Genomic DNA, 60948 nt, shown 5'->3' with positions numbered 1-60948 from the left:
CTTTTGCGACTAATCTTGCTTTATATCTCTCCACCTCGCCTTTGGAGTTCCTTTTTATTTTGTACACCCATTAGACTCCGATGGTGCTTTTCCCGTTTGGTAATTTTGCCAACTCCCATGTTTCGTTTTTCTTAATTGCCTTGATTTCTTCATCCATGGCCTCTCTCCATTTCTTATTACATGCGGCTTCTTCATAACCTTGAGGTTCACAATCACCAAAGAAACATAATTGGTTTAAATTACCAAAATCTTGTGTTACCTCATCGGTTGCATCATACAAGTCTGTTAGACTTCTAGTTCTCCGAGGTCCTTCGCCAGAACTTGCTTCTCCAGTCGCCGGACTTTGTGGTGGAGGTGTTGGAGGTGGACTAGTAGGATGTAAATCACCATCATTTTCATCAAATAATGGATAAAAATTGTACTCTTTTTTTGAATTATTCCATTCCCAGCTGCTTTGTTCATCAAACTCCACATCTCGACTGAGAATGATTTTTCCATTGCTTGGATTGTACAATTTATACCCTTTTGAATTTTGATCATAGCCGATAAACACGTACCTTTCACTTTTATCATCCAACTTAGTCCTCTTTTGATCCGGTACATGTGCATAGGCTATACTCCCGAAAACTCGCAAGTGTGAAACACTTGGCTTGAATCCATTCCATGCTTCTTGAGGTGTTTTTCCATGAACGATTTTAGTATGACACCGATTAGATAAGTAGACAGCACATGTCACCGCTTTAGCCCATAGTTCCTTCGGCATATTCTTACTTTTCAACATGCTCCTTGCCATATTGAGAATTGTCCGGTTCTTTCGTTCAACCACGCCATTTTGTTGTGGTGATCTTGGAACTGTCATAGGACGACGTATGCCATTTACTCCACATAAATCCATGAATTCATTTGAAGTGAATTCTCCTCCTCTATCGGTTCGAAGCGCTTTGATTTGGTAGCCACTCTGTTTTTCCACCAAGCTCTTAAACTTCTTGAAAGTTTCAAATACTTCGGATTTTTCTTTCAAGAAATACACCCAAGTCTTTCGAGAAAAATCATCAATGAATAATAAGAAATAATTATTATTCCCAAGTGATGATGGCTTGATAGGTCCGTAAATGTCTGAGTGAACCAACTCCAATGGATATTGAGCTCTTGTCAAGGACTCCTTTGGAAAGCTTTTTCGAGGTTGCTTTCCAAAGAGACATCCTTCACAAAGCTGGTTTGGAAGATCAATAATTGGCAAGCCGTTCACCATACATTTCATGCTCATCACTCTTAGGGCTTCAAAGTTTAAGTGTCCAAGCCTCATGTGCCATAGCCACGACGGATTTTGAACGCAAGCTTTCAAGCATCTTGGAACTTCATTTTGAATGTTTAACAAAAACATTCTATTTTTCATCATCGACACCTTTCTGAGCAAATTTCCATATTCATCTTTAATGGACAAGCATCTATCTTTCAGTTGAATATCATAATTTTTCTCCAAAAGTTGTCACAAGCTCAAGATGTTGTTCTTCATTGCCGGAACATAAAAGACACTGGAAATAAATTGATGGCTTCCATCCTTCAAACGAATCAAAATCTTACCTTTTCCTTTGATTTGTACTTTTGACGAGTTTCCAAAAGTGATATTGCCTCCAATAAACTCATCAAGCTCAAAGAACAAATCTTTATTTCCACAAATATGGTTACTTGCACCGGAATCAAGATACCACTGATTGATATCTTCGTCCACGTCTCTTTTTCACGCGAGAAGTAAGGTGGGATCTTCTTCTTCATTGTTGCTCTCCGCAAAGTTATTTTTCTCCTCCAAATTATTGCGACATTCCCATGCGAAGTACCCCAAGTTATGACAAGAGTAGCATTCAATTTTAGACATGTCATATCTTCTTTGGTTTGGCCTCGAGACTCCTCCTCTATCTCGTCCACGGCCACGATCCCTTCCTTGATATGATGTTTGGCCTATCTCTTCTTTATGTGTGTATTGGTAGCCGCCTCTTCCTCTTCCACGACCTCGTCCACGTCCTCGGCCTCTTTGGAACGTAGTACGCATTTCATATTTTTCTTTGAAAAAGAGATTTGCTTGAAAAGCATGCTCCACCAATTCTTATCTTGGCTTCACTCTTTTTTCATGGGCTTGCAGCGATCCGGCAAGCTCGTCAACGGTCATGGTGTTCAAATCCTTGGACTCTTCGATGGCCACGACCACATAATTGAACTTTGGAGTTAAGGATCGTAGAATCTTTCCAACGACCCGTTCATCCGTGATTTCATCTCCATACCTCTTCATTTGTTTAACATTGGCCAAAACTCTTGACATGTAATCAGAGATTAATTCGGATTCCTTCATTTTCGGCGACTCGAACTCTCCTCTTAATGTTTGGAGACAAACTCTCTTTACTTTATCAACCCCTTTAAAAGAAGTTTGAAGAATATCCCATGCTTGCTTGGAAGTGGTTGCGCTAGCAACTTTCTCGAATATCATCTCATCTAGGCCTTGATGAATGACTGTAAGGGCCTTTTGATCTTTCTTTACGGAGGCATCATCTTCACCCTCGACTCCGTTCTCAACAGGTTCCCAAGCATCATAAGCTCCAAGCAACGCCTTCATTCGGATGCACCAAGTTCCATGATTTTCTTTTGTGAGTTTTGGAACTTGAAATGGAATTCCGTTCGACATTATATTCTTCAAACTTACGTCTCTCCAAACACATGTTGGCTCTTGATACCACTTTGTTAGAAAATGAAGAGCACACTCACTCAACACTCATACACACACACACAAGAAGTGGAGGAGAATAGAAGAATTCTATTAAACTTGAAAACTTGACTTGTTTCAAATGGCTAGAGTTCATGTGGTATTTATAGGATTTTCCCAACATGAATCTAGTTTAGTACATGTATCACTATTTAATTTAATTCTTCCCCTCTAACTAGTACATGAACTTTAATTAAAACCAAATACATGAATAAGCTAATACATGAATTAACCTTCTAGAATATTTCTTAATACACTTAATCTAGTTTATTATTTCAACAGAACGATGATGGATAACGATGACTAGGTTGCGAGTTTTCGACAAAGCTTCTCGACGGCGAAAGGCAGTGAATGGACGATGGACGTGGTTCTCTGCCTTAGACCAAAATTTCTCTTCTCGGTCTTGTGCAGGAACTGTGCAAATTCAAACTCAACTTGCAACATCAACAAAAGGTAGCAAGATCGTCACCGAATATTTTCTTTATATCAAGAAACTCACTGACAAACTTGTTGGTTGTGGACAACCTGCGAGTTCTAATGATGTCATCACCTATGTTCTTGATGGATTAGGTTACGAATATGATAGTTTTGTTGCCTCAATCTCGGCTCGCATTGGCACCGTAAAAATGGAGGAAATTTACTCGCTTTTGCTCACTTATGAAGCGAGACTCTCTCGTCATCAATTTCTACGCCCCATACTACCTTTGTTCTTAATCCATATATATAAACTTATTATCTGTCCAAAAAATTTGTACCGATAATCATGTTTATTTCGAGTTTCATGGTGAATTCTTTTTTTGTGAAGGATTGAAAAATCATATATGACATGAATGAATCTGTTCGACAATACACGCTGCATTTTCTCCAGCATATGGAGAAGAGTTTTGATGTATGAGAAAAATATTTAAACCAGAATTAATACGGCGATTTATTTAAACTTGAATAGGAGCGAGCACACTGTATTCTTTAGTAAAAGGCCGAAGAATAGTTCGCAATGTGCTCACTTCGATTTATTTCATAGGCTCTAACCTTGAATAAGTGATGCAAGCCGAAACCCACAACGAAAAATAGATAGAAAATGATAGGTGATCGGGAATCACTCAACCGGCGGCAGCGGACTCACTTGACGCTACTAATCACGGAATCACTCAACGCGACCAAGTCACTCACTTGTATAAAGAGGAATCATTCACTCTCAATGCAATTAACTTGCAAAAAAGTTTTAAACGTAAACAATCATCTCCCATTTTATTCATGTAAAGGGTGCTTATATAGGCGTTTTGGAACATCCCTCCAAAACATAGGAAATTACAACTTTGAATGACTTATCATCTTCTAATTCTAGAAAATAAATAAAATTCATGAAATACATAGAATATGACCTGATTTAATTGATAACAAGATGAATAATTCGAAATTATACTAATAAAATAAATAAAACACTTAGAAATACCAAAAGACACAAAGCTGTCAATTTTCCCGAGTGCAGCTGACAGGCTCTAACTGAGCATAAGTTCTTCTTCCGACCTTGTTTTTGTAAACCGTTTTTTGTGTTGGAAACTAGACTTCGAGAGCTTTCTAACCATATTTATCAATAAATCTAACTCTTCGGAAATCTAAACAGGTGATTTTTCAAAGTTGACTGATCTGCAAACACCAATTCTACATCAATAACAATAGTGAAAGCTGGGCTAATTTTCATAGGGAGGCGGAGTTGAACGGAGAAGGAAAAATCGAAAATCAAAATAAGTATTTGAAGCCAACTATGCCAAAATTGTTCCATTCCGACACGGCAGAAGATCTGTTTCTAGGTTCAAACTTTTAATCAATATTAGCACATATAAAATATTTTTATTTTATTATAATAAGTTTAAACTAGAATTGGGTAGGGGCCGCGCGAACGCAGGCCCCTCTATCACAAATTATGACGCAGGCTCGACCTTTGGGTCGACCTTACGTGGGCGCCCCTCCAAAGTGCAATGGAGGTCACCAGCATAGGCCATAGGTCTTATTGATCGCATATTGACCCCGTCCAGGTAAGTAAATTTCTTACTCATATTTATTCACTTTATATAACTCTCTTCTCACCATTTATAGTTTAATCAACCGGTGTGGGACAACCGTAACATACTTTATTTAGTATTTTTCATGCTCGCTAATAATTGAATTACTCCCCTATGCTTAAGAAAAACCCTCCGAAGCACAATCAGCACAATCAACAAAGTTGTACAAATGTTAAAACCTCGTTGCACATACTTCTACAAAAACATATAATTATGTACACACAATTTTGTATAAATGTTACAGAAAAGAGAGCACAAAAATTAAAATAATGCATAATCAACTAGACCCGTACTTGAAACTCAAACAAATCGAATTTGATTCTAATGTCATCTCGTAAGCCAAAGTTGGACCAATTAGTAAGGAAAAGATTTAAACTTCACTTGCGTCACGATATGCTTGTTTGAATGAAGCGAACAATTAATTTTTAGAGTAGTTTTATACTTTGTCGGGTACAAGATGTATTCCTAGACAAAATTAATGATGTTAGTTATGAAGAATGTTTGTATAGAAATCTAAAACATTTTGATATGTAAATTAGGGATGGCCATGGGGTGGGTTTTGCATTACCCGCCACCGCCCAGTTAAGAAACCCGTTCAACCCGTACCCACCCCGCCCTCCAACGGATTTAAATTTTACGAATCCGCACCGGCCCCATAGAACACCCGTGGGTACCCGCCCCGCCAAAAAACCTATGAAAGCTGATGAAAACGGTAAAAATGAAAATAAAAAATAAAAAATAAAAAAAAACAAAAGAAAGGAAAAAAGAATTATTGAATTACCCTGATTAGGAAACAACAATTATAAATCCAAATAACAAATTTATTATAATGAAATAAATAATATATATATATATATATATATATATATATATATATATATATATATATATATATATATATATATATATATATATATATATATATATATATATATATATATATATACGGGGCGGGAACGGGGCGGGTATACACAAATCCGCATCCACCCCGAGCTCGTTTTCGGGGGAAAAAATAGAACCTGTGCCCGCCCCATTTATTTGCGGGGTGGGCATTACCCGAAAATTTCGGTGCGAGTCGGGCGGATATTCGCGGGTCGGATAAAAATTGTCATCCCTAATGTAAATGCTTTATATCTACTTACAAGCTCTTATTTTTTTCCTAAGCTCTTCATCATGATACTTATATCTTTATCTTTATCATAGTAATGTTATTGCTATTAGGAAAAACCTCACTTAATGTTAGTCCGACAAAAATTTCCAACGGAGAGGTAAATTTGTTCAACTATATACGCTTGCATTTTCTTTAACATGTGAAGAACTTAATGTTCCATAAAAATATTTAAACTAGAATTAATGGGGCAGTTCCTAAAGAGGAAAAGCCCTCCAAAAAGAGGCGTATGTTGCTTGAGTAGCGGCGAGCACACAGTATTCTTTAGTAAAAGGCGAAAGAATAGTTCGCTATGTCCTCACCGCGCAGCTACGTGAATTTTAAAAATTACTGTGCGCTTCTATTTATTTATTTGGCTCTAAATTCATAGTTCAGTCTTTTTCCTATGTGGGATATATACTTATCTATGCATGTTCTCCTCAATGAGCAATATGTGATATGTTCTTTGTGTGCTTGACTTTTCGGGTGGTGGTGCTTGGCATTAATAATATGGGTAACATTTTTATTTTTTTGACTTTAGTTTGTGGTATAAATTTAAATACTGAATGAAATTGATGCATCGTATTTTATGAATTACCTCTAAAAAACAAAATAAATTTGAAATTCTTTGAAAAAACAATAGCGAGAATAACTTAAAATGTTATTAATCTGGAAAGTTCTGAATTCCTAATTGCCACATCCCTATTTCACTAGTAGAAAATTTGTTTTCTTACTACGAATTTTTTTGCTACGATAAAAAACCGTAATAAAAGGTACTTTTTACTATGAAACAACTTTGAAGTCGTAGTAAATACTAGGATTTACCGTAACAAAAAAATATTTGGTACGGCCATTTACCGTAGAAAAGTTTTTGTCAAGCCCGTGTATATTTTACGAGGAAAATTCGTAGCAAATGAGTAGCAAAAGTCTATTTATTACAAATTTGATACATTTTGCTACGGTTAATGGTCGTAGTAAAAAACTATTTTTCTACTGGTGTTTGTTAATAATTAAGGTGAAAGAATACTAAATTTCCATTAAAACTTGAAACATAATTAGACTAGAAATATATTAAAAATTACCATTAATAATAAAAGTGAATCCTCTCCATTGATAGAAAAGAGCAAAGGTGGATTTTACAATGATTTTTTTTTATAGAACTCATAGGAACTCAATGTCTTTGCTCAAATAATTTTTAACTAATTAAAGATACATAATTCATATTAATGTTAGTCATTGGTCAACAGGTTTTCATAATGTTTTCATTTCCAATAGTTCGTCAAACAGTTCTCGTGGAGGTGGATTTTGGTCTGCCAAGGCGGGGTGGCCGCTAAATCCGCAGCGGCCTCCTCGTCGCTCAATGCAGCACTACGGCTACTATAATTGTTCATAGTCAATCCCAAACATTGGTACACACCGAATCTGCAGTATTTATCTCGGTCGCTTCTCGGACCACCTCCGAACTCTCCAAGTCACTTTTCCACTTATGCCGCTCATGCCTACTTCGTTGGGCAGCTAGAACCCAATACCGGCTACTCATCAATTCACCGCCCACAATCATTCCCAGCAGGAGCCATGGTACAGTTCTAACGGTCCCATGAACTGTTACAACAGTTCGTCGAACAGTGCTCAAACCAACATGGTCGATCCGGCACATTACTTGAACAGGGGGACACTTCAGCAACCGATTGAATCCCAGTGATTCATGGACAGCGGAGCGACCTCCCAATTGGCACCCCACTCAAGTAATTTCCATTTTGGTTTTAATCATAGCTATCTCTCACAGGATCTCGCACAGGGGTGAAGTTAAAGGTATTTGGATCTCGATAGGGGTAAAGATCCTCGAGTTCTGAAATGATGATGCTATGGCAAATCCGGAAGCAGCCTCCATTGAGGCTCTTCAGTATGTTAGACATCACCTTCTTCATGTCTTACATGTTGGAATTCATGGTAGTCATCTCCTCCCTTAGTGACTGGATTTCAGATTGTTGTCTAGTATTAAAGTTTTGAAAAAATACAAGTTTCATCCCTCAAGTTTGCATCGACTTCATTTTTGGTCATTCATGTTCATAAAAAACATATTTGGTCCTTCAAGTTTCAAAAATTCAACATTTTTAGTCCATTCTGTCAATTTTCTGTTAAAACTAACGGAATCGAGCGTGTACCCGTCACTGCCTTAATTGACAGACTAACGGTAAATTTGACGGAATTGAGAAAAAAATGTTAAATTATTGAAACATGAGGACATGAAGGACCAAATGTCTTTCTTGTGAATATGGAGGACATAATGTGAAATCGAAGCAAACTGTAATTTTCCCATTAATCATTCTATATTCTTCTTTGGAGCTAATTGCAAATACCTCCCCTGTGTAATCTCTAATTGGAAAATCGTGTCTCTCACTCGTGGGCTCTGTGAAATTTTATGTTATTTCTAGGGGGAAATGTCATAGATACCCTTGTATAAATAAAAAAAAAATATATTAGTGGTCAAATTATAAATCACTATAATTTATAGGAACAAATTGTAAATTTTAAAATTTCCAAAATTGCAATAAGGAACAAAAATTGAAGATTTTTTCAGATCTTCTTCTTTGTTCCATTCCGCCGCCAACCTCCCAGCCTGAAAAAAGTTCGGCATCGCCGCCGCCTTCTGGCCTGTCTGGCACCACCGCCGCCTTCTGGCCCGTCTCGCACCACCGCCGCTCTCTGACCCGTCTCGCACCACGGCTACCCACCTACTCCTTCAAATTTCTCGCCCTAGTCACCGCCGCCGTTTGGCACCACCCATTTCTTAGCGAGAGAGAGTTGTGTATAGGTAAGATTTTTCTTCCCCTGCACATAATCGCCGCTGCCGCCGCCTTCGTTCAAATTGCATATATGGGCTGCTATGGGAAGAGTGAAATTGGAGGAGAAATAGTACTACGCGAAGGTGGGGTTGCAAGAAAGGTGAGCTGGTGGTGCGGCAGGTGCGTGGGGAGAAAAAGTGTTGATTTGGGTGGTTGGTGGGGTAGGGTGGGGTGGGGTGGAGCGGGAAAGAAGACGACTTATTTTTGGCGTTTTTTTTCTTTTTTTTTTTTAATATAAATTAAAATGTAATATAGAAAAAATATAAAACATATAAAATCTTTTAATACAACTATATATGTTTAATTTCTATTTATATTTTATAATTACAAAAATTTTAATAAATAATGTTTATAAAATTTAAAATAACTACACATTAAAAAAAATTGTGTAATAAAATTTGATTTAATTAAATTAATTACAGAGTTGATAAAATTTTCAAAGATAAATATGTATAATATATATTTTACTAATTGCTGAAAAAATTCGTAGGACATTTTTGTCATTTCACTTTTAGTCAATGCCTAAAAATACAGAGGGTGCTGTGAGTTTTGAATTTGATTACACGATTGGTGAGTTTTTTTTTTTACAGGAGTGTATTTATCAATTAAAGATTTCACAAGGGAGGTATTTGCAATTAGCTCATCTTCTTTGAAGGTATCACACATATCTCCTTGAATCTCATATTTGTTTCTAGTCATGTGTTGTGGAGTTTATGTTTTCTTTTTAGTGCTAAGTTAGTGTCATATTTGATGGATTATAATCATATGAAACCAAAGAAATCGAATTTACGGTAAATGACAAAGAGGTCCATGACAAGGGCTCTTAATTAAAAAAAAAGGTATCCAACTTTTTTTTTTTCCAAATAGTTCCAAGTTCCAACTCATTCAAACTTATTTACAAATATGGAAAACTCTTTATACATATCAAAATTATCCTCAATTCCTTGAAAACCAATTCAACTCCAATTTCATGATTTACACCCCAATTTAGCCCAATTTCACCAATTAACCAACTTTGACCCTTATTCCAATTAAAACCCCAATTTTGACCTGCCACCGCCGGTTAGCCGTTGTTGACGGCCGATCTCTGTCGTTAACTTTTTTTTAAAACTTTTTTTTTCTGAATTTTTTTTTCCGGCAGGTCAACCGCCTTTGACCGCCGGTCTCCGGAGTTTTTTTCTTTTCAATTTTGTTTTTTCTTAAAAAAATATTTTAGTTAATATTACTATTTTGGATGTTAAATTACTGTCTCCAACACTAATTTAACTGTCGGAGATAGTAATTTAACTGTCCGAGACAGTAATATTACTTTCTGATGCAGTAATTTTACTGTAATAATTAATTTTATCATCTTGGCCTGCAATTTTGCTATCTTCGACCGTAATATTACTGTCTCCGACCGTAATATTAATGTCTCATGCAATAATATTATTGTTCAGGAAAGTAATATTCATAATATTACTCTCCCAAACAATAATATTATTGTCGGAACAGTAATATTAATAACATTATTGTTTGTGACAGTAATATTAGTAATATTACTGTTTGGTATTCAATATTACTATATCAGACAAAAAGTCAACGTCGGAGACCAGCGGTCAATGGCGGTTGATCGGTCGGAAAAAACAAATTCAGAAAAAGTTAGTTTTCAATGAAAAAAAAGGTCAACGCCGGAATTTGGCCGGAAAAAAACAATGCAGAAAAAAAAATTCTTCAAAAAATTATGAAAATGGGGGTTAGTGTGATATACCTGTTTAAATCCAAGATCAACGTGTAATATTGAGAAAGTTAGAATCTAATGGATGGAATTGATAAAAAATATATTATGAAGGGTATTTCAGACATAACATATGGGGATGAGTTTATTTGGAAGACTGATTCTTTTAGGGTAAATTACACCCACACCCCTGATATGCTAAAATAACATCTAGGTCCCTGTGATATCGATAATTACACTCACCCCCTTGAAACATAGTTAGAAACTCTAATAGGATAATGCATTGGATACGCTATTCCGATAGAGTTATAACGGACTATTAGCTTCAGGAAGTGGTGGAGACAACAAAAAAGTTAGGGGGTAACATGGCTCCCCCAACATTTCTTAACTGAAGCTAATAGGATTATAACTCTTCGTTGTTTCCACCACTTCCTGAAGCTAATAGTCCGTTAGAACAATATCGGAATAACTTATCCAATGCATTATCCCATTAGAGTTTCTAACTATGTTTCAGGGGTAAGTGTAATTATCAATACCACATGGACATCAAAGTTATTTAAGCATACTTCGAAGGTGTTGGTGTAATTTATCATTTTTTATTTATTTGGACCACTGTACATTTAATTCCCTTTTCATGGACTCTTATTTTATTGGTTTCCTTGTTTGTCATTAATTGGGTATTTATTTTATATGGACATAATAGTTTGATTAGGATAGGATTATTATTAAGTATATCCCATACATTTCTTTATATGTGATTGTTAACCTAAAAGGTTTCTTGTACATGAGATTTTCCAAATCATATAAAAGGAGCACCAGACCTCTTATATTTGTGTGCCTTTATTATGAGAGAAAATATTTTTTACTCTCGTTTTCATTGCTCAGTCGTGAGACATGTTAATAGAAAATATATGCGATCTTATTCGGGAGAAGGACTTAAACAGATCTTGAGAGGAGATTGATCCACAGACTGAAGGGATTCAACATTGAAAGAAGTTCAATCGAACAGAGGGAGGCTAGCATAATCGGATTCACTAGTTTTGAGTATGGCACAAGAACGGTGTCAAGATAAAGTGAGAGTGTTTAGTTTATTATTTAATGCCTAATATTGTGCTTGTAAAACTAAAATAGAGGATATTCGTTTTTGCAGATCCTCGTGGATGTAGGGTCCAACTGTATCTGAACCACATTAAATTTGTTTTTCTTTTTAATTATGTTTCTATAAATTGTTACAACACTTTACACAGTACACACGTAATAAATCTAACACTCTAAACTTGGCAGCTTATACTTGTGTACTCTAAACCAGTTACGAAAAATACGTTTTTTAAATCTGCAAAAAAGATGAACCAACTTAGTAGCAAACACACAATATTGTTTTCTTGTCATTATGATATAGAACAACTAAGGCAACACAAAATTTACTAATGCAACAAAAAATCCACGTCAATCATGATTTTGAAACTTCATCATCAACCGGAAGAAAGACTTGTATGGCTTTCTTATCATTCTGCAATGCAAAATAAAAACATTAGTATACAAAGACATAGAAATAATGAATAATTCAATCAATCATTGTAATTTTAGCTTAGACTTATTTTTTATACCAAATGTTTTTCTCAACCAATTTCCTCCACATCAAAACTTGCACTGTATACAGTGCCAATAGGCATGATATTTGTCGATTACTCTGCTTCCAGCGCTAAAAGAAGCCTCATAAGAAACTGTGGTGATCGGAATGGCTGAAATATCTTTCGCTATTACTGATAATATCTTGTACTTCAAGGCATGAACACTCCACCACTCCAAGTCAAATTCTCATCAATCTTCTTTATCAGACATATAACAATTTTCTTGAAGATACATATAAAGATCGGATTTTTGTGGTTGAGCAGATTCCACGGACTTCGAATAATCAACATACTCTTACCAACCATATAAAGATTCAAAACTTTTACTCTAGTAAATCTGAAAACATCCCCTTCCTACTTCCCAGCTCGACTCTCGCCTTGTAGTGGCCCATAAATCTTGGGAAAACAAAGTTCAAGTGCCATCATATTACATTTAGAATCCCACACAGCTGCTACATACATAAGTAAATCAGACTCCCTCCAATACTTATGAAACTTAATTTTTATTTTCTTGAACATGTCTTGGATGAAAGAATCAGTATGTGATGACTTTTGACCCAACATTACCTTCACTCTACTTACTTCATTAAGAAATAAGTTTGAGGTTGGACAATCACTTCCAGAAATGAGATGTGTAGTTGTCCAGAACAACTCCAATACCGAGCACACTTTCTCAACTTTTTTCCAGTCTTCATTAGTTGGGCATTTTTCAAAATGAGGCTCTCGTCTGAAAACGGGGAAACACGTCTTTTAAATTTAATAGCAGTTGCTAACATCGCATATGTTGAGTTCCATTTATTTCACAATCTCTAAGAATACCTTCAATTGTGCATCTAATCGTCGAATATACTCGTCACTATCTCGAACAACTTCAATAATGTCTTTAATCTGAGAAAGACCATCTTGTGCTATCAAATTTAGAATATGTGCACAACACCTGACATGGAACAAACTTCCTCCACAAAGTAGTTTTTTTTTTTTACTTTCGATTAACAAAAAAAAATTAAGTTGGCAATTGCAGTATCATTCGCTGAAGCGGTATCAACAGATACAATGTGAACCTTAGAATCGATTTCCCGTTCTTCCAAGCACCACCAAACTTCATTTGCAATATCAAGGCCCCGTCGAGGAGGTGGAATATGGACAAAATTGAGCATACGCTTTTGTAAAATCCAGCTTTGATCAATCCATTGACCAGTTATGACCATGTACTCAATCTTTTAATTCTTCGACTTCCATCAGTCTGTAGTAAGGCTGATTTGTTCATATTCTTCAATACAATTTTTAGCTGATTCTTTTCCAAGTCATACACATTCACAAATATTTTTCACTGTGGTTCTAGTAAATGATCTCCACTGAGGCATTCTCAATCTCCGCATCAAATTAAATCCTTCATCTTCTACAATGGAGAAAGGATGCTCATGCATCATAATCCAATGAGCTACCGCCTCTTTCATATTTTTCATATCAAATTTGCCATCATGTAATGCTGGAAAAGAGTATAGCTCTACAGTTGTTGGAAGAAAATTAATTTGCATTTGTGAAAATTTCTCCTTATCCCGTGCAGCTTTTTCTTTTTGAAAAAGACGACATGATTGCAAGTGCCTATGGAATTGAGTTGTTGAACTAGTCTTGTTCCTTGTAAATAGCTTTTTACAGTGGTTGCAGCGCACCTTTGTGACACCACTATCATCCTTAATCTCTGTAAAATTTGAAAAAACAGATGATTTTTTTTTTGTTGCTATACAAGTAGAGAAAAAAAGTACTAAATTTTGGGTCAAACATTCACCTATTCTTCAAAAACGAAATACGAAGAATTTTTTGAAGATTGCCTACCCTTGTATATCCTTTTAACTTTGGAGTGTTGAACAGGAACCACGGTCACGTGTGCACAAACCTCAGCCGTCGGTTGCACAAACCACCTCATTGGGCTGCCTTTGAACTTTTCTTTTAAAAAGTCATTAACACACTCTACCATTTTGCTAGAATAATAATCTGCCTTTTATTATATGTAATTTATATTGATTTTGTTATTCGAAGAATTGAAAGTAAAATCCAAAGAGAAACCGTTGAAGTTGAAGATAGAAGACCAAAAACCCTAAGGGAAACTCGTTTGGTTGTCTACTCAGTACTGACCATATTCCACTTTTTTTATTTGTATTTTGTGTTCATATTTCAATTTTCTTTTCTTCGATCTAATAACAAACTAAAAGACTTAAAAACTAACTAATAAAGTAAAATCTATTATTTTATTCGAATGCTAATGTATAGTCTGATAATATATTTGTCTTATTAATTTTTTTTCAATTAGAAAAATAATTTTAATATTTTTTATTTATTATTAATAGTATCCATTACTATATATTATTAATATATATAAAATTAAAAAGATATATAGAAAAATAGGTTGTCGAACAATTGAAATTAAGCTCGAGCTCGACTCGTCCAAAAGCTCGGGCTCGTGAGCTCCTGAAACTCGCGAACTGGCTCGTCTCATTTACACTCCTACCTCTGCAGGATGTTCGTAATCAACCCAAAAATTTAGATACAAGTTTTCTAGATGAACTGGCCCCTTACAAATACAATATAATACATAACAATGTTGTTCATTTTCATTCATTATTCATCAACATGATATCATTGACATGATGAGTGTGAATCAACGATTAATTGAAAATTTGGTAGAAATAAAAATACGAAAAGCACCCAATATATATATATACATATATATATATATATATATATATATATATATATATATATATATATATATATATATATATATATATATATATATATATATATATATATATATATATATATATATATATATATATAACTGAGTTGAAATTTATATATAGTTCAACTATGATTCAAACGTATAGAAACAAAGGTCTTTGCATCTTATTCGACCACACATTACATCACGGTACATAATAAAACACAACGATACGGAACACGGATATCAAGGTACTTCGACGCCAGAGGATGGGCACGCTTTGAATGTGAAATTCGAAATGTGAACAAAAACAATGGAATGCGGACTCACATTTATTGGCCCGGAGCCAAAAACCTCAACGGGTTTCATGATAGGTATACCACCAGATGAATCGAAGATCAATGGTTTACCGTTGAGTAAAACGGTCTTGCTTTGTATGTTCCCTTCCAAAGGGGTGAGATGGTACTCTTGTCTAAAATCAAATAGCCGTTCACCGTCATCATTTTCGAACAATGAAAGCTTTGCCTCGGCAGTTGTGTTGCCGTCTAGGTTTATGAGCAATACAACAACTCCATGCTGCAACATCGTGTCATATATGTTACGTTCAAAATCAAGTCTCATTAGTATAAAGTGTGGGACTTTGGAAATTTTATAAATGCATCGTGCATGTAAAATAAAGGATAGCTACATATTTTTTATATTTTGTAGGGTAAAGTTTATTGGACCTACCTGAACTATACTCAACATATAAAATGTCTCCTGACGTTTACAATTAATTACACCCCTGACGTTTACAATCTGTTAGTAAATGCTGACGTAGCGTGTTGATTTTTTCTTTTTTTAACATTTATTATAGTTGGACTAAAATTTCAACTATTTTACCGCTTGTTCTCCACACCACAACATTTTTTTCCCCAGAACTCCAACAAATCAGAGATCATCCAACTTCTTAAATTTAAGGAGGAATGAACTATGCACTAGTTGAAACTTTTTTTTTTTGTTTTTCTTTTTTTTATAATCATTTTCTTCCACCAATATCAAAAAGAAAGAATAATCTTTCTCCATTAGATCTATTTAAAAAATAAATAAACCCTACTCTCGGTAGCAAAATTATCTGGCACACCTGCGGAAGAAGACATGGTGTTCGTAGAAGAATTTACGAGAAGAAAACGAAGGAAGAAGATGGAGGGTGATGAAAAAATATATTGACGGTGTACAGCTGGTATATTAAAGGGTATAAATGTAATTGGACAATAAAACTAACGGAGTTAGATTTTTAACGTTGACCCAAAATCTGGAGGGGCTAGTTTGGTACAATTTGAAAATATAAGAGGGTGTTTTATATGTTGGGTATAGTTAAGATAGGTAAAATGAACTTTACCCTATTTTGTAACTAACAGTTACAAATTAATTAGGTCAATTATTTCAGTTGTGTCCATAGTTTAATTAACTTGAATCAACTGTGGCTATACAGATTAATCCAGCCATGGTGGCACAACTGAAATGCGAGGACTTATTGCCAACAACAACACATTTTAGAGCAATTCCAGTAAGGTTATTAAACATGCTATTCAAACAATTAACCATCATTTATACAGTAAAAAATATAATTTTTTAATGGGTCTTTGTTCATAAGTCTCTCATCAAGCATCTTTATTATTCTTGATTTATGAGCTATTTCTCTTTCACCAATAAGCACATTACTTTAATATTTATTATAAATAAAAGAAACATTCATATATATGACAAAATAACCCCCAACCATTTACACCAAATTCTTAATTTTAACCCAATTTAATCAATTTTGACCACAACAATCCAATTTTGACCTTTTCTTTTCAAAAACTTTTTTTTTTCATAAAACTTTTTTTGCCGCCGAATTCTGGCTTTGACTTTTCGATTTTTTTTTTCTTCTCGTCTGTTTTTTTTCCGCCGCTGGATTCCGGCTTTGACCGCCGGTCTCCGGTGTTGACTTTTTTTTTTTTTTTTTTTTTTTACGTCCACAACTAAACGTTGACAATAATGACAGTAAATTAACATAATTATACTGTCAATGACAATGCATTAACGTAATTGTACTGCCGTTGACAATACATTTATGTAATTGTTATGCCGTTGACAGTAAATTAATGTAATATTATTATTTTTTTTTGTTATTTTTTGTTAATTTTGTTTGATTTGTTGACAAGTCAATGTAATTATATTACTATCGTTGAGAATAAAATAACTGTAAACACAATAATATTACTATCAAGCACATCAATATTATTATTTTTTAGGATTTTTTGTTTTGTTTGAGTTATTCACGGAGTAACGTAATAATATTACTGTCTATTATTGTAATATTACTGTAAACACAATAATATTACTGTGGTTGACGGTAATATTACCGTTCTATAGTAATATTGTTGTCAGCCACATCAATATTATTATTTTTATTGGGTTTTTTTGTTTGTTTCAGTTATTAACGGAGCAACGTGATAATATTACTGTCTATTATTGTAATATTTTTGTGGTTGACGATAATATTACTTTTTTTATAGTAATATTATTGTCACTCACAGTAATACTGATTCTTTTGGCTTTTTATTATGTTTACATTTGTTGAACGGTCAACATAGTAATATTACTCTATTACACAATAATAATGAGTTTTGTTGTGTTAATATTACTATGCTAGAGATTAATATAGCAATATTACTATGTTAAACGGTAGTATAGTCAATTTTACTGTGTTTAACAGTAATATAGTTCATATTACTGTCAATCACAACAATATTGTTGTTTAAACTGAAAAAGGAGATGTTACAGAAAGAAAGAAAGAAAGAAAGAAGAAAAAAAATTGAAAAAGCCTGACCGCCGGAAACCGGTGGCGGACAATATAAAATAAAATAAAGTCAACGCCGGAGACCGGCATTCAACGGCGGTTGACCGGCGGTCATCGGCGGTGACGGACGAAATTGTCCATAAAAATGTGTTTTGGGTCAAAATTGAATAATTTGTGAAATTTGGAGTCAAATTGAGGTTAAATTAAATTAAAGGATTAAATTGGAGCATATTAAAGTATGAGGAGTTATTTTAGTCTTTTACAAAAATCTTGACCATGTGTGGACTTTATTTTAAAGGAGTTTATTGTGTAGATCTCTTTATGAATAAGATCCCACTAATGGACTTATTTGTAAAGACCTTTTTTTTTTTTTTTAATTCCAATGGGTATATAAATGAGTGTTATATTTTGATAATTCACCTCTTGGAATGTAAATATACTTGCCGGAAATTGAGTTATAAAAAATGTAACTATCTAAACATCCAATCACAAGTTCACACGTGACAATTACAAATACAAGTAAAATCACTCATAAACTTCCAATTGATATTTAATTTGATAAGCATGGTTGGAGTAGATGAATTTTAATTAATACTTAAATATTATTTCAAATATCAAATAAATATTTGATAATTCAATTTTGATATTTAGCATTGAATTGCTCTAAATTAGTAAATTAGATCCGAAGTATGAAAAATTATATAAAATAATAAAATGTCAAGATAATATTATAATTTTGTAACGAGACACTGTCACATAAAAACTAAAAATAAAAAAGGAAAAAAAGGAGAAGGTTTCTATATGTTAAGAACTTACAGGATTCTTTGCACAATGAGCATATGCACGAATCTTACTACTTCCTTCAAATCTCGTCCGCAAAACATGTTTTCCCATTAAACGGTGCCAAAGAAGCGCGCTACAAAATAATTAGCTCATCATTAATGAATAAACTGAAGTGATTTATATGGTAGCAAAATTACATGTTATTATGATAGTCTTGTCTTTCTCTCTCTAAAAACCCTCAAATCCACCCAAATTTCAAAATCCCCGAAAGTCCCAAAATTTACAAAATCCCTCAACCTTTGTCACAAATCCTTCCAAATCTGAAAATCTCGTCAATTTGAAAGGTAATTAATCATCTAAAGTAGTTATATATAGGAGCGGTAAACGAGCCGAGCCGGCACGCAAACTCAACGAGCCGTCTCGACAAAGGCTCGAACTCGAGCGCGGGTTTTTCGAGCTCGAGCTCGAGCTTCGGACGAGCTCGAACACGAGCCCAAATTTATTTGTTCGTCAGCTCGCAAGCCAGCTTGCGAGCTGCTTTTTTTATTTTTTTATTTTATATAGATATAGTAATATTTCTTATTCTTATTCTTATTATTATTATTATTATTATTATTAACTAAATAGTAAATACTCTATAATAATTAATATTTCTAGAATTTAAATAAAAACAAATTTATATTACTTAGATAATTCATAATAATATAAAATATTATAATAATAATAACAATAGAAAAATAAAAATAAAATATAACTAGAGTTTATTATTTATTTTATAATTTTTTTATTTTACTATAAATAATTCTTAATAAAAAATTAAATAATAATAAAAAAAATTAAATGAGCCCGAGCTCGAGCTCGTCAAAATTTGCTCGAGCTCGAGCTGACCAAAACAGCCGAGCTCGACTCGTTCCCACCCCTAGTTATATATATTGACTTTGTGGTTAATCATGTGAAAATCGCGATTGGGGATGTTGTTAATGTTGGGTTTTTGATTTTTCCACGTCCAAAACGGGCGTGTGAAAGCCGTTTCCACACCTAAACCAAAACGAACAAATTTTACCTCATTGGGTTCCGTATCTCGATCCTCACTCGATGCACTCATTTTTCTTTACAAATCGTTACAATAACATCGGGTTTGGAACGATTTCTAATATAAAAGCTATTAAAAATAAAATTGTAGAAAGAGAAAGATAGGTAGAGAGTGAATTGTTTAAACCCGCATTCGTAATTTTGCTTCCACAAATATCACCTCCCATAAATAAATTACTATTAAAGAAATTTTCTATATATATACATATATGTGTGTGCGTGTGTGTGACGGTCGGCATAAATAATAATAGGATATCCGCGGTCCATATAAACCTGTAGTAATCGGGATTCGGAAGAAAAGTGGCGGTGTCAAGTAAACCATAGTAGCCTCCAACTAATGTCTGTCGACAAAACACCTTTGTGTCATAAGTTGCTGCCAAACCCAGTATGTCCAAATACCTATATATATACATATTTAGTTAACTCATCCGTTAATTCATATATATATAGGGTAAATTACAAAAACCCCCTTGAGGTATGGTCAAATTACAAAAACCCCCCTCTTGTTTGGATAATTACATATACCCCCTCAACTATGATTTTTTTCTTACACCTCCACCCTTATTGTGCCAAATTCAATATAATCATCTAGATTCCGTGTAATGTGCTCTAGTTTGTATTCATTTTGTGTAAAAATACAGTTTCCGTTGCACTACAAACTGATATACACAAGCTAAAAATCACATATTATGATCATCTTACTTCATATTGTAGAGTTTGAATTGTATAAAACGGGTACAAAAGTGATAATATTTCATATGATCTCGAAGATTCCACTAAATTTGAAGAGCTGAGGGGGTGGTTGTAATTATCAAAACAAGAGGGGTGTTTTTGTAATTTAACCATACCTCAGGGGGTGTTTGTAATTTACCCTATATATATATATATATATATATATATATATATATATATATATATATATATATATATATATATATATATATATATATATATATATATATATACAATCATCAACATTAAAATATATAATATATAAATATTTCAAGCATGCATGCGTGTAAGTAAGTATTTTTATAAAGTGATATTTAAATTTTTTATTCTACATTTTCGAACCCCTTAGCAGAAATCCTGGATTCGAACCCCCTTGATAAAATTTCTGGATTCGCCACTGTGCATGTGTGTAAGTAAGTTTATATGACGTACCAAAAACTAAGGACAAAGGTGTTTGTTACTCCATCACGACCATTATTATAAGCTCCTCCAGACTCGCCAACCCAACCAACCGCGGATGTACCTGTTTCTTTCAGAAGGTTCTGGAGGATCCGTAGCGGAATTGCTGCAATATCCAGCACCGTTGGATCGAGTATTCTATTTATAAGGTCCGGATCAGATCCTATATATATACAAAATCATCATAAATCATTAATTATAGAGATTTAACTCTCTCTCTCTCTCTCTCTCTCTCTCTCTATATATATATATATATATATATATATATATATATACCTGCGCCAAGATTATAGATGTGTTGGCTAATTATATTTAGTGAGCCTTGTGATTTTTCTAGGTATTTCTGAAACCAATCCGGTTCGAGGAGATCATCAGGAGCCATGATCTGTGGGGCTCTTATCTTTGCTCGATAAATTTCTCTTACTAATCGGCATAGAACAATTGTGTCCCGGGCATACTGGTCTGCATCCACGAATAGATCTATTGCGATACCACCTAATTCATTCCCTGCCAATAAATTTAGAAGTTTGATCTCATAATTCTTTTATATTAATTCAAGGAAATATGCATGCGAAATATTCTTGGCAATATGGAAACAAAAAATAAAATAAAAAATTAAAGCACATACTTGATGAGTTTATTGTTTTGCATCACAATGATAATTACCTACATTTGTAGGATTAAACGAAAACCTCTTTTTTACTTGTACGTACACCCTCCGTTTGTTTAGCGTCCTTTGTGATGCTCTCTAATTAATTAATTATGAAAAATATTATTATTAGATAGTCTTGATTTGAAGGAATAATAATTTTTATTTTATAAAATTACCCATTTTTGACCTTTGTATTATCCTTTTCTTTAATCATTAATGACTTCATTTTTTTTAAATTACTTCATTTATATATATGTTATTAATGTTAGGTTAAAATTAGACAAAATGTTTGACCTATTAGAAAATCGAAAGCGACACTTAATAAGAAAAAATCTACAATATCAAAATTATAACTTTTTCATGCATATATTGTGCAATAAACGTGAGTAGAGTGTGATGATATTTCTTACCAAGAGCCCAAGCAAACACATTGTAACCCTTGTTGACAGTGTAACGAATAAGCGATTCAGCATTCGAATAATCCCAACTACCCTTGGCAACAAGTGTAGCATTGGCCGGACCAAAACTAGTATTACCTTCCTCCACCGTTTTTCCATTTAGCGCATTTAGTCCAAAAGTAAATATTGCCCTGAAAATTAATGAACTCATTCAAGAACATTAACATGTAATTATACAATGAATTATAATTTGTTCACAAGGATCCAATTACACAATATATTGTGGCCCATTATTCATTTGAGTGTTGACGTAACATAAAAAGACACAAATACCAGGGGGGTCTCGCAATTAAAGAAAGATATTGTTTCTTAGCTATTAGAAAAATCACAAATGAGATTTACAATTTTCTAACAAATTCTTATATTTATAAATATTTTAACTATTTTTTATCAGTGTTTAAATATCGGGAATAAATCGGTTTTTAGATTTAGTGTAATATATCTCTAAATATTATTTGTTAATACTTAAAACGCATAAAAAAAAATTGAACTAGACTCTCTTCTCATCGTTTATATAATCTAATCACATAAAATAGTTTAACATTTAGAACATGATTCTCTCCTCATCGTTAAATGTTTCTATTTTTGGCCAAGTTCTTCTTACGGGGTCGGTAAGTTTGTGTTTGATTGAAAGAAATAATGGGTTAGAATTGAAAAAAAAAGAAAAGAAACACCCGGCCCTATTTTCTTGTTTAGACTAAATATTTTAACTATTTTTTTTTATATCTTAATTAGAAAAGTACAATGGGGTTTTTTTATATGTCTATTTTTATTATCATATAATTTATGTACTTTTCATGTTTACATAGATGTTGTACACAGTGGTTTTCATGTTATATAATTGTTATATACAGAGTGGTTTTTTATGAACATGTAGTGGATTACGTTAATATTAATGTGGATTATGCTTATTTTATAGTAAATTTTACTTTAATTTCATAATGGTTTTCGATAAATTTAGTGGTTTTCGATGAATATGTAGTGGATTTCAATTGTTTTTACATACAAACCATTTAAAAAACTTAAGAAAGAAAAAACAACTTTTGTTTTAAATTGTAAAAAAAATCATTATAAATAATATAAAAATTGGGAAAGCATAAACTAAAGGGATTTTGCTCTTTCACAAACACCCCTCATATGCACTGTCTAATTAAGAGAGGTCTAACTTTTTTTTTTTTTTTTTTTTTTTAAGATAAATCCAAAATATTATTTAATTAATTATAAATAATTTAATTCACTATTATACCCTTTACTAACCCTATAACTCATGATGTTATTATTTTCTTTTTTTCCTCAGATTTCTTTTCTTTCTCTTCTATTAACTGTAGCCGCTATAAGACAATTAAAAAACATAAAAACGTAAAATTTGCAATTATAAAGTTGAAAAGGTACTGACACATTTCCAATCGCTGCTCGCCATTGATCGGTCACTCTCAAAAGCAGCAAGCCCACTGTTTTGACTCACCTTTTTTCATCTTCTTTTTTTGTTCTCACTATACGTTTTTCCGCCGGATTAATATATAAACGGTAAAAAAAAAACGAAAGGTTACCTGATTATTGATTAGCTACATGAGATTGAGTACAATCGGTTTAATCATGAATTTACAGTGTTTTTTGTATCGAATGATCGATTGATGGAGATTAACACTCTACCGGGTCGACTTGTTGGGTCGGAGATTCATGGATTTCGCACCATGGAAGGTACTTTTTGGCTTGGAAGAATTTTTTTGTGAGATTTAGGTGGTGTTTGCAAATGCTTTTTGAAAGTGATTATGCGGTTTTTTTTGCTCATAATCTGTTTTTAGGTGTTTGCAAAATCAACTTTTGCTTTTGCTTCTCTTAAAATAATCTGCTTTAAGCTATTTTTTTAAAAGCACCCTTAACCCTGCTTTTTCAATTTTAGTTCATTTTCCGAAATATTTGCAAACACCCCAGCTTTTAGAAATAAACACTTAAAATTAACTCAAATCACAATCACTAACTTCTGCTTTTAAATAATCATTTGCAAACACCACCTTAGTTTTTAAATATTGCGTGAAAATTTTGGTAGTTCTTAGTTTAGATGTTGTCGGTTGGTTGGTCAACAGTTCAAATTGTGGAATTTTAGTTTGTTTTTTTTTTTTTTTGCTCTTTAGAACATGTTAGTTTTCTTTTTTGGGGGTTAATTATTGATGTTTGGTTTGATTGTCTGGATTAGGAATTAAGTAAATGGATAATTTGCAGTGGGAAATACTTTTCCAATTTGTGATATGGCTTTTTGATTATTTAGGCATTTTTTTTTTGTCAATATATACCGATTTTGCTTGCAGGTTTTTGTGTGTGACTCTGTGTTGTTGTGCTTCTTAATAAGAAACCATCATTGCAAGCAGATTGTGTATGTGTTTGTATCTGATTCGTCGTCGTCGTCAATTTCTCGTTATGATGTGTTAATTATGAACATGTCCTGACTATGTTCAATGGTATTATCTTTAGTGGTTTTCATTATTGTTACTGTGCTAAGTAGGTAATGTAGGTGCTGGCTATTTGAAATCGAAAAAAAAAGTTGTAAGTGGTTCTGATCATGAATTACATATCTCTAAAGTCTGCATATATTATAACCAAGTTATTTTGTTTGTGTTGTTATTTGAAACCACTTAATGATCTGTGTTGTATCTCTTATTTTGGGTTTTCAAGTATGGTGTTGTGATTTGTGCATAATTTAATTATGTGGTTTTGAAAATGTCATGTGGTTATGAATTATGTGCAGTTGATACAAATGTTGTGTGGTTTCTTTTTTTGTTATGTGATTTGAACCTATTTTGTTGCATTCAAAATGAGAGCCTTTCCAATGGCGTAATTAACTTATAAGATTTTTTATTTTCGATTTTTCATTTCCTGTATATGTGTGTGAAGTTGAACTTGGTCTGATGTGTTTTAATACCACAGCTCGTGGACGGCTACTGCAAAATTCTTTCAATACATCAGCAACAATGCGCCATCAAGAATGGTGATTGTACGAGCAATAACCGTAACATATACGGAGTGTCCTTTATAGTGGTTTTATATCTTCTTTTTCGCAGAATTTTTGATGTTTTCTTGTTGGAATTCATAGTGATTTTCGATGTTTATATAGTTGTGTATATAAAATGGTTTTCATGTTTATATAGTTGTTTTATACAAAGTAGTTTTCATGTTTATATAGTTGTTTATACGGAGTGGTTTTCATAATGTCAGGCTTCGTCTTTGATAAATTTATAGTGTTTTCAACAATTTTATTGTGATTTTCATTAAATTTTGTACATATTTTTATATTACAGTGTATACATAGTCGTTTTTATGTTGACATAGTTGTTATACAAAGTGGTTTTCAAGTTTACGTAGTCGTTATACATAGTGGTTTTCATGTTATATACTTGTTATACAGAGTGGTTTTTCATGTTTATATAGTTGTTTATACAGAGTAGTTTTCATGTTTATAAATAGTGCTTTTTATTTAAAAAAACTGGAATGAAAATAAAAAAAATCATAAAAAAAATTGAAATTCAGAAAAAAGAAAAACCACGATAAAACGAAAATAAAAACAAAACCATTTTTTTAAATTAAAATAAAAAAACATGTAATATATAAATAAGAAAAAAATAAAATTAAAATAAAATTAAAATAAAAAACCGAAAAAAAATAAAAAAATAATAATAAAATAATTACAAAATTTTATTTTAAATCGAAATAAAGAAAACCATTAAACAAAATAAAAAAGAAAAGGAAAAAAAACTGAATTGACGTGATGAGGGGAATAATTTTAGGAGAAGATTTGGGTGTAGTTTATGGGTTTATTTTTTTAAACTTAAATAATTATACTAATTAATAGTTAGCGGGGGCATATATGGTTTTTCAGGCCCATTGGATTTATCTCAAATATTATTTATAAATAAATGATTTATCAAGAATTAAAATCCTAATGAAGGGTGTTTGGCATATAGTCCCTAAACTAGAATTACGTACACATGTGAAATGAGAGATAATAGGGGATGGTGTGAGATGCGGGAGAGTATAGGGGGATTTGCATATCTACCAAAAATTTAATGGATTTTTCCAGATAATATAATATCGTAATTTTCAGTAATAGTAAATAGGGCCATTTTGGATAATTAGAATCAATTTAATTTATAACAAATATCTGCTCAAACAAATGAATTTATCAAAAAATCAAAATTCAATTAGGGGTGTTTGTCAAATAGCCCATTTTTAATAATATTTCAATTTAATATGGGGATTGCAATTGAAGGTGGGAATTTAATTTATTTAATTAGACATGGTAATTACTAATATTTTATTACCGGGAACGAGTGAAGAAGGAGTTTAATTCATCCCATCTGTCCAAGGAGAGACAACCCAAAGTGTAATTAAAGAGTTGAGAAGTGTTGTACACAAATGGATTGCATTCTTCTGTACGGTCTGTTTGATATATCACTCTATCTTGCAAAATTCCTCCTAATCTTATCCTCAGTGGTGAAAACGCTGCATCATATATTAAATTCATATTAATTCAATTAATTAATTTCTACCATAATTTAATTTCATCAAATTAAATCCCCAATAAATAATTAACATTTCTACTTGCGTAATACCTTTTACTGCATTGAAGAGGACAACATTATTAAGATCCTGTTCCAACAAAACATGAAACAAAATCAATCAAGAATAACAATCACATGCATATCTGTATATAATTAATACAGTAGAACCTCGATAAATTAATAACCTCGCTTAAATAATAGTTTCTTCTGGTCCCAACTCGATAAAAACCTACTAAATTATTAGTTCGATAATTTAATATTTCACTAAATTAATAGAATTTTACTAGTCCCCACTATATTAATTTATAAAGGTTTAACTATAATTAGGTATTTATTTAATAAATTAGGTCAAAAAAAAAACAATATAAAAAAATGATAGATATAGATCGATACCAAATTGAGGAGAGAAGAGTTTCCCCAGGCACAACTTCCATAATCACACTTTTCAGGTGGCCAAAACTCAACTGTTGCACATATGAAGTTCTCATTGGTCTCCGCTATCGGACGACTCCCATCGATACGAACAATGCCCTCAACTACTCTCTCTTCGCCCTCAACATCGCATACGAAGAAACCCGAAAAACACAGCACACACACTAAAACACATAACAAACCCTTCTGCAAAACCATCTAATTTCAAATTAAACTCTCTCTACACAAGTTTGGAATGATTTTAGCTGTTGAAGGATTACTGGTTTTATAGGGAGAAAACCCTGGGTTGGGGGGGTCTACTAAGCATGATTTCTGCAGTACAATTCTTTAGTCAAATGAATTTAATTGTTACAACTAATTACAAGAATGGGTTATAGTCGAATAAAAAGAATACATCCATGCCTCGTTTGGTTGGTGAGATTAGTCACGATTAACTAAATAATTGGACTATGTTTGATGTTTGGTATCTCAATAACTTGTCCGATCGATTCGCAAATATTATCTTATCATATACTGCCTTCTAGGCAAATTTTATTTTATTGAATCATTGAATGTCCAATAATATAATCTAGTTTTATTAGATGATTTAATTTTATGTTGGTAACCGAATGAGGTCTAAAATTACAGTAGGAATGGACATCCGGCAGCAGAAGTAGGGATATTTGGTATTAGAGTGTGCGCTATATGTTGCAAAGGTTTCAGGGGTCGTGCACACGAAAATACTTATATTAGGTGCATTCTGAAAGCGGCGCCCTCAAAAATAGTTTTTAGGTGTGTTCACTAAGTAAATAAATATTCATAAGCATTAATTTAACTAGTATAAATTAAGGGCAAATTACGGCCGCCTCATGAGGTATGACCAAATTACGAAAAAACTCCACTTGTTTGGGTAATTCCGGCCACCCGCTCTTTCCAAATATGTTTACATAAAATTTATGTAATTCGGTTATTTTTCGAACCAAATAGTATATTTAATTCGGTAAACGGTATGAAATATTGGCGTTCGAAATTTCGGTTCGGTTTTACCGAATTATCATACCTAAATTTTAGGGTCTTTTCATAAGTTAATACATAGTTGAGGGGTGGCTGTAATTACCCAAACATGAGAGGCTTTTTGTAATTTGACTATAACCCAGGGAGGTGGCAATAATTTTCCCATAAATTAAAGGGGTTTTTGTGCATAGGTCCCTAACCAAACATCTTTATTATTCTAGGTTTAGGGGCTATATCTCTTTCACCAATAAGCCCATCCATTTAATATTTATTATAAATAAAGGAAACACTCATGTATATGACAATATTATTCCCAACCTTGTATACCCAATTCTTAATTGTAACTCCAATTTAATCAATTTTGTGCACAAAAATTCAATTTTGACTTTTTTTTTTCAAAACTTTTTTTTTTTTCAAAAAACATTTCTTTGCCGCCGGGTTCCGGCATTGACTTTTCAATTTTTTTTTTTTCTGGTTTGTGTTTTTTCCGCCGCCGGATTCCGGCGTTAACTTTTTTTAGTGTTTTTTTTCTTTTTTTCTTTTTTTATTTTTTTATACGTCCGCTGCTAAACGTTGACCGTAATTGTGCTGTCAGTGATAGTAAATTAACGTAATTATACTGTCAATGACAGTACATTAACATTATTGTATTGCCGTTGACAATATATTTATGTAATTGTTCTGCCGTTAATAGTAAATTAACGTAATATTATTATTATTTTTTTTTGTTATTTTTTTTTCTAATTTTGTTTGATTTGTTGACAAGTCAACGTAATTATATTACTGTCGTTGACAGTATGATAGGTATTCAGTCTTGAACAGTCGTTGATTTGTTTTACTTTTTTTCATATTATTATTTTTTTGTGTTTTTTGTTTTGTTTGAGTTATTCATGGAGTAACGTAATAATATCACTGTCTATTATTGTAATATTATTGTAAACACAATAATATTACTGTGGTTGACGGTAATATTACTGTTGTTATAGTAATATTGCTGCCAACCACATCAATATTATTATTTTGTTTGGGTTTTTTTGTTTGTTTAAGTTATTCACGGAGTAACGTGATAATATTACTATCTATTATTATAATATTACTGTGGTTTACGGTAATATTACTGTTGTTATAGTAATATTACTGCCACTCACAGTAATATTAATTCTTTTGGCTTTTTATTATGTTTACATTTGTTGAACGGTCAACATAGTAATATTACTCTATTGAACAATAATAATGAGTTTTGTTGTATTTATATTACTGTGCTAGAGATTAATATAGCAATATCACTGTGTTAAACTGTAGTATAGTTAATTTTACTTCATTTAACAGTAATATAGTTAATATTACTGTCAATCACACCAATACTGTTGTTTAAACGAAAAAACAGATGTTACGGAAAGAAACAAAGAAAGAAAGAAAAAAAAATCGAAAAAGTCAACGCCGGAAACCAGCGGCAGAAAAATCAGGAGGAAAAAAAAAAGTCAACGCCGGAAACCGGCGAAAAAATCCGGAAGAAAAAACAAAGTCAACGGCGGTGACATACGAATTTGTCCATAAAAATGTATTTTGGGTCAAAATTAAATAATTTATGAAATTTGGGGTCAAATTGAGGTTAAATTAAATTAAACGATGAAATTAGAGCATATTAAAGTATGAGGGGCTATTTTAGTCTTTTACAAAAATTTGGACCATGTGTGGACTTATTTGTGAAGGAGTTTATTGTCTGGATCTTGTATGAATAAGTACCCATTGATGGACTTATTTGTAAAGACTCCTAAATTAAAATATAGTACAAAATATGATCATTACATGAAGCTCCTTAAACATTAAGGCCTCGTTCGGTAATTGTCAAGATAAGATTAGTCAAGATTAGATAATTCTCCCATTAAAATAGTAGGACTATTATTTTATAAGATATGTTTGTTATCAAATTTTGAAATTTTTTTTTATCTCCTCGTTAGAGCAACTCCAATAGAGAGGTATTAAAATGAAGCATCAAACACTCAATTGATGCCGCTTGAGATAACTTTGATACTTTAAAAAACCTCATATCCTCCAACCCATAGATATTAAATAAATTATTATCCATTTTTCATTGAAATTTATTGAGATTTTATTTATTTTTTCCGTTGAATTTGCTAGATCTATTTTTAAGGAATATTTGGTTCCTTTTTTTTATTGGTGCGCATTTTTGCACCTCTTATTTAATAGTGTTAAATGTTTGGATTCCGTAACATCAACTCAATTACAAGTGTCTGAATTGTCCTTTCTCACTATGTATACTAGCTTTTATTAACATAAAATAAATTGAAAGATACTCCCCATATTTTCTTTTTTAAACTTATTATATATTTCTAAGTATATTTTCTTAGAAGAAAAATAATTCAACTCTAAGTATTATTAACTCTATGTTATAAATCATTAAATGATAAAAGTTATTTAAGTTTTCTTATGTATTTTCCTAAAATCAAGACACGCTTTTGGTTAGGTATTTTAATATTTGTGCATATGTGAAACATGACGATTATTAAAGAACGTAGAAAGTACAATAAGTCTAGATAAGTTTTATGTTATTTTCATAATTAAATTTTTTATCGAATTTTGGGTGAGAATTCAATAATAATTAAGTGTGTTAGGTGAGATAAATAAAATAATAATTACAAAATATTGAGAAAAAAATATGTGATGGTGGTTGGAGTTAACCTTAAGGATACGTGGTTGGAGTTAACATTTATGAGAAACAACTCCCCAATACCACACATTATTAGTACTTGGTAGAGCCATTAGTTCAAACTTTCATTGACATAAGCCTAAATAATGAGTTTGTACTTTTTCAAATCTTAATTAATGTTTTCTCTCTTTATTTATTTGTTTAATTAATTAATTGATTAATTAATTAAGTATGTTTATAACAAAGATCAATGGGTAAATTTTTGTTTTAGAATACCACTTCATAAGTTGGCAACAAATATAACACTTGTACGGTAAAGTTCCTTCACTCCATCAAACAGTTCGACTTGGAAAAAATAAATATTCCATTAGAACACAAGAAATCATATGATAACATCAATTTCAACCACTTTCACATATACAAGGTGCAATTTAAAGGGTGACCGACAAGTCGACTTGAAGATCAAGTTATCTAATTTATTTATGCACGTTTTTAATTAAGGATTTATAATGTTTTTATTACTTTAGAGTTCTTTATACTTAAGATCTGGTTATTTATTAGTTTTCTTATTTTAATTTAGGTAGGAGTGAAAAATGAGTCTTTTTAGATCTTATTTAGATGGTAGTTTTTATTCTTCTTTTTAATATGTATATATTTTTTTTCTCTTTTCTTTCGAAAAAAATGGTTTTTTCAAAATATATATTTCTTTAGAATTTCTTTTTATGAAAAAATATTTGTTTTCCTTTTTTTTTTCAAAAAAAATTATTTTTATTTTTATAAAAATAAAAAAATAAAAATTTCGAATATTTTTTTGATTCTTTTTTTTCAAAACAATATTTGTAAATATTTTTGATTGTTTTTGTTTATTAATTTTTCTATTTTTCTAAAATTTATTTATTTTTATTTTATACTATATTTAAAACAAATTAATGTACTATGTCATTGTGACAAAAAAATGAAATTTAGAAGGACAATTTTGTCATTAATGTACTAATCATAGCACAATTGGACCTCTCAATGTCCATTTAGTTATCTCCCAATTAGTCATGATTAGCCATGACACAAGTATTTTGACGGGTCAACATGGAAAATAATAGGACTAACCAAATATCAAACTTAACATTACTACTATTTAGATAATATTGGCTAATTTCCTCAACCAAGGGGCCTAAGGGTATTTCCAAAAAAAAAGTACAAATATACAAGCTTTTATTAACATAAAATAAATTGAAAGATACTCCCTATATTTTCTTTTTTTAACCTTATTATTTATTTCTAAGTATATTTTTTTAGAAGAGAATTAATTCAATTCTAAATATTATTAACTCTATGTTATAACTTATAGATCATTAAATGATAAAAGTTATTTAAGTTATTTTTTACTTATGTATTTTCCTAAAATCAAGACACGCGTTTGGTTGGGTATTTTAATATTTGTGCAAATGTGCAACATGATGATTATTAAGAAACGGAGAAAGTACAATAAGTCTAGATGAGTTATATGTTATTTTCATAATTAAATTTCTTATTGAATTTTGGATGAGAATTCAATAATAATTAAGTGTGTTAGGTGAGATAAATAAAATAATAATTAAAAATATTGAGAAAAAAATATGTGATGGTGGTTGGAGTTAACCTTAAGGAGACGCGGTTGGAGTTAACATTTATTAGAGACAACTCCTCAATACCACACATTATTAGGATTTGATACCAGCCATTAGTTCAAACTTTCATTGACATAAGCCTAAATAATGAGTTTGTACTTTTTCAAATCTTAATTAGTGTTTTCTCTCTTTATTTATTTGTTTAATTAATTAATTGACTAATTAATTAATTATGTTTATAACAAAGATCAATGGGTATATTTTTGTTTTAGAATACCACTTCATAAATTGGCAACAAATATAACACTTGCACGGTAAAGTTCCTTCACTCCATCAAACAGTTCGACCTGGAAAAAAAAAATATTCCATTAGAACACAAGAAATCATATGATAACATCAATTTCAACCACTTTCAGATATACAAGGTGCAATTTTGAAGGGTCGACTTGAAAAATAATAGAACTTACCAAATATCAAACTAAACATTATGACTATTTAGATAATATTGGCTAATTTCATCAACCAAGGGGCCTAAGGGTATTTCCAAAAAAAAAAAAATACCAATATACAAGCTTTAATTAACATAAAATAAATTGAAAGATACTCCCAATATTTTCTTTTTTTAACCTTATTATTTATTTCTAAGTATATTTTTTTAGAAGAAAATTAATTCAACTCTAAGTATTATTAACTCTATGTTGTAAATCATTACATGATAAAAGTTATTTAAGTTTTTTTTTACTTATGTATTTTCCTAAAATCAAGACACGCATTTGGTTGGGTACTTTAATATTTGTGCAAACGTGAAACATGACGATTATTAAGGAACGGAGAATGTAAAATAAGTCTAGATGAATTTTATGTTATTTTCATAATTAAATTTCTTATTGAATTTTGGGTGAGAATTCAATATTTTCATAATTAAATAAGTCTGGAAAAAATAAATATTCGATTAGAACACAAGAAATCATATGATAACATCAATTTCAACCACTTTCACTTATACAAGGTGAAATTTAACATTTTCAGTTCAGTCATTAGCAATTAGATAAACATATTTCTAAGTAACGAAGTTAATGCCGAGCTAAATAAAGTGGCCTTTTTCGTAAATTTTTATGGGGTAAATATGAAGGATGTGGGATTAATTGGATCAATTGGACGACTATCTGTCAGCCGAAAGATGAAGGTGGCCTTGGTTTTCGCTCATTGCTAGACACTAAGAAGATTATGGCGGGTAAGTTGGCATGGCGGGTCCTCGAAGGTAAAACGCTTTGGGCTCGGTTCGCCAGAGCAAAATACGGGTATGACTTTCAAAGCCAAATTCCAGCTCATGCTTCTTTACTGTGGCGAGAATTATTCCTCATCTACAACTCTTGGAGAACTATAGTAAATGTATCGTGGGAAAAGGGGATATCGATTTTTGGAGAGATCGTTGGATCGACAATGAAGGTCTTGATGAAACTCAATATATCTCTTTCAGGGAGGCTAAGGAACAGCCGCAACAATTTACTCCTCAACTGCAGCCGGAGCAACAAACGATCTTCGATCTTATTGAGCTGGATGAGAGGGTTGAGGATAGATTAATCTTCACAATATCGATTTCTGGGAATTTTAATGTGGCTGACTATTGGAAGTTGATCCGTTCCAAAGCTTCTCCGAATCCTTTGGCGAAAAAAATTTGGCATCCTAAAATTCCATATAACATAGGTGCATTTTTCTGGAAATTGTCATATGGAGCGATCCCGGTGGACTTGGCTCTTCGAAGTCGGGGCTGCATGACTCCATCCAAATGTCGGTGTTGTGCTGCTCCCAAGCAAGAAAGTCTTTCTCATTTATTCATTCAGTCGGATATTGTTCGTGGTGTTTGGAGTAATTACGCACGGATTTGGCAGAAACCTTATGTTTATGGGTCTATGCAGCATCTAGTTGATGTTTGGATGGTTGATGCTAGTATTAACACTCAAGACGGTTTTATGGAGCTTGGTACTCTCATCTTCGGTTGTTGGGAGATCTGGAAAAGTCGGTGCAGGGCAATTTTCGAGGATACTCCGATGAATACGACCACTATTATTCGAAGTATATTCTCACATCTTCGAGCTTTGAACGACGCTTTCTTGGGAAAACGCCCAATGAAACTGATGGGTCGCCTCATAATCCAACAATTAAATTTGGAGGTTAAGTCACCTCCATTGACTAGGGGCGGCTGGATAAAGTGGAACCCTCCGAATCCACTTCAAGTCAAGGTCAACGCGGACGACTCAAGAAAAGGGGATGAATGTTCCGGTGGTGGGTTAATTCGGACTCACGATGGATCTTTTATTCGAGGTTTTTCTAATTTTTACGGTCAAGGTACTCACATTCTTGCAGAAGCCCAGACAATTCTCGATGGGTTGCGAATTTGTCATGAGATGGATTTTACACAGGCTAAAGTGGAGTCAGATTCCAAATTAGTTATCGACATGATTTATCGTAAAGCCGTAGATGCATGGGAGTTAATTTACGTCCTCAGAGGCATTAGAAGACTTCTCAAGGACGATTGGCACGTGATGCATATTTATCGAGAGGGTAATCGGGTGGCAGATGGGTTAGCTAAGTTGGCTCGTGAGCACAAAGAGAGAAAGCTATTTAAAGTTGTAAACGAGCTTCCTCGTTATATTAGACCTTTATTACTTGACGATAGGATTGGAATTCCTCAGTTTCGTAGATTTTCAAGAAGCAAATGAGGGCGCAAATTAAAAGCAAGGCAGGCTGGTGAAATTGGCAAGCAACTTGGGTGGGGGTCATTCTAGCAATTCCAGCAAATATTGTGATAATGATGGTGAATAGGAAGAGCAGTGTTCGGCAGGTGATAATGGAAGTTGGCAAAGAAGATATTTTGGATAATTACATTAGTGGCAACAAATGGGGGCAATTATGCTATTTTCGTTTTTTTAGCTTTATTAGGCAGCTTTATAGTTTATTTCATTTTAACCCCATTTTAGGGCCTTTTTGTATTAGAAAGGTTAGGGTTGCCCCAGACTTTTTATTACCATTGTAGGGGTACTCTTTTACCTTGTGTAGGCCCACAAGGGTTTTAACGAGGCCCCAAGTCTTTCGATAATAATGGAATAATAAAGTTTTTTCGGCCAAAAAAAAAAAAAAAAAAAAAAAAAAAAAAAAAAAAAAAAAAAAAAAAGTAAACAAAGTGGAAACTTACAATGTGCATGTTGATGAGGTGACGGTGCCTAGAGATGCTTCATTCATTCTCTATACAAAGGTTTGACTCATTGGGACTTCGAGCTACAAAATACTCACGTTCATATCCACTTCATTGGTTGCAAGATATGTGTTCTGCGATGTGGTGCGGAGATGTGTAAGTTTGCTACCGAACAGAGAGATTGATTATGAGATCGATTTTGTTTATACTCCTTCTGATATTTGTCAGGATTCGAGGACGAATCATTTTAAAGAGGGGGAGTATGATACGATCCTAGCAAGCTTAAAGATGAAGAATTTGAAAGAAGAGAAAGCGAGTGAGATTCATGGAGGAGTTCCTGTTTGAATTGAAGAATAAAGGCTTGAATCGGGCGTTTAAAGAGTTCTTGATTAGGAATTGGAATAAAAGAAAGAGGAGAGTTTAATTTGTTGGACAAGTCGAATTCCATGTATCCGAGATTCTCGCCTATCTCTAGCAGTTTTACCATTCGGTTTATAACTCTCTCATATGACGTCCGATTAAGGTGATTCGAATTGCTATTGAAAGCCAACTAGAAGTTATACAACATTCATATTCTAAGAGGAAAACAAATTTCAAAATGGCTAACCTTTTATGAAGCCACAAATATTTAGTAGAAACGGTGAGAGATAAAACTGGGGCGAAGAAATTGAGAGGTGGGATATAAATAAGAAGAGAAAACACAAACGTGTTGAAGGGGAAGATAGAAGTTCAAAGCGTTAAGAGTCTTAGCCGAAGTCTTTGGAAATTGGGAATCCATCTTCATAACTAAATTAGGTGTGTTTTATTTTAATTTGTTGTGCATTAGAGATGTTTATGGCTGAAAATTACGAGTGATTGTGTTGGAAATAGGAGATGGTAGTCGAGTGATAAAACTCTAAAATAATATTTAGGAGATAAAGTTGCTATGATTACATGGCATTGGTATTTGTGTACAGAATATGAAGCGATAGGCTCCGACATCGCCGACACAGTTCAATCGTACACTTAGCCTTGGTTCTGACGAACTGGGGGGAGTAGACAGTTCATTTCTGACGAACTGGGGCGAGTAGAAGGGGATTGCAAGCAAAAAAAAAAAAAAATACTTCAAGTGTTGGAACTATACCTAACTACCACTATCTTGTTAACTAGGTATAGTGGGGGGAGTAGATGATACGGACTATTTTGCCCTAGAGAATAGAGGGATAATGAACCCAAATGGATTAAGGCCCAAGTCATAAAAAGGAAAGTCCAAGAGCCCAAGATTAAGGAGGCCCAATGGCATGGCAGGCCAAGGCAAGCGAAATATACGAGGAAAGTTGTATGCGAGAGAAGACTGGGTCATTATCGCGAGGTAACTTTGGATCTCGGCAGCAGTGTACTTTCCTCAGCCTTCAGAGAAAAAAAGTACGAGGACAGCTCTGGAGAGAAAATGACATTTGACAGACTTACACTGGCAGCCGAATAGGGAAAGAACCAGTGGTTGTTTGCCACGTGTCAGAATAAGTAGTAGCAAGACGGCGGTTTGGGCCTAGAATATGTAATACACGACCCAAATGAGGCCTATGTATACCTGTAGTATATATATATATATATATATATATATATATATATATATATATATATATATATATATATATATATATATATATATATATATATATATAGGGTCACTTTTTAGGTTAAGGGGATCTCCATTTTTTCTTATGATAATACATGACACATATCTTGTTTCCTTGTTCTTCAAGAAAGAAAACCATTGTTTATTGAATAGTGTTTCATTATATAATATCTACTTGCTTATTATCTATTTGTTGATAGAGATCCATTTTAAGGTTATAATCACAAATATATGTTATGATTATTCTAGCCCATCAAAGGTCCATACAATGATCTTTCTACCCCATATATCCATATAAAGCCCAATAAAATTGTATGTGGCCGATATGGTCTCATCAATATCCATGGCAACATGTCCCGTTGTCGATCTCTAGCGGCGAATGCGGAGGATTCACGCACACTATAAAGAGGAGATCGAAAAGGGAAATGAAACTAAAGGAGAACAAAAAATAAAGAGTAAAGAATAATTTACTCAACAACTCTCGGTCTAACACAAACGCAGAGAGATGGTGAATTTGCTTTTACAAAGATAAGATGCATACACTGATTATCGAAATGTCCACCTGTCTTCTACTAACAACAATTGATTTTTCCCTTTTTTTAACTTTTTACATTTTTGGGTGGTGCATGGTTAAATGTTTTTTTTTTCGGAAATTGATTATTAGTTTTTTTTTTTTTATATAATTAGTGTTTTTAAATATTTTTTGCAATATTAATTTTTCTTCTATTTCTCTACAAATCGGGTTTTCGGGTTTCTTGGTTTCGGTTTTGGTTTAATTTTAAGGTAATATATGAAGAACGACTTAGGAGCTGCTTCCCCAATTAAAAACCATTTTTTAACTAAGAGCCATTTTTTAGGTGAGGCCATCTCAATCAAACGATCTCTCATTATTATGGGTGACAATTAGGAGTACGAATGAGTTGAGTTAAGTCGAATGTATGATAGATATTCAATCACAATAACAAAATATCATCGATCTTAATTATCCGAAACTAAAATATCATCGGGCTTCAAAAGAAGCTCAAACTCAAAAACAATCGGACTTTGTAGTTGTTGGATCAAACTCGATCCATATATTATTTCGGGCTTCGAGTTCAGATCGGACTTATAACACTAATATATTTTAATTGCTGGAGAAAACCATTTTTTAACTAAGAGCCAGTTTGGCTAAGTTTATTTTAAATAGCTGATAAGCTCTTACGACTGATAATATATTTTAAGAGCTGATAAACTGTTACGTCTTATTTTAGAATTTATCTTTTAACTGTTTGTATAATGAACTTATAAACTATTTTACTCATCATAATATCTTAAAATAAAAAGTGCGGTAGTTACACTTTTTAAAAAGATCTTAAAAGCTCTTCGATTACAACTTCTTTTTTGAATTTTATTGTGATGGGACAACTTAATGATACTTTTAGGTGAGGCCATCTCAAGCAAACGATCTCTCATTATTATGGGTGACAATTAGGAGTACGAATGAGTTGAGTTGAGTCGAATGTATGATAGATATTCAATCTTGTTTAATTTGAATTTTTATCGAGCTTGTAAAATTTTTTTTGAGCTTGATTTGATAAATAATAGAGTCGAGCTTAAACACACTTTAATCAGGTCAGATAAAACACGCATTGAGGTCTAGTAGCTTGTAATGTTTACATGTTTTATTATTTTATTCAACTGAACTCGAGCTCGAGTCAAGCTTCATAGTTTATCGAACGAAAATATGTGATCAAGTTTGGTACATTAAGTTTACACACCGAACTCAAACAAACTCTTAACAAACAATCTCAAAATGTTTCGAGTAGTATTGTTTTTTAGCCCTATTGGCAATCATGTTATAGGAGTCGAGCTTAATTATCTGAAACTAAAATATCATCGGGCTTCAAAAGAAGCTCAAACTAAAAAACAATCGGACTTTGTAGTTGTTGGCTCAAACTCGATCCATATATTGTTTCGGGCTTCGAGTTCAGATCGGATTATAACACTAATATATTTTAATTGCTGGACTTATAACTCGTCAAGGAACCCGGTTTTCGGCCAAAACGCCTCTAATCACCGCTGAGTTAGTTATTTGTGGCTAGATTTGAGCGAACCTTCACAAACTTAGTAATGGATGGCAGGATCTAGTCATGAGTGGTCGAAAGATTGTCGGATATGATCATGGGTGATCGAATAGAGGTGACCGATTGCCGGATTTGAAGAATAAAAAAAGAAAAAATATAGAGTATAATCAATAAACTATAGTAAATTGTGAGGTGAACTAGATAAAAGTGAAAATAATGAGTGGGAGATTAAAAATATAAAGAAAATAATATTTTTAAAACATTAAAATTAGTAAAATAGTGGCATATTAAAAAAAATCAAAAAACCGGTTGAACTGGTTCGACCCTATGAACCCATGACCAAATGGTCGTCCGGTTCTATTGACGGTCCGGTTCTAAAAACATTGTATAAACCTATGAAATGACTAATCTTTATGAGATTATTTTGGGGACCCCTCATATTGAAAATATATATATAACTAACCACCATAGTGTTTACACCTTAGTTCAAGCCCTCTTCGTTTGGATAATAATTTGACATACCCCCTCGGCAGATTTGAAGTACCCATAATATTATTTTAAATTACTTTTAAACCCTAGACAACTCATATCGGTCTTTATTTTCCTCTCTCAACTCTCAGATCCAAATCCCGCCCCTCAAGGTCTCTAACCGGTGATTTTTCTTCCCGGAGTCAGAACTATCTCTCTGGTGGTCGGAATTCGATGGTTAAACTACCTTTGGATCCCTCTCGTCGTGCTCTTTATTTTGGTGGTTATTTCATTCCATTTGGAGCTCTGGATCTGTTTTTTGCAATTTTTTCAGTCAGCGCGTATTTCGACGAAGATGGGTCTTGCCGGAGCTGTAATTTGTGTTATGCTAGTCGGAATTAGACGGGCTACCCACCGTCGAATCCCTCTCGTCGAGATCTATATTATAATGGCAATTTCATTCATTTCTATATTGTTAGATTTATTTTTATATTTGTCTTCATTTGCGAGCGCGAAACCTTGGGTGGTTAACGGTGGCTTGGGTTAGGTAGGAGGCGCTTGGAGTGAGGCGTCATTGGCGGTTTGATCTATAATTCGTAGTATTTTGCAACTATGGCGCCTCTCTCTATCTCTCTCTCTCTCTCTCTCTCTCTCTCTCTCTCTCTATATATATATATATATATATATATATATATATATATATATATATATATATATATATATATATATATCATCGTGTTGATTTTTGGTTGAAGTTACATATGCTTCAAGTTACAGTGTTCCACAGACTGTATACATTACTATACATTACTTGTTACATATAGTAACATGTGGTTACATATGCATATATTTGGGTATTTTCAATTTTTATTTTATTGGTTCTGAGGTGATCGATTTATAATATAAATGTTGAAATTTTGTAATTTTTTCTTGTTTGAGTTTATGAATTTGTTTTGTATCGTCAGCAAGTATTCGTGTGTGTATATAACTGATCGACTAAAAATATGGGGTCAAAAAAAGAACATAACTACGAATTACTATAGTTTTATTACAGTCACATGTAGTTCTTTTCAATACAGTAAAAATATTGATTTAAAAAAAAAAAAAATAATAATAATAATAATAATAATAATAATAATAATAATAATAATAATAATAATAATAATAATTAAATCAGTGAAAATGCTGAATGCAGGATCAGAAACGCTGAATGCGGTTTGACCGAAAATTGCATATAAGGGTAGTATAGTAATTTCGTCTTTCTAGGGAATATGTCAAAGATAATTTTGGCTTGAGCTTATCCTTAATTTATTTGGTACTCATGGTTGTATATAAAATAAGTCCAATCTTTATATATTAAAGAATAAAACGTTAAGGCAACCTCAGAAACAATATTTTTTTATATATAAATATATAATATATAAATTATATAAAAGAAGTAACGTGGTTTACTTTTTGGAATACCCTAAATTATTTTGCGAATAAAAATACGACACATAGGTTAGCTGTCAAACTGTTTCTTCCATTTTCCCTATCTCCCGCAACCGTCTCCCAAATTTTCTCTGTTGTATCATCGCTCTTCTACTTCCTCTCCCCCACTTTTTATTCTGCTTTTTTTCCTTTTCTTTTTCTTCTTTTCCTATTGTTTCCCTTCTCTCCCACAACTGTACCCAAATTTTCTAAATAAAATCATCTAACTTCTTATTCGATTTTTTTTTTTTTTTTTTTTGGCTTCTGTTTCCTAACTCTCCCATACCGTCCCCCATTTTTTCTTTTGTAAAATCATTGCTTCTAATAACTCTCTAGCACTTTTTATTCGGGGTTTTTGTTTTGGCTTCATAGAAATTTGTAACGGATTACTGGAATACTACTCTGTAACTGGAACTTGGAAACATCATGAAGTGAATGCGAAAAACCAAAAGACCCTTCATTTTTAGAGGGTTCAATCATTCTTTGGCTTCATGCTCTTTTTTTTTTTGTCTTCATCAATTTTATTCGAGATTGATTCGTGATGGTTTGTTTCGAATTTTGACGACGTAACCTGCAAATGACGGTGTTTTCGAATAGATTATGTTTTAATTTCTTTGTTACCAATATGAAAAGAAACATCTACGTTCTAAGTTGCACCTATTTGATAATTGGAACCATTGGATTCGCCTCAATTGTTGGACTCTAGCAATTCTTGATGCTTCAGCTTTTTTTTGTTTAAATTTCAATTGATGTTTCTTTTAATATACAGTCATTACAAATTGACAACAAATTCTTCTACAAATTTTTGTGATTTAATATATTTCTTATCAATACATTATTAATATACAATATCATCAAATAATATTTTCTAAAAAATACACTAACCGAGTAACCGTGTATCGCATGGGTAGATTATTAGTTATGATTATACTAACTAAACTTCAAATTATTGTAACTGTATGAAAACTAATCTTTAGCTAGAACCCCCTCTTTCTCCAACTTATATAGGTGAGGTCCAATCTATTAGATGATTATAGCTTTAGGTCATTTGACAAAAAAACAATAATATAAGTTAAATAAAATAATAAGTAAATAGTCATAAATACCCCAAGTAATGTATTGTTTTGTTTCTAGAAATAAGAGAGCAAATCTCTCATATTAAATGACGTGATTCATTACTTAACAAAAAAGAAAACTGATGTGATTCCAGAGAAAACTAATAATAAAAAACCATAAAATTTGTAATAATAAAAGTATTTGGTAATCGACGAAAATGAAAAAATACAATCGAAATGCTAAGGTGGTGTTTGCAAACGCTTTTCCAAAGTAATTATGAGGTTTTTTTGGTTCAAAAACATTTTTTTTTTCAAAACATTAAAATCATCATAATCACTTCGGAAAATCATTTGCAAACACCACCTAAATCCATATGAGAATTTGTTTGAGAAAATTCAGATTTTTTGTGTACAACGGCGATTTTGGAAAAAAAATAGTTAAAGGTGTGCAGCAAATATTTAGATGGCAGAGTTGTGAGTTAGTTCTAATAAAAAAAAATGATTTATCAAAATGAAATTTGAAATTGAAAAGTGCCTTGGTCACACGACACGGGGGACAGGAAATACCAATGTTTTGAAAACCGGACCGGACATTGAACCGGATAGTCAACTGGGTCACGGTTGGACCGGTTCAACCGAGGTCCAACCGGGTTTTTTAATATTTTCTATATTTAATTATTTGTGAATAATTATACTATATTATATCTTTTAAAAATGTATTTGATAATTTGTTTGCATCATTTAACTTCTATTCAAAGAGTTATATATTAATTTATTAACCTTACATCATAGTAAATAATTTTATTTATATATATATGGTTATCATTTCTCAATTCTATACTGAATAAATTTTTGTTGAAAAGAACTAAAGGATGACTAATTGCATTATAGAAGAGGTCTCAAATGTGGATTTCTAGTACTTGCCGTTTGATGTCGTGTTATCGAATGATTTGGTTTGCAGGTAAATTACTAAAGATTACAAAAACACAAAAAACGAACATTTAAAACTTCCTCGATTAAGTTTGCAGGTAAATTACTAAAGATTACAAATCCCGGTTCTGGAAACGACCTTAAAGAATTATTCTGAAAAAACATTAAAAGAAACAAAACAAATTAAGTTGAAATGATGTGTTATTTCCACCAAATTTAATTCTCATTTCTCAATACACCACCATGCTTAGTACACCATTGTTAAATATCGAAAAAAAACATGTTTAAAAAATCACTGTAGATTTATATGCCTATAAATTCAGTAATTCCAAGTTGTAACAGTTTGTTTGGTTGAAACAAGATTTTAGTTGCAACTGTAATTCTTGTGTTAACACAGTTATACTCTACTAAAGCAAATAAACAGAACACAAGAATTAATGTGCATGGTTCAGACACAATTGTGCCCTACATCCACGTGGACCAGCAAACACGATTTCACTAGTTCAGATTTATAGTGTACATTAATAGGACTTAATAAAAACACTAAAGACTCCCTCTTTATGTAATATGCCGTTCTTGTACAGAACTCGAACTCCGTGTCTCTTCCAACAGCAGCTCCACACCGCGTGCCTAGAACTCCTTTCTGGCCTGAACGCCTTCAGTAACGCGGTTGATCTCTCGAGAGATCTATACAGCAGATCTGTATAAGTTGACACATCCAACAATGGCACAGTTCTGTTCAGCAAAACGTTTCAGCGATTCTTCAAAGCTATGGAGTGATTTTTCTCCCAACAAAAGTGTCACGGTCTTTGTGAGGCGAGGAGCCTTATATAGACGTGAGGTCGGCCTCCAAAGACCTGTCTTCCAAAGGAACCGAATAACTAGGAAACATAATCTTAATCAATATCTAGTTCTAATCTAGATAACTATAAAAGATTCCTAACAAGAGTAATGTACAAGGAAATAAATCTAAGTCCTAAAGTATTACAAAGGTAGGACTCTAAATTTCCAAAATAAACATGGGAACAAATCTTTGCCAATCTTTACTTTCCAAAAGTAGCGGATTTCTTTATCGGTAGAAATTTGGCGCCAACAATCACCATCAAAAAAATGTCATCAAAAACCATTTGGTGCCTGAATTCCAAGGAAAATGAGCACCTAGATGAAAACTTCAGCAGATACAAAATCTTGCTACTCTCTACAACCATCAAAAAAATGTCATGATTGTGTTTTCTTAAAAATAAATGCATGTATTAGAGTGGAAGCCTGATTCTTCAGGTGTTAGAAAATGCGATAAGAAAATTGAGAAATGAAAAGAAGAGAGTAAAGAAAACATAAGTGAGAAGAAGAAGAAGAAAATAACTAAATCAAAACACAAAAAAAAGAAATCCATGTACAGAAATATGAACTTATTTCTTACAGATTTTTAGATATCAGATTTTGAGAATTTGGTAACTCAAATTCTCAAAACATTACCCTATGAGGTATCAGAATCAAAATAAAAATCAGTGCTAGAATAAATATGATCTGTAGATGAAGAAGAAAACGAATATTGTTATAGAACAAATAATGTAGTTATACTTATATATAGGAAGAACAACAATAATTATCCCTTGATATACACACAACAGAGTGTGTGATAGTAGAACTGAAAATGCTAAATATTGAAAGCAAAATATAAAACTGAAGTAATGAAAGTCTTCTGTACTCGAAAGGTAATTTTATTTCTAAACCGAATTTATACCAAAGGAATTGCATGCTTAGTCATGCAAGTCCAGAGTCATCTATTACTAAATCACTACACGTATTAATAGTATATGCCACATCAATACTTGGTCCATAAGTATACATTCTCATATATCTATTACAATACTCCCCATTGGACTTAGTATTGTTGTTGTCGCGTTGGCTGTAAAATTGGATGAGTGAAATATATGTATGCCTCGTTAAAAATCTCAAACCGTAAAGCCCAATGGGAAAAAAACCGGCATAATTCAATCCAAGTCGTGTGCATAAGCTGCCTCGTTAAAAACCTTTGCTGGAAAACCCAATTGGACAAAATCAGTCAAAAGGGAAAAAGAGTGCAGCGCACTATTAATCCCCCTGAAATGAGCAGTGTAAACCTTTGGGGTGAGCTATCATTTCAACGCCGTATACCAATTTCTCAAATGCAGAAGTTGGGAAGGACTTGGTTCGATCGCCTTTTATGTATCTGCTTCTTACATGTGCTATATAATCAACATTATCATGACAGTGAACATGTATGTTTGGTAAATCAACAAGATGTACCTGCAACATTACAAAATATTTTTTCACTATTATAATCATCGTAGACAATCTATTGAGAAATTGAGAATGTAAAAAATATTATCGATGATTATCTCATTTATATTCCATATTTCATTGCAATAACTTATGGGATTCTCGGTATTCCTGAGATTTGATATCGATTTTTCGATATCGAGCTCAACAGATTCATCTGGAGCATTCTCACTAGGAACCACTTGGTTCGAGGGTTCACCGATTTTCCCCTTTCATTTTCTAGGAACAACGTCATTTGATTCAATAGTTCTACCCCGTTTTTGTCGTGGGGGATCATGATTCATTTTCGCATGTTCTTCAGGAACAACGATCCTAGCTGGCACATTCACAGCTGGAATATAAGATTTCGTGACTTTACTAGCATCATAAAATGCATCACGAAGTCTATTGGCAATATTTTGTAAATGAATGATTCTATGGATCTCATTTTCACATTCAGAGGTAAGTGGGTCGAGATGAGATAAATGTTGCTCACACCATGTGAGATTCTCGATTGGTTTTTGTTTATCATTATCACGGATATCTGAATATCCTTACCAATCAGTATAAATAATGTCTCATCCAAATGACAATCCGCAAATCTAGCGGTAAATAAATCACTCGTCATTGGTTCCAAGAACCTAATAATCGACGGTGAATCAAATCCAACGTATATGCCAAGTCGGCGTTGGGGACCCATTTTAGTCCTCTGAGGAGAAGGAATTCACATTTGCACAGCGCAACCAAATGTGCGAAGGTGCGAAATATCGGGCTCAAAGTCTAATGCCAATTGCATTGCGGAATGCATATGATAAGCAGTGGGGCGTAATTTAATCAGTGCCGATGCATGCAATACTGCATGGCCCCATGCAGCACTAGTGAGTTTAGATCTCATCAGCAAAGTACGAGCAATTATTTGGACGCGTTTAATCAAAGATTCCGCCAGTCCATTTTGAGTGTGAATGTATGCTACTGGGTGCTCGACATTTATTCCCAGTGCTGCATTATACTCATCAAAAGTTTTTGATGTAAATTCTTCGGCATTATCCATTCTTTTGTTTTAATGGGATAATCAGGGAAATGTGCTCGAAGTTTAATAATTTGTGCTAGCAAACGCGCAAATGCAACATTTCGCGTAAATAATAAGCATACGTGGAACCATCTACATGATGCATCCACCAAAACCATAAAATATCTAAATGGTCCACTTGCAGGGTGTATTGGTCCACAAATATCACCATGAATACGTTGTAAAAACGATGGTGATTCATAATCGACTTTTTCACTGGAAGGGTTTATAATGAGCTTTCCTTGTGAACATGATTCACAGAAATATTCATTGGACATCAAGATGTTTGTATCTTTTAATGGATGTCCTTTAGTATGTTGTGCAATCCTACACATCATAGTCGTACCTGGGTGACCCAGTCGATCATGTTATAACCCGTGTACATCGGGATTAACAAGTTTCCATGGCATAGTGGCGTAGGATTCGAAAGCTCGAATTTGGACACAATACAGTCCAGAAGTTGTCACTTCGAACTTCTCATGAACAATTCTTTTGTCAATGACATATGATGTGACGCATAGACACTCCACGGTATTTTCAACCAGTGTCTCTAAATGATATCCATTGCGTCTCACATATTTAAAACTCAGTAGATTCTTGTTTAATCTACCGGATATCAGTGCATTTTCAATATGCAAAGTGGTACCATTAGGCAACACAATTGTTGCGTTCCCGGAGCCATCTATTATTTCCGCGGAACCTGCGAGCTATGGTTTTAACTTGTGCCTTGCACAAAGTCACACTCGAGAAATATATTTTATTATTGAATATTGAGTATGTAGTTGCACTATCGAGTAGGCAATAGTCATATTTGTCCATATTTTTCATGTACGTGTATCAAAATCAGCTCGACCTCGGGTATTTATCCTCCAAGGGAGATATGTACATGTGAGTTTATTCAAAACAACTCAATCTTGGGAATCACACCTTCCAAGAGAGATTGATATACAGTGGGTACAAAATAACCCAAAATCTTTTAAATTTGGACTTGTGATCAATAGCCTCTAAGTTGGCTCTTGACGGGTTTTACCTCGTCTATGACTCTACGAGCTTCAGGCTCGAAGTTTTTTTCAGATATTTGGCCTTTAAATCGTCTTTTGACGGATATTATCACGTCTTGTCTCAACGAGCTTCAGGCTCGGAGTTATTTTTATGATTTAGCCTCTAAATCGGCTTTCTAGTCTCAACGAGTTTAGACTCGGAGTTATATTTACGATTTAGCCTCTAAATCGACTTTCTTGTCTCTACGAGTTTAGACTCCGAGTTATATGAACAATTTAGCCTCTAAATCGGCTTTCTTGACTCAACGAGTTTTAGACTCGGAGTTATATTCTATTTAATTGACGGGAATTCCAATGTCTTGACTCAACGAGTTTTCGGCTCGGAGTTATAGTATGACCTCTATACGGTCTATGTTAAGCTCTACGGGTACTATACCCGGAGTTAAAACGATAGCCTCTAGATCGGCTTTTAACGGAGATTATTATTTCCCCAACTCCACGAGCCTTGTGCTCGGAGTTAATCTCATAGTCTCTAAATCAACCTCCAACTGAGATTATTATATCTTTTACTCAACGAGTATCATGCTCGAAGTTAATATCTTGGCTTCTAAATCGGCCCACTTGGCCTCTAAGTCGGCCCACTATGCCTCTAAGTCGGCCCACAGATCTGTTAAAATTAGCAGGTGCATATACCACTGCTTGGGATCCACAAGCTTTCAAATATATAAATTTCAGCAGCAATTCAACAAATAAATAAGCTATAGATTAATATACACAAATACATCATATCCTTTTGAGAAATGATAGCGTATAAAATACCGAAGTATTCGCTCATCATTCTCGTTTGTCTTTTCGACAATAGATTAAGGATCTGGATTTTCATAAAATAAAATAGACAAAAAAAAAATGAAACTAGCAAAACCCTATCGAGCAAAATCTCATGTTGATAACGTGTTATAGAATAAATAATGTAGTTATACTTATATACAGGACGAACAACAAATACACACAACAGAGTGTGTGGTAGTAGAACTGAAAATGCTAAATATTGAAAGCAAAATATAAAACTGAAGTAATGAAAGTCGTCTGTACTCGAAAGGTAATTTTATTTCTAAACCCATGCCACGAATTTATACCGAAGGAATTGCATGCTTAGTCATGCAAGTCCTCAGTCATCTATTACTAAATTAGTACACGTACTAAGAGAAACTCCAATGGTAGGTATTAAAATGAGACATCTAAACCCTTAATTGATGCTTGAAATAATAATTTGGTACTTCGAAAAAACTTATATGCTCCAATCGGTAGGAATCAAATAAATTATTTTAATTTTAAAAATGTATTTAACATAAATTAATAGTATATTTGGTCCCTATTCCATAGGAATTTGTTAGAAAATTTATTATTTTTACGTTGAAATTGCAGTTCCTAATTTCTAGGAATATTTGATACTTGGTTTTTTTGGTGTATTTTTGCACCTCTAGGAGATAAAGTATCAAAAAAACTATCCCTTTAATTTGGTGCTTCCGTTGGTGAAGAAATTTTGAGTTTTGGGAATCAAAATGGAAGTTTTATCATTTAATACTCCATTTGATTCCCCCATTGAAGTTGCTCTAGTAGTATATGCCACATCAATACTTAGTCCATAAGTATACATGCTCAGATATCTATTACAATAAATATATATTACTTCAGAACTTCCGTCGGTTTTCAAATAATAGATCGTGTTCAGATATCATGATAACGTGGGAGAGTGGGTTTTTTCAAGAGCGTATTTTGTAATGCCAGTTGAGAATAGTTTGGTTTTCAGTTTTTGTTTAGTGTATATTTTGCTGGGATTATTAGTGATAACCCCCAATACATTAAGGTATATTAGGGTGGATCCACCTCCTTTTACATTATTAGTGATAACCCCCTTGCTTATTAAATAAAATTAATATTTTGCAATATTTTCCACGGCCTGGACTATAATTTTCGTCAGATAACTAAACACAAAATTCTCGGTTGAATTAATATGCACCTTTCTCTTTCTCTCTCATCTCTCGATTTCTCGCTTTCTCTCCCTTCTCTGTTAGGCCGTTCAATCTCAGGTAGAAGAATAATCAGAACTCTCACGACGACAATCACCAACAAATCATCCACTAGGTAGGTCGTTGGCGAGGAACTCTAAGACGATGCTATTTGCCCCTCCTTCTGTTAAGATTTATGGCGGCGTTGGTTTTGCAGATCAGCGGCATAAGCTGCTTCCACGGGCTTCATAAGTTTTTTAGATGTGTATTGTTGTTTAGTTTTGCGTGGCGCGTTAGGGTTCGTCGGAATTAAGTTTTTTTTTTTTTTTTGAATTTATAGTCCTTTTGACTTGGGTTCATTATATATAGGTAGCGGCTTTAGGGTTTTGCTGGAATTGAGTATGTGGAATTAGGTGTTTTATAGTCGTTTTTTATAGGATTAGGATTGATTTTGGAACTGCAAGAATGTTAGTACATTTCATGCAACTGTAGTTGATATACTCCAATTTTCATGCAAAATAATTCAACTATTTTATGGAGGACGTAAAATGTGGTTTTTTTCTATGTAAATACGGGAATGTTGCTTTGCCCATGGCTTCGGAGGCATGTGTTGTGGTTAATGGTCCTGATGGTGGAATAATGCAAATTAATAAATAGTTGTTTTCATTAATGCACTAGTTTGAAGATATGTTGATTTAATAAATAGTTGAACTAATAAACAGTCGATTTCAGGAATAGTTGATTTGTATTAATGTACTATATTGGATATAAGTTGATTGAATAAATAGTTGATTTTAGAAAATAGTTGATTTAGAAAATAGTTGATTTGCATCAACACATAATAGATATGTATTAATCTTAATATGTAGTTGATTATAGAAAAGTTGATTTCAGAAATAGTTAAATTATTATTATTTTCTTAAAAAACTGCAGTGGAGTTGAAAATGGCATGTTGTTTTTAGTTGAAATGACAGTCGTACTACTTGATGTTCATAAAGTACAAAATCAAGTCCAAGCATGTTCGAACATTAAGTAAAAGAAAATGCACATTAAATATTCGTTACAATGAAAATCTGATTAGTATCAAAATTATTGAACAAAATAAGCTAGCATTCACAATTTTCTTTCGTATTGTAATATTTATCCTTCCTCCATTCTAGTAAAGTCTGCACAATCTCCTTGCATACTTTGACATACTCTTTTTCGGCATCCTCTTACGTTGACTGATGGTCGAATATGTCCTTTATGCGATACAAAACAACAACGCCACAGTTAACACTATCTTTTGTTGTGGCACATCACTGCCTGTTTTTCTCTTGATCTTCTTCAGTGAGGTCGAGGTCGAGGACAAATCTTTTCATGCCATGTGTTCTAATAATATAGATCAACATTATGTAAACAACTAATTTGCAGTTTTTTCTTGACATAATTAATTACGTAATGCAAACAAAAAAATGTGATTTCCGTCAAACATGCAAAGAACACAATTACCAACCACTTTTATGAACTATTTTTTACCACATTTTTTGTTTTTAATATAAAATGCAAGGAATTTTCCACAAATACAATCAACTAAGATGATAAGAAACTTTTCATGTAAATCAATTGTTATGAAATCGACTATTATTTTTTTAAATGTACTATTATTTCTTCAATCAACATAAGTATTAGAAATCATATAGTGCCAACGTATATTCAACATTAGGATACAAATTTAACAACAACAAATACTTTTAACAACTATTATTCAGAAAACCTACTATTTTTTTTAAATAAAGTTCCAATACCAGTTCCCAATCACATCCTATTCAAACTTGTCTTTGTAATCAACTATAAAAAAAATTAACTAGAAAATACAAACTTCACACAACTTGTGCAGCAGGTTTTTCAAAGCCATTCGTGTAACAAAACATGCTTCATATTATAAATAACAAATAATACAACTAGAATTCTAATTAACAAATTCGACTAAATAATTAAAAAAGATATTAGATTTATTTACCTGTTTCGAGGAGTCAAAATTTTTTCGTCCTTTTCATTTGTCGTTCTCCTATACAACAAAAACACACACAAAAAAAAAAGTTAGGGTTGATTTTTTGAAAACGATGTAGTGGGTTTTAAACATAACTGTTTGGATGAGCCGAACATACTGATAAAAAATAGCACAAAGATAGTTCTTCTTGTAGCCATTTGCCGCCGACGTAGATTGAACAAAAACACGGCGAAAATAGTAGATCTAGTACTAATATGAAAAATGTCAGTGGATCCATTCTTATTAAAAAAAACACTAGAGGGGGTTTTCGCTAATAGACCCCATTTTGTTTATCGTGTAAATTGAAAATTGTTGAAACAAAAACCGACCAAAGGAAAAGACAGAAAAACCCTTAGGGTTACAAATATTTCACAAAATTGCTTCTAGGGTTTCGGGGAAAACCTTTATTTTATATATAAAGATACACGTATATACATAAGTAAAAAAAAAATACAAATGTATATGAACATAAATACACATACAAGTACGTGCACATAAATATACATACGTAAAAAAATGAATGTACTTTTAAGTTTGTATGTGTATTTCAAAAGTGTACAAAGTGCGAACGAAAAATTCTTACCTAGTCACTTAAAAACAAATTTTCGTAATTGTAAAATATACCAGCAAGACAAAATTACCATTTTCCATACTTTACACATAAAGTTAATATTTCAGCTATTTTTCGATATTGCGAATAGTGGCGGAGCCAGGATTTGATATTATTGTGGGGAGGCAGTGCCCTCGACTTTTTTTTAGAAGCTATTTGTAAAATACATAACATAAAAAGTAAATATAATACTCAAAATGTAATTATTATAGCTCTTTAAATTATAGGGGTTATATGAGATAACCCCCTCATACAATTTTCTTAGAGGGTTAAATCCATTTTTGTATCTACTATTTGGGATAACACCTCACTTAGCATAATACCTAATTTATCTTTATTATATTCATAAAAATATTATTAAACTATTTTATCAAATCCCACTAATTTAGAGTCCCACTACTAATATCTTTCCTAAAATAACACGTAATACAGTATCTTGTATACAAAAATCCAAATTTTTTTTTTCAGATTTTTTTTTTGTAATTTCGATTAAATGGTGTTTTTTTTATTTTAACTTTTTTTTTATTTTGGAGCTTTTTATATATAAGAAAATAAAAAAATTCAGATTTTTCTTATAAATATTTTTTTTCTAATTTTGTTTTTTTAATTTTTAAATTTTTTTTTTTACTTTTGTTTTCATATTTCGATTTAAATGTTTTTTTAGCAAATTCAAATCCACTATAAACTTACCAAAAACCACTATATAATTAACGAAAATTACTATACAATTAACGAAAACCACTATGCAATTTACGAAAACCACTATGTAACTAATGAATTCCATTACGAAAATTTACTATAAACTTATTGAAAACCACTATGTAATTAATGTATTCCATTACGAAAATCCACTACAAACATATCAAAATCCACTATGTAAATAATGTAACTCACAACGAAAATCTAACAAAAACAGCTACAAAAAATTAAAATCAACGAAAACCAACTAAGAATTCTAAGAAAACTACTACTACTACTACAAAAAAAAAAAAAAAAAAAAAAGAATCAAATTCAATTCCGAGGATATACAGATGCAAATTGATGGGCAAAGGTATTGAAAATGTATTGAACTACGGCTGCTTCATTATAATGTTCAATGTTTAATACTCGGGAATTGGAATCAATGTATGCCACGAACCCACTTTGTATTTTTCTGCATCACAAAGCGAGATGAACATAATTAATTACTGGAAAACCATTCAAATTTACATCACCTGCATTCAAAACCACTATGTAATTAATCACATCACCTGCAAGAAATATTCTTTTGAGTTTCAATTTACATGAGACAACCACCACATGTTATTAATCATTCAAATGATAATTGCAAAAAATTCAACATCAACAAGCCAAATATAAGAAAAGGAGGAAAAATAAGAGAAGTTGTGATATGCTCATCCATAATCCACTACTAAGTTAATGTATTCCACTATAAAAATTAATGGAATTCAGTACTATGTTGATGTAATCTACTACTAAATTAATGTAATTTACTACTGAATTGACATAATCCACTATATTAATCTCCTTCCTCAAACAAACTAAAATGAAAAAAATAGCAGGCCTATGTTAATCAAAACCCACTACAAGAAATATCAAAATTCTCTAATGAGAATCAGGAATAGCTAAAATCATAAATCACAATGAAAATAAATTAGCATTCACTGTATAATCAACTACTAAAATATAAAAAACTAACGCAATAACGCAAAAAACTACACACCAATATGAATCAAAGAATTCATTTTAACATAAACAACCATTCTTAAATCTTGTAACTGAGACTAGATAATTATACAAGTTAATGCGTTCAACACTAAAACAACACCATAAGACACTAAAATCGAAAACATATCCTACCCATTACTTGAATAGGATCGAATATTTTTTTATTAAAAAGAAAAATAATAACATATAGTAGAAGTAAAGAAAAAGAAATAAACAAATTAAAAAATCAAACTCCCCTAACAATTAAAAATTACTAGGGACAAAAATTCAAGTACTCCAATGAGCTTGTTACAACCTAACAACATCTTTGTCTCTCAATTCCATTATCTTTTCTTCCTCATACACAATTCACATAAAACACACACACACACACACAGAATAATGTAAAAAAAAAATACTCACCGTCGAGAAAAAGACTAATGCTATAATAAATAAGATATTTGGGGGATCTCTATAGATATGCGTACAATAGTACAAAGATAGGTATACATAGAGAAAAGGAAGAGGAGCGGCAGTGGAGATGGGGAAGATGAACCGTTGTTTGAAAAAGGTAGGGGTGCGAAATAAATGATGAAACGAGATATTAGGGTTTAATATATTTGATTAAGGGTAATATGGTTAATTATATTATTTATGCTTAATTAAATAATATTTTGGATTTATTATAAAAAGGGAATTTTTGTTTGGACCTATACTAACTGTACAATCAACAATGCATATGAAGGGGTTTTGTCAAATAATCCATAAATTATAATTGGGTGGGCTAAAAATGAATTAAATGGAATAATTATATTAAACAACATTAGAATAGCATTAAAATAAATTGAGTCACTATACATAGCTCCGCCCCTGATTGCAAAGAAGAATATGTCGCGTATTCTGAATTCATATTTAAAATTCAGTTTAAATTTTCTTGGCAGGGAATGAATTAGGTGGAATCGCAATATATCTGTTTGTGGATGCAGACCAGTATGCCCGAGATACAATTGCTTTACGCCGATTAATAACAAAACAAAATACATTTTTCTTCAGTTTTTGGTATGTCATATAGACTTACTTGAAAACATACATGGTTACCAAAGAAAGATGTGCGCATGCGATGCACGGGGATTGATATATAAGCATCACACACAATTCTAAGTTAAAGATAAAAAGGTTTTCAATCAATATATAAGCATTTAAGCGCGCGTGCTTATATATAACTTAACTGATGGGCCTCTTTACCATTATATAAATACCTTTAACCGTGCTTATTATATAAATACTCCCTTCTCATGGGCCTCTTTGCCATTAATCCTTTAAACAATATATTTAAGTACTGATTCAAAGTATTTAAAGGGTATTTATATAATAAGCACGTATTTATATAAGACTTTAGTGGGTAAGTTACTAGATTTTCGTTGGTAACCGTGAGCATCTCATTATGGTGGTGTTTGCAAATGATTATTTAAAAGCAAAAGTTAGTGATTGTGAGTTAAATCAGTTTAAGTGCTTATTTCTAAAAGTTGGGGGTGTTTGCAATTATTCCGGAAAATGAACTTAAATAGAAAAAATAGGGTTAGGGGTGCTTTTAAAAAAATAGCTTAAACGAAATTATTTTAAGAGAAGCAAAAACAAAAGTTGATTTTGCAAACACCTGAAAACATATTATGAGCAAAAAAAGCTCATAATCACTTTCAAAAATCTTCCGCAAACACCACCATAATGCAAAGTCAATTGAAAACCTCTTTATCTTTACTTCACAATTCACAATTCACAATTCACAATTCACAATTCACAATTCACAATTCACAATTTTCTCTCTCCTCACCTCAGAAATTCTCTCTCTAGATTCTAAAGCACCGTTTGGTTGCCAAGATAAGATTAGCCAAGATAAGATAATTCTCTATATAAAATAATAGGCGTATTATTTTATAAGATGTTTGTTATTAAATTTAGAATTTTTAATCTCCCCATTATTTAATAATATTTGATGTTTGGTTTCCTTAACATCAACCCAATTACATGAAAATGACACAATTACCCTTTCTTATTGTATACAGTTTTTTCTTCTTATTATTAATATTTATATATTTTATATTTTTTCAATATATTTTTTAATTTTACAATTTTTTTGGAAAAAAGTTATTTTTCGATTTTTGTTTTCAAAAAAAAAATAGAGAACTTTTTTTCCAAAAAAATAATTTTTTTTCGGAAAAAATATTTTTTATTATTTTTTTGTATTTTCGATTTTTTTTTCAAAAAATATTATGTTTTAATTTTTTTCGATTTCTTTTTAATTTTTTAATTTTTTTAATTTTTATTTTATATTTATTATTTTTTATAAATAATTGATTGTGTTATGTGATAAATAGATGAAAGCTAGGACAATTTTGTCATTAACATATCTAATCATAGCACAATAATTTTATTGGACCTCTCAAGGTCCAATTAATTATCTCGCAATCCCGCGTGGGTGTAGCTCAACTCGTTCCGAGGTGGTAAGCTGGTATGAGATCCTATGATCGAATCCTGGCAGCCGCAGTGTTGGAATTTCAACTCCAATGAGAGTTTGTTCCTTGTGGTCATCAAGTTCGGGTCATCTCCCCTAACGGGCCGTTTGAGTTACCATGATTTACATTCCTCCATCAAATACTGTTGGGTCAAGGGATGGGGGCCCTGGGGGCGAGGGATTTCGCCTTTTGGTACAAGTTATCTCCCAATTAGCCAAGATAAGCCATGATAAAACTATTTTGGCGGGTCGACCCGGAAAATAGTAGGGCTAACCAAACATCAAACTAAACCTTACTATTTAGTTAATCTTGACTAATCTTGCCAACCAAATGAGGCCTAAATACAAGATATTCAAGGATCTAGAGGATAGGAAACAAAATATACCATTCCAGACTTAAGATGCAATGTTCGGATCATTTCCAACTACTTTTAATACGAACAAGGAATTTATTCCTTTCAAATAATTTCGATTTCGCTTCTTTTCCTTATTTTCTTTTTTTTTTCAGATTTTTTTTTTGTTTTTTTTTTTTTTTTTGTACAATAGACTCAAGACAAACAAGATAAAGAAGGCCTGGACGAATTTAATGACTCAAGAACAGATGTGATGAAGGAAACAAAACAAAAGAAGAGAAGATGACACTAGAAGGAAGAAAGATATGTAATACCGAAAGAAACGAAACAAAAACAACAAAAGACTCAAAGGATAGACGAAACCTTCTTGAAAGATGGCTCTGATTACCAAATGATTCGATCCAATACGTTTTCTTAACCGAATTGATTCGTTTTTTCGATTCGTTATCGGTAAAACCGTAAATATATATTTTCTTATTCTTAAAAAGGTAAAAGAAAAAAAATTAACTAACCAAACGTAATATTTGATTCGGTATTCTGCACATACCGAATTTTCGGTTTGGTACGATGCGATTGGTTTACTAACCAAGTGAACATCCCTACGTACAGTGTCGTGCAAATCAACAAAACGGATGGTTCTTTCAGCCCGGCCCGTGACCTTAAAATCGGGCTCAGGCATAGCTAGCTAATTAACTAAAGGTGCCACTAACACTTTTAATATGATTATTTTTCTTTGTCGAACGTAAAAATATAATTACTACAAGTTGCAAACTCATATTGTCAAAACCATAAAATTCAAATAGGACCTGATTTAATTTATTTCATTACATACACAACCCCTCAGCATCATCACTACCAAAAGGAGCATCATACATATTTTATTCGCGAAAAATCAAAGCAACACATACATTAATTGTGTAAATTAAAAAAAAAAAAAAAAGACGAGATTAATCTGCATGCATGACGTCACAGTGATGCAATGACGACGACGATCAGTAATGAGTGATGTATAGAGTATACTCAAGAACACCATAGTTAGTTTCCACGTCAAACGAGTGAGTATTGCTGATCGCAACCCCACGCGCCATGCGAAAGCACCCGGTGCCGCCAACAATCGCCAGCTCACGATCCGTTTTGAAAATCGGGTTCCGACCGGAAACCGTGACGGTGCTCCCCTTGTACTTCCCCTGTGTGAACAGAATATTGAGGCCCATGTGGATTGCAGTATCGTGCAAATCAGCAAACCCGATTGTTCCTTGGGCCCGGCCCACAACCTCCGAATCCGGCTCAGGCCCAGCTGTGAGCAAATCATCGATCATGCTGATCTGGCCGAAATTCGTCGGAGAAGTGGCGGTGATGCCCGACTGAGCCACCTTGTGCACGGTGGGGCTTTCTCCGCCGAGAACATCCTGGAAATAGAAATGGATCTTGGTTCGAGTTTCCTTTGCATGGCCGATCAGGTTTTCGAACCATTCTGCTACAGGTTTAACTTTAGCACCTGACATGGCTTCTCTCTCTCTCTCTCTCTCTCTCTCTCTCTCTCTCTCTCTCTCTCTCTCTCTCTCACTCTAAACTCTGTATATATGTAGTGGGATGGAATGGTAGTTTGAGTTGAAGAGAGAGAGGATTATATAGATGAAAGAATCGAGATTGAAATTAAACTAGGAGTGCAAGTTGGAACGGAAGTTCCAATTTTCGTCGGTTCTGATTCGAAAAGTTTCAATTTTGGAACAACCTTTTTCATCCCGATTTCCAAAATTTCGATTTCTGAATTTTTCCGATTTTTTTTATTGGAATTGGAATTACGTAAAAGAAATTGGAATTATTGAATATTATGATTTGGTTTATTTTCATTATTTTTTTGAACTGAAATTTAGTATTTATTAATTTTATTTTTATCGACGTGGATGTTCTTATTTTTTTTTTAATTATGTAATTTTCAGAAAAATTATGTTATGTTTTGAAATTTTTAACCTTATTTGATTTCCGTTTTTTTCCCAAATTCCGAAATGCCTGTTGGAATTGTAATGAATTTTTAGATTCCAAAAATTTTGGAATTGAAATTGATTTTGTATTTTCGATTTTTTTATTTAGAAATTTATCCAAAAGAATAATTCCGATCCGATCCATCCGACTTTTGCCTCCAGTTAACATCTTCTAGAGAAAAAAAAAAAAAAAAAAAAGAAAAACCTACTACTTGTATGTAAGGGGTAATATTTGTATAAAAACTCCGCCTACTACTTTTTCAACAAAAAATAATACCACGTCACAAAATCAGCTTTATAATTGTTATGTTTACTAATAGAGGGAAAAACCGGTACATTCTATACATGAGGGGTGTAATTGTTACAAGACTCATACTTTAGGGGTGGTAACTCTATTTAGCCCAAAATTAAATCTTATCTTGGTTGGCATGTTGTTTATTATCATTCCATGCATTATCAAGTTTAGTGGATAATATAAAAATAGAGTAAACTGCAAAAAGTACCCCTATGTAATCTTTAAATAGCGAAAACCCCCTATGATAAATAAACTAGCAAAAACCCTCATGTGAAATTATTTAAATAGCACACTCGGCCCATTTATCATTTGAGTGTTGACTTCATATAAAAAGACATAAATACCCCCGGGATTTTGCAATTAATAAATTCTTATATTTTTTAAATATTTTAATTATTTTATTTTTGTTTTATCTTAATTATAAAGGTACAATGGTGTCTTTAATTTATTTTTATTTTTATTATCACATAATTTTTGTATATATTTTAAATTATTGCTACATAGAAAATTTAAATTCCGTTATTATGTATTTAAAAAAATCTATACTTAATTTGATGAATAAATTTTTAATAATTTTTAAATTTAATTATTTACTATTTTTTAACAATATTTTAATTTCTAAACAATCAAATTAAAAGGAAAATATATATATACATATAATATATATACATATAAATATATTTTTAGGGTCAATTTCGTCATTTCACGTCCAAAAACCTACTACCAGACGCGCAACCCGCGAGTGAGCCACACTTATGTCAACCGGGGGGATTTTTGCCTTTGACTAAATTTCACAGGGGGGTTTTTGCTAGTTTATTTATCACAGTGGGGATTTTGCTATTTAGAGATTATACAGGGGTACTTTTTGCAGTTTACTCTATAAAAATATTATCTTGCCATTAAAGTATTTGTGACAAATCTAGTAATAAAATTTCACGTGCAAACTGACAGGGTAGTAGTTGAGATTTATGAATTAGCCATTATATCTAGTAAGACCATATCTCATCATAGTACATCTACTTGCAAATAGATAAATATGTATATAATATATATATATATGGTGTGAATTTGAGAGCTGCGTTAGGTGCGACTTGCGAGACATATCCAAAAAAAAAAAAAACGTGTGAGAGACCGCCACGGTTCACTAGCCCATTTGCAATCCATGAACCCAATTTACAATAGGATAGTTAAATTGGTCCTATTATTGTTTTGTTTTTCTCTTGTCATTTATTTTCAAATCCAACTTGGTCCATCCATTATTGTTAGAGTAGCCGGGTCAAGTGTCCAACTTGGTCCATCCATTATTGTTAGGGTAGCCGGGTCAAGTGACCTAGTTTCATTTAATAAATAGAGGCGAATGGCAAAAAGACCCATCACATGAGACTTAAATGCATTTTGGTCCAAAAGAAAACAGTCTATCAATTAAACTCATTCCCATGTCTTTAGTCTAAAATACCCTCCATAATATAATTCTTATCAATTCCACCCATTATGATCTAACTTCCTTAATATTACACATTGACCCCGGATTTAAACAAATATATCACAGTAACCCCCCAATTTTTTTTTTTCAGAAAATAATTTTTTTTCTGAAATGTTTTTTTTTTTCCGGTCAGATTCCGTTATTGACTTTTTTTTTTTTTCTTGAAATTTTTTTCCGGCCGGTCAACCACCGTTGACCGCCGGTCTCCCGCGTTGACTTTTTTTTTTTTTTTAGAAAAAAAATATTTTAATTAATATTACTGTCTTGGCTACTAAATTACTGTCTCAGACAGTAATATTACTGTTTCGAACAGTAATATTATGAATATTATTTTCCCGAACAATAATATTTTTATATTATTGTCTAAGACAGTTAAATTACTGTTGGAGACAGTAATTTAGCACCCAAGGCAGTAATATTAATTAAAATAATTTTTTTAAAAAAAAAAAGTCAATTAACAGTTACATTACTGTCTCCGACAGTTAAATAACTGCTGGAGACAGTAATTTAGCAACGAATACAGTAATATTAATTAAAAATATTTTTTTTAAGAATAAAAAAGTCAATTAACAGTTAACTTACTGTCTCCGACAGTTAAATAACTGCTGGAGACAGTAATTTAGCAACGAAAACAGTAATATTAATTAAAAAAAT

The 60948-nt window shown here is 32.4% G+C and overlaps 2 protein-coding genes, 1 long non-coding RNA gene and 3 other non-coding genes across 10 annotated transcripts; 1 reads left to right on the top strand and 5 right to left on the bottom strand.

Annotated features, from left to right (window-relative positions):
- Positions 1 to 3654: 3654 nt before the first annotated feature.
- LOC148767565 (U5 spliceosomal RNA) lies at positions 3655 to 3769 on the bottom strand. The gene has a single exon (XR_016034151.1). It is a non-coding gene; the product is annotated as a U5 spliceosomal RNA (small nuclear RNA).
- Positions 3770 to 4640: 871 nt separating this feature from the next.
- On the bottom strand, positions 4641 to 4799 carry LOC148767564 (U1 spliceosomal RNA). Its single transcript, XR_016034130.1, has one exon. It is a non-coding gene; the product is annotated as a U1 spliceosomal RNA (small nuclear RNA).
- A 1379-nt stretch (positions 4800 to 6178) lies between these two features.
- On the bottom strand, positions 6179 to 6297 carry LOC148767563 (U5 spliceosomal RNA). The gene has a single exon (XR_016034149.1). It is a non-coding gene; the product is annotated as a U5 spliceosomal RNA (small nuclear RNA).
- Positions 6298 to 15003: 8706 nt separating this feature from the next.
- LOC105954998 (heparanase-like protein 3) lies at positions 15004 to 27186 on the bottom strand. Of its 5 annotated transcripts, none has more exons than XM_088823994.1 (9): positions 26831 to 27184; positions 26489 to 26525; positions 26198 to 26378; positions 21834 to 22012; positions 21048 to 21278; positions 20745 to 20877; positions 19854 to 19979; positions 18522 to 18621; positions 15004 to 15454 (listed from the first exon to the last, which is right to left on the bottom strand). In XM_088823994.1, exons 1-9 carry the CDS (start codon positions 27065 to 27067, stop codon positions 15125 to 15127), a joined length of 1554 nt encoding a protein of 517 aa, XP_088680120.1. In that variant the 5' UTR covers positions 27068 to 27184; the 3' UTR covers positions 15004 to 15124. The 5 variants fall into 5 exon arrangements, with proteins under 5 accessions (XP_088680120.1, XP_088680123.1, XP_088680119.1 ...); XM_088823997.1 differs by having other exon boundaries at positions 20745 to 20934; positions 21960 to 22012; positions 26831 to 27183; XM_088823993.1 differs by having other exon boundaries at positions 20745 to 20934; positions 26831 to 27181.
- On the top strand, positions 23200 to 25069 carry LOC148767562 (uncharacterized). The gene is made up of 2 exons (XR_016033815.1): positions 23200 to 23582; positions 24807 to 25069. It is a non-coding gene; the product is annotated as an uncharacterized LOC148767562 (long non-coding RNA).
- A 30137-nt stretch (positions 27187 to 57323) lies between the features above and the next one.
- LOC105955007 (dirigent protein 21) lies at positions 57324 to 58146 on the bottom strand. Its single transcript, XM_012978709.2, has one exon. It carries the CDS (start codon positions 58034 to 58036, stop codon positions 57524 to 57526), a length of 513 nt encoding a protein of 170 aa, XP_012834163.2. The 5' UTR covers positions 58037 to 58146; the 3' UTR covers positions 57324 to 57523.
- Between the last annotated feature and the right edge of the window lie 2802 nt (positions 58147 to 60948).

The sequence above is a fragment of the Erythranthe guttata genome, chromosome 10 (genome assembly GCF_056151865.1).
Source record: "Erythranthe guttata isolate IM_541 chromosome 10, IM_541, whole genome shotgun sequence".
NCBI classification, from domain to species: Eukaryota; Viridiplantae; Streptophyta; class Magnoliopsida; order Lamiales; family Phrymaceae; genus Erythranthe; species Erythranthe guttata.
The sequence above is the reverse complement of the archived record's forward strand: the minus strand, read 5'-3'. Positions and strand labels throughout refer to the sequence as shown.

Coding starts and splice junctions, on each gene's coding strand:
- LOC105954998 (XM_088823993.1), bottom strand. CDS start 27,067: ATGGTTTTGCAGAAGGGTTTGTTATGTGTTTTAGTGTGTGTGCTGTGT. Junction 22,013..26,197: donor TCCTTCTTCACTCGTTCCCG/GTAATAAAATAT, acceptor ATTAATTTTCAG/GGCAATATTTACTTTTGGAC. Junction 19,980..20,744: donor ACCTTTGTCCTTAGTTTTTG/GTACGTCATATA, acceptor GTATATATATAG/GTATTTGGACATACTGGGTT.
- LOC105955007 (XM_012978709.2), bottom strand. CDS start 58,036: ATGTCAGGTGCTAAAGTTAAACCTGTAGCAGAATGGTTCGAAAACCTG.